Source organism: Ursus maritimus, unplaced genomic scaffold, assembly GCF_017311325.1.
Source record: "Ursus maritimus isolate PB19 unplaced genomic scaffold, ASM1731132v1 scaffold_9, whole genome shotgun sequence".
NCBI classification, from domain to species: domain Eukaryota; kingdom Metazoa; phylum Chordata; class Mammalia; order Carnivora; family Ursidae; genus Ursus; species Ursus maritimus.
In genome coordinates this window covers 7,148,582-7,220,670 of record NW_024427107.1, presented here as the reverse complement: position 1 = coordinate 7,220,670, position 72,089 = coordinate 7,148,582, and the positions used below count along the sequence as shown (strand labels likewise).

General features: G+C 41.4%; 1 long non-coding RNA gene across 1 annotated transcript; it reads left to right on the top strand.

Annotated features, from left to right (window-relative positions):
• The first annotated feature begins 27,158 nt into the window (after positions 1-27,158).
• Positions 27,159-31,470, top strand: LOC103677432. Its single transcript, XR_572399.1, has 3 exons — positions 27,159-27,398; positions 31,133-31,171; positions 31,420-31,470. It is a non-coding gene; the product is annotated as an uncharacterized LOC103677432 (long non-coding RNA).
• The last annotated feature ends 40,619 nt before the right edge of the window (positions 31,471-72,089 follow it).

Below are 72,089 nucleotides of genomic sequence, written 5' to 3'. Positions count from 1 at the left end.
ATGCAAAACAGGAGGCAACATGTTTGTGTTGGGCAGATGGGAAATGGCTCTCTGTATTTCCATAGGTGATTATAACATCATTAAGGAAATGTGAGAAAGCCATTAGTGTTGCATGAATGCCCACTAATCTGGCTGTTTTTAAGTTCAAATGGATTATACCACAGTTGCGTGCATCATTCTTCAGAGCATGCATAAATGACATTTGACTTTTGCTAATTCACTGTTCATTTAAATATGCATTACTCTTAAATGTGCCATTTTTTTAAAAGGTTTAATTTTTAAGTCATCTCTACACCCATCGTGGGCCTCGAACTCACAACTCTGAGATCAAGAGTCATACGCTCCATGGACTGAGCCAGCCAGGCGCCCCTTTCATAAGCCATTTCTAATTTATCCTAAAATTAAGACTAAAATAATAAATACACGTAATACTGATATTCCAAAGAAAAGAGCTCCTCCATGACTAATATTATAACTACACAAGTCAAAGTTCTTGTCATAATCTGTGTGGTTTGTCAATATTTATTTGAATGGTCAACTGTACGGAGGATGTGTATTGACTTGCAGGCCAAGGGTGCTAGAAAAATAAGGAAGCACGGCGCTTCCTTTCTTCTGTGAGATCTGTGTAAGTGCTGTCTGTGGGGAGCTCTTGGCTGCTAAGCAAATTACTCTGTTCTATGTATAGCTTTGTTGATCTTCATGGTTCTCTAAAAGGCACACACCCAGGGTTTTGTTTCAAATGAATAACGTCAACAGACAAACTGTCTAATAAACCTGAAATGTTGGCGTGGGGATGGAGAGAAAGGGGAGATCTTTGGGAGATTGAGGTCGTTTTTCTTCTTGACCATGGAGTCCTTCTGTCTCAAACTGATTTGAAGATTGGAATCTCCTCGAGTTCAACTAACGAGTGTGTAGAATGCCAGCTAGAATGAGGTAATTACTACCTCTAGCTTTTGAGAAAATGGTGGTGTCTTACCCTTGAGAGACTGTGGGTTAGATGAGCTGGCTCATTCACAGCTAAAACTATCATTGGTTTTATTCCTATGTGGATCTCTCAGGGTCACACTAAAAAATGCAACTTAGCAGCTGTGAGTCACCTAGCTGGGATCTTAATTGTGTGCAGCTTAGTAGAAGCCCACCTGTCTTTGCAGATGAATACCACCAGATTGTTTGGGACTCCTCTAAATAAGAAGGAGTTCCCGCTAGCGCCTTCCATAACAGCTCGAAAACGTGATTGGCTGTAAGTGCTTTAGCTCCCTTAATCCTCACAGAAACCCCGATGACAGAGGCTGGAGAGACCCAGCAGCTGGCTCCAGGTCACACAGGAGTTAGCATATGGTATGGCTGGAGGAAGAACCCAGGCAGTGCGAGACCAGTCTTTGCTCTTGACTGCTACGCTAAATAGCTTTTGTATTGTACTGTCTATTCTACGTGCACCAATGTGCTTCCTTCTTTCACCATTTGTAAACATACACAAAAGCTTGAATAGCTTGTTCTAACACGGGGAGCCAACCCCAGTTCTCTTAAACTGGATGGGCTCATGAATCTGAAAATATGTCCAGGGCTTTGGGAAATGCCAAGGATACGATCTTTCCAATGGGCAGAGAAGCAGGTGATGTGATGGGGCAGAGGGTGTGCGTCAGCTGGGAAACCTGTGCTCCACTCCTGCTCTTTTCCAGGCCAGCTGAGTGATCAGGGAGGAGTCGCTGCCTCTGCTGGGCTCTGATTTCATGGTACATCCAGTAAAGAGCTGGCCCAGGAGAATCCTCCACTCCCTTCGGGCTCAAACACTCTATAATTCCGTAGCACAAGGTTGAAGGGATTTGACCATGTGTAAAGAAAGCAGGTGGCAGTTAAGGAAGGTTAATAACCTAAAACCTAAGTTTGACGGAACTGTCCCACTTCCCGCCCACAAATCCATCTCTCTCTGAGGGACAGTCATTGGCCAGAACTGATCAAACCTTATTGGGGTGTTAGAACCTGTGAAACTACTTGTTTCTAAATGTTCAGTTAATAGTTTGGTATTGGAAGAAGGCTAAAAAGAGAAATGGAGACTCCTAGTTCTGACATGAGGATACAGACATGCAGATTTCTCTACAGGTCTGAATAATCTGCGGGAGAGTACTTTGAACATGAAGGTGATTATGATCATGTCTTTGCAAAACGTTTAGTTTCTTGTATGTTCTGCTGACTTTAAAATGATTTGATGTGGTATTGTCTTCCAAAACCAGGCAAATATTACAAGTGGGTTCAAGGACAAGGCATATCTTACCTGTAAATCATTATCACATAACACTTTTCTCAACCTTTGGATCTATTTCACTCACTAGGTAGCTTATTACGGAACAACTACAAGCTCCAATTCTGGAGAAAGCCTTCATTTAAAAAAACTGAGGGATTTGTAAGCTCAACCCTTATGTTCTGCTACAATTTTAAAACTATGATTAAATGTAAAGCTGTACTGCTCTTTAACCAAAGCCATTACCAACAGTAGCCTTTACCTCTTATATGTTTTTTGAACAGGAATTTTTTGTTTTACACCAAAGAGTGCTAAAGTTTGGCATAGGATCTTATTAAAATCCTCTATAAACGCCTTAGATGGAAGAAATTGAATATAACAACTGGGGTCCTATAGGCATCTCATCAGTACCTTAAACCAAACTCAGAATTATTGGAACTATTTCATGGAACAATTGGGGTGTCGGCTGGTTTTGTTCCTAGGAAGACACATACATCCAGAAAAGACAGTTTCCTATTGTACTGTGGGGGCTCTGGCCTTTTGACCCAGAAGTGCCTTTCAGAGAAAGCCTGCATGGATCTGGAGTCAGGGTGGACACACACTTGAGAAACAATATAAAGAAGGCGGCATGAGCGTGGGCTCTGAGAAGAATCGCGAAGCCACATCCTGTCAGGGTTTCCTCTCATTCCTGTATTTCTTTTTCCCCATAGCTCCTTATTGGCAGGCGAATTGACTATTCTTTGGTGCTGTTTTCTGTACAATCTTTCCCACAATCCTTTCCCTTTTTATTTGTCTATCTCCCTTATCCGCCTCTCAGACCATTTCCGCCAACTACCTCACCTGGTTTTCCTTCTCGTGCCCCATGAGTTCTTTCACCCCGGCATCTTTTTCCCTCGGAATCTTGGTACACATTGCTAACTAGGAGGGGAGGCACACAAAGGCACAGGAACAATCCTAGACCCTTCAGTGAGAAGGAAAGTTCATTTCATCTGTATCACCCGATTTATGTATTTTGTGCTTCTTTATCTCAAGGAGGAAGCAATTCCATGTTCCCATCTTGATCGAAGTACGAAGAGGAACGGATTTCTCTGTATTGGTTCAGTGAGGAAACAAGGGAGCACTGTGTTGATGCACCCCCCACACCCAGCTAATCCAGCTGACCCCTGTTAGTGAGCCCAGACAGCTGCTAGGCATGGAGGAGGTACAGCCCCACTCTCGCAGTCTCGTGGGGAGATAGACATGTAAACAAATATCCACAATAAGGGAGATGCGAAAAGCGCTGATTCAAATGGATTTCTGAGCTTGCAAGATAACGTAAGCAAATGTGCCTTGGGCTGAGAGAGAGGGAAGATCCCAGAAAGGATGTGACCTTTAAGAAAAACCTGGAAAAAACAATGAAGAAAAAGATAAGCCGGATGAGTTGTGCTGACAGAGAGGGTACGGACGCTCTGGACAGAGCGCACTGCCCAAGCAAAGGCGCAGAGGCACCACAAAGCATGGCTAAGAAATAGGGTCTAAGTTGGGGGTAGCAAGAGACCCAGCTGAAAAGGTCAGTAGGGCCAAATAATGAAGGACTTCATGCACCACAGCCTGGTTAAGAAGCATCAAATTCTCCTGTAGATGAGGAGAAAGCCTGGAAGGTTTTTAAAAAGTGAAAGTGATAATGGACACGTGTTGAACACTGTTGGAAAGATAACTCTGAAAGATGAGGCCCCTGATCATTAGAACAGTTGCAGTAGTTCAGGAAAGGGACAGTGTGAACATGAATAAGGGGAGGAAAAGCAAGAAACAGATAGGAGAGCTGTTCTGGAGCTAGAACTGGATTTGTGGATGGATGGATTGTGTATGTTGGGATGTGGGTAGGAAGAGAGGGACTCGAAGATAACTTTACAAGTTTTTAATCATTGTTTTAAGGATTTCTAAACTTGTTTCATTTTTAAAAGATTTTATTTATTTGTTTGAGATAGAGCAAGAGAAAGTGAGCATGACCTGGGGGATGGGGCAGAGGGAGAGGGAGAAACAGGCTCCTGGAAGAGCAGAGAGCCCAATGCGGGGCTCAATCCCAGGACCTCGGGATCATGACCTGAGCTGAAGGCAGATGCTTAACCGACTGAGCCACCCAGGCGCCCCTCTAAACTTGCTTCAAATAAAGAGATAATAATATTTTGATCCCAAACAAAAGTGAGTTTGGGAAAGGGAAGTTCTTGAGGTTTGGTTGGATATGGTCACTTTGAGATGCTCGTGGGGAAATGCTCTTTTGGAAATAGGACCCACAAGCCCAAGAAAGCAATGCAGTTTTGGACACCACTAACCTATTGGCAACAACTGAAGCCAAAGATTTGAATGAGACACCCCTGGGGAACTACATAGAGCAGTTGGAGAGATAAACTAGGTTGGAACCCTGAGAATCAATCCGTAAGGGCAAGGAGCAAAAAAGGGGAGTAGAAAGGCCAAAAGGTAGAAAGATAATGAAACGGTTGGTGCCTCAAACATCAAGGGGAGAAAGATTTTTAAGAAGGGAGAGGACACAATGTTAGACGCTTAAGGGTGATCACATAAGATAATAAACACTGAATTAGATTTTGAAAGGCAGAATTTGTGCGTAATCTTAACAAGACAAGCTTCAGAAAAGTAGTAGAAGAGGAAAGCAGCATTGCCAGAAAGTTGAGAGATGGGTGATTTGAGGAAGTCAGGGATGATGGGTATATAGACCAGGATTTTTCAAGCCCTTTGGTGCTCAGAACACTTTACACTCCATGGTTATTGAGAACCACCAAAAGTTTTTGTGAATGTGGGTAGTGACCATGGCAAAAATTAAAACAAAACTTTTCAAAGTAGTTATTAATCCACTGAAAATAACAAATCTATTCCAGGCAACAAAACATGAGTTTTCTGTGTGGAAAATATATTTTCCCAAACATAGGAACCTCTGGATTTAATGAAAATGTTCTAAAAAGGATTGTGGTGAGGAACACAACTGTGTGAATACACTCACGGCCATAAAACTGTACACTCTAAATGATTGAATTGTATGGTATGTGAATTTTATTTCAATAAGATGGTTAAAAAACAAAGAGTAAAGGCATAGGATGTTTAATATACATTTATGGGATCATTAAAGTACCAAGTGGTAAATGCTTACTGAATAATTTATTAAAACAAATTATTTAATCTCACTCTACTCTCAAACACACACACACACACACACACACAATTTAAGCTCTTCTCCTTGGGGTTAAGTGTGGGCCATTGGAAAAAGAGATTTCCTACTTCTTCTTGTGGAAAAAAAATAATGGTATAGGATTTTATTAACCCTTTCCCTATCTTTTTAAAAAACAAGTTTGTTGAGGTATGATTTGCTTATTCCAGATATTTCATGTAAATGGAATCATACATACATAGTCCTTTGTGATTCCTTCAATGTTTTCAAGGTTCATCCATGTTTTAACATGTATCACTATTTTATTTCTTTTTATTGCAGAATAATATTTAATTGTTTGTATACCACATCTTATTTGTTCATTTATCAGTTGGTGAACATTTGGGTTGTTTCCACTTTCTGGCTACTGCTATGCTGCTATGAACACCCGTGTGCAAATTTTGCATGGATATACGTGCTCATTTTCTTCATGGGTGTATATCTAGGAGTGGAATTGCTGGATCATATGTTAACTCTATGTTTAACTATTTGAGGAACTGCCAAACTTGTTTCTGAAATGGTGACACCATTTTACATTTCCACCATTAGTGTGTGAGGGTTTCAATTTCTCCACATTTTTGTCAACATTTATTATCTGTTTCTTGATTAGAGCCACCCTACTGGCTATGAAGAGGTATCTCTCTCTCTCTCTCTCTCTCTTTTTTTTAAGATTTTATTTATTTGTCAGAGAGAGAGAGAGAAAGAGAGAACAGAAGCAGGGGGAACAGCAGGCAGAGGGAGAAGTAGGCTCTCCACTGAGCAAGGAGCCCAATGCAGGACTTGATCCCAGGACTCTGGGATCATGACCTGAGCCGAAGGCAGACACTTAACCGACTAAGCCACCGTGGTGTTCTCTCATTGTGGTTTTGATTGGCATTTCCCTCATGGTTAATGATACTGAGCATCTTTTCATGTACTTGTTGGTCATTTGTATATCTTTTTAAAAGGAGTTTCTATTGAGATTCTTTATCCATATTTTTATTGGGCAGTTTTTTTACTTTTTGCTTTGTTCTTTTACTCTGGTATAATATATGTAATGTAAAATTTACAGTTTTAACCACTTTTAAGGATACAGTTCTGTGGCATTAAGTACATTTAAAGTGTTGCAGGACTGGGGTGTCTGGGTGGCACAGTCAGTTGAGCATCCGGCTCTTGGTTTTGGCTCGGGTTGTGATCTCAGGGTGGTGGAATTGAGCCCCACGTGGGGCTCTGTGCTCAGCACTGAGTCCGCTTGAGATTCTCCCTCTCCCTCTGTCCCTCCTGCTCATGCTCTCTCTAGCTGTCTCTCTCTCTCAAATAAATAAAAATAAATAAATAAAGTGTTGTAGGACTATCACCGCTATCCATCTCCAGGACTTTTTCATCTTCCCCAACTGAAACTCTGTATCCGTTAAAAAATAACTTCCCATCCTCCCCTTCCTCCCTCCCCCCCACCCCCGCTCCTGGAAACCACAATTCTACTGAACGCCTTCATGAATTTGAGTACTGTTGGTACTTTGTCTAAGTGTATAATGCAATAAGACAGTGTTTGTCTTTTTGTGACTGGCTTATTTCACTTAGCGTAGTATCTGCAGGGTTCATCCATGTTGAAACATCTGTCAGAACTTTCGTTTTAAGGCTGAATAATATTCCACTGCATGTGTATACCACATTCTGTTCATCCACTCATCCATCGATGAACACTGGGTAGCTTCCACCTTTTGGCCATGGTGAATAATGCTGGCATGGACATTCATTGTACAAATATCTGCTTGAGTCCCTACTTTCAGTTTTTTGGGGAATATATCCAGAAGTGGAATTGCTGGATCATATTGTATTTCTTTGAGTTTTTGAAGAATCACCGTGCCATTTTCCACAGTGGCTGCACCTTTTTATATTCCCACCAACAAAGCACAAGGGTTCCAAATTCTCCACATCCTTCCCAACATTTGTTGTTTCCTGGTTTGGTTTTGTTTGTTTGTTACAATGGCCATCCTAATGAGTATAAATTGGTATCTTTTGGTTTTGAATTGCATTTCCCTAATGATTAGTGGTGTTGAGCAACTTTTCATGTGCTTACTAGACATTTGTGTATCTTCTTTGAAGAAATACCTACTCAAGCCCTTTGCCCATTTTTAAAATTGGGCAATTTGAGGGTTTTTTTTGGTTAAATTGTCTTTTCATTATGGAGGGGTAAGAGTTCTTTAAGTATCCTAGAGTCAAGTCCCTTATTGAATATGAGATTTGCAAAAATTTTCTTTGGGTTGCTTTTTTACACTCTTGATAGTATCCTTCAAAGTACAAAAGTTTTCAATTTTGATGAAGTCCAATTTATCTTTTTTATTATTATTATTCTTTGCTTGTGCTTTTGGTGCCATATATAAGAACTATTGCATAATCTAAGATCATAAAGATATACACCTGTTTTCTACTGTATATAGTTTTAGCTCTTACATTTAAGTCTCTGATTAATCTCACATTAATTTTTCTATAGGGCATGAGGTAAGGGTCCAATTTCATTCTTTGGCATGTAGATATCTGGTTGTCCCAACACCATTCGTTGAAAATACTATACTTTCCCCTACTGAATAGTCCTGGCACACATCAAAAATCAATTGACTATAAATGTGAAGGCATATTGCTGGAGCGTCAATTTGATTCCACTTTCATATGTCTAGGCTTATGTCAGTACTACTCTGTCTTGATTACTGTTGTCCCGTAGTAAGCTTTGAAATTGGGAGGTATGAATGAATCCTCCCACTTTGTTCTTCTTATCCAAGATTGTTTAGGCTATTCTTGATCTCTAGAATTTCCATTGAATTTTAGGATCTGCTTCTAATTTCTTCTAATAAGCCAGCTGGGACTTGGTAAGAGCTGAGTTGAATCTGTAGAGCAATTTGGGGAGTGTTGCTATTTTAGCAACAGTAAGTCTTCCAATCCATGAACATGGGTTATTTTTCATTCTTTTTAAAGCTTTTAAGTTTCTCTCAACAATGTTTTGTAGTTTTCAGAATACAAGTTTTACACTGCTTTCATTATTACTAAATATTTCATTCTTTTTTTAAGTTTCTTTTTTAAAAAAGATTTATTTGAGAGAGGAAGAGAGAGAGGAGGGAGAGAGGGAGAGAATACCAAGCAAACTCCCCACTGAGCATGGAGCCCCACGATGACCCTGAGATCGTGACCCAAGTCAAAACCAAAAGTCAGACAGTTAACCAACTGAGGCACCCAGGTGCCCCTTAAGTTTCTCTTTAAGTAAACTCTACCCCCAGTGTATGACTTAAACTCACAACCCCAAGATCAAGAGTTACATGCTCTACCAACTGAGCCAGCCAGGCACCCCAACATTTTATTCTTTTTCAAGGCTATTCCAAATGGAATCATTTTCTTAATTCCAATTTTAGTTCCATGCTTACTCTTAACCATAGTAAGCCAAATAGCTGGGCTTCATTTCTTGATTAATAAAGAAAGCCTCAGATGAAGAAATCTCATTTAATTCTGAAATGTTTATGCCTGACCCAAGGATAATGTCACAAATTTGACTCAATCTGCTTTAAAGATCTCAGATGATAAGACTAGAACACATCTGGACACCCTGTTTAGGTACATGCATCTAAAAATCAGATTAAGAAGGAGCAGAAATATGAATACACTAACATGATTGTACCGCTTCCCGGAAGTACAGCGGGAGTAGCTACAGAAATGAGTGAGGTCATGAGGTCACAGAGAGGGCAGAGTAGCTAATAGCCTGTCCCACAGTGATACTCCTATGACCTTAAGCAAGGGCTTCACCTCTTACCCCTGAGTTCTCTCATCTTTAAGATGGAAATAATGACAGTTTATATGGTCTTTGCAGAGCTGTCTCCAAACTGGGGTGCCCAGAAACAAACTACCATGCATGCAAAACAAAAATATAAGAACTTCCATTTGTTTATTCATGTCACTCCTTTAATTTCTATTTTTGTTTATGATTTATAGGTGTACATAACATAATTGTGTGGTGGTATATTTGCAAACTTTATATTAAATTAGCAAACACAATTTCTCAGTTCATGCTCAAACCACTTTGTTTACTGATGGAGACTATTGGCTTAATTCATTGCTTAGCACATAGCGAGTGCTCAGTAAATGTTGGCTATCATCAACATGATACTTATTGTTGTCATAATATCATTATGAGTAAGTCTAAAAGGATTAGTTATACTTTCTTGGTTTACTTTCTTTCCACCATTGATGAGGTTGTGAACCACACAAAAGTCAGAGCAAAATTATCAGATGATGATGATACATCAACTCAACCATGTATAAGTAATGCTTTTATTACCATTTAAAAGTATAGGATAACAGATTTTAGCTTGCATGTCCTTAGGGTGTAAACACTAAGCTACCTTGAGAAAATTTGTTGTTGAACTAAAGTTGTACAAGATCAAGGTGTTTTTGTTTTGTTTTTTTCCTGACTTTTACATCCCCACTCATATGAAGCATAGGATCCCCGAATGGTGGGAATTCCAGAGATCTCTTGGTTCTTCAAAGCAGCCAGGTTGGAGATTTGGGCGTCTAATCTGGGAATGTCCTTCTCCAGCTCGGCCAGCTTCCCTGCCATTCTTCACAAGGACTGTGTGTATGGCACCAGACTTACTTTCCCAGAAGTGCCTCTGGGACCTCAGTCTGCACAAAGGGGCTGTTAAATGTGTTTCCCTCCCTGCTGGCTCAGCTGACTCCTGGGCCTCAGGTCACATACAGCTCACAGTTCCTATCAACTTTTCCCAAAGGACCCCTGGGCTCCTGCAGGAGCCAGCACTTCCCTGGAACAGGAAGCTCTATTTACACTGTCTTGGAGCCTGGTGCTCATCCATAAAAGGGAAAAGAGTCCTTTAGGAAAAGGGCAGGGTGCTTGGAAACTCTTTAAAAGTGAAAGCTTTGCAACTGGTTTCTGTTGTTTTACACTGCTGGTTGATACAGTTTTGCAAAATATAAAAACACATGCTCTTTGGACTAGTTGACCAGTAAATCTGAAAGCTGACATGACAGTAAACAAAATGGGGAGAATGTCATGTGAACCTTCCAGAGTGCACACCTTGAGCACTTATTTCTTCTAGAACATTAATTTTATACTGACTCATACATGAATTATTCCATCATACTTTCAATAAGGAAGAAGGGCCATCTAGACTTTGGAACATCATGATGGTTAGGTCTGTGATGGTGGCTACAATTTCCCGTGCCTCTTCCATCTGCTAATAGACACAGCTGTCAAGTGAATGCCAAGTTGGCAAAAGATATGGATAGACCAGGAAAAGACTGCAGTGGCAAGGGGTGCGAGCGGGGCTTTAGGAATCGGAACTCTTGGAAAATGTCATCATAATGGTCAATAATTATTTCATCACAATTTAAATAATTGAAAATAATTGTTCATTATGCTCATTATAATGGTAAAATGAACAATTATTGTCAGTTGTTACAAGGCATTGAGTTAAGGGTTTTACACACATAAACTCATTTAAACTCATAGTAACCTTGTGAATCAGGTACTATCAGAATTCCCAACGCGCAGATGACACAAACAGGCTAAGTAACTTAGCTAAAGTCATGGTAAATAGTGAAGCTGGGACATAAACCCTGGCCGTCTAGTCTTGTAGACTGGTGCCCAACTATTATGCTCCACTGCCTCTTAAACTCTGTGCCTAATTTTGTTCTAAGCAGTTGAGATGCAGTAGCGCTTTTCATTAAAACAACACTGATAAGGTGGTAAGTTTCCTGAGCTACAAATTTCAATCATTCTTCATTTATTCAGAACCTGCTAAGCCTTAGGACCATACTAGGTTAATATAGTGATTCTGATGTCACTGGGATGGAGACTGGCTGGAGGCCAGTGTCCTTGCTGTGAGCACCTGTGCAGTGCTGGTCAGAGGTCACCATCCAACCAGCCCCATCTGCCTTTCCCTCATCATCACTTCCACCCCAGGCTTTTGGTGTCCCACGTGACACAGGTTCCCAGCATGTCACTGCTGCAAGAGGCTCCCCCCACTGCTCATGCTTCCACTGCCCGGAATGTGCTCCCCCATCTCTCAGGTACCAATCTCCTCTCAAACTCCAGTTTAGGCATTCCCTTTCCGGCCCACTGCAGAAAAGGCTAACCCTCCCTACTCCCTCGTGCTCCCGGGGCCCCGTATGCCTCACATACTGCTTGTAGCTCAATGTATCACCAGTGTTTCCCTATGGTACCCACCCATAGGCCCTTCTTGTCCTGTGTGTCTTTGTGAAATCCCATGACTTAAGCAAGTGCGTCGCACAGACCATGCAGCCAGTAAGTGGGGAATTGATTTGTTAAACTGATTAGATCATCTATGGAAATGACCTTCCTAAACCTGCAAGATTCTGCCCTGAGGACTCACCTCAGGGAAACACCTCATGAGACTGAGAAATGATTTTGTTTCGGTAAGCTGGTAATCACTGGTGACCCTAGTAGAAGCCATATTGAAGTGTGAGATTTGAAGGAACTAGAAGGTGGAAAAAGCAACAAGAACTAGAAGGTGGAAAAAGCAACAAGACAGCAAAAAGCAACACTGGATACATTTAATTATGAAGCAAAGCAAGGGATAGGCCAGTAAGCTGAGGTCTACAAAGTAGAAGGGTGGTTTCTGTTTCTTGTTTGTCTGGCTGTTGCCACTAGTGTTCAGATGCAGAGGTCTTTGCGTATTTGAGTGCAGAAGGGAATGAGTGGAGAGGACCAGGGGAAAGATGAGGGCAGTAACTGATAGCCTCAGGTTGGGGAGAGAGCCCTTAAATGAGTGCCTCTTTTCATCACCACATTTCTCAAATCAGTTGTCTTATAGCAGTCCTGCTGTTTTCTTCAACTTCTGGTCCCTTCTTATCTCACTTCAATATGGCCAAGGACCTGCACATTTCTACAATCATAAACCACTGCTCAGTATCTTCAGGTCCAGAGCAGGATGGAAAATAAGTCTTCAAGGGGAAGCGGCCCCTCAGTTTTACCAAAAGGAGAGGAAACCCAAGTCAGATGCAGGTGGTGGTGTAGATTTGGTGGCACGCAGTCAGGAAAGGTCTTGTCTGGTATTTTTATTTCTTCATGAAATAGGAAGCAACATCAAAGAGGGAGAGATGGGATGTAGTTGAGATTGAAAGAGATAGAAAATTTTTGAAAAGTTTTTCAAGAGAAGCACAGTGACATTGCCAGTGAAAGGGAGCACCCATGTGGCTGGTGCTCAAAGGTGTCCAGCAATCACCATCTGCCCAGCTGAGGAACTTCCCTTCAGCAGCCCTCAGCTGTCTGGTGCAAGGAAAGCTAGCAAGTATGGTTGAGTTCATTCAGAATTGAATTAGCCAGGCATGTGCAGCCAAAGGAGGGCCCAGGAAGTGGGTATATTTGGCAGAAAGTGGTTGTATCACGGGTCCCGGAATCCAACTTGGATATGGGGAATGTTAAGAGAGGAGGGGCCCATGGTTAGGGAGAAAGTGGGAGGTATGCACGTCACTCATGGGACACTTGTGCTGGGAATCTTTGTTCAAGAAGCTGCAGTGACAGGTCTATGACCAGCAAGGAGGATGTCCGATTCATGATTTGGGAGGTGGAACAGTTTCAAAAGATAATGTGATTCAGACTTCACATTCCACCCCGTGAGAACGGGAAGCTTCAGCCCAGCAGAGAATAGGTCATTGGGTCAAGGAGGTCACAGGGTCACATGTGTCCAGAGTGAAGGCAGAGGTAAGGATGAAGAGGAAGAATCAGATTTAAGTCTTTAATGAACAGTGGTGAGTGTCTAGGACAAGCCTTAGCAAAGCTCTCTAACTTTCTAACTTGGAAAGCTCAATTGTTCGGTGAGTGAGAGGAGGTGCAGGCTGACTTTGAAATGCTTTGGTCATCAATTTCCCATTTAAGGTGCGTGTACTTTTAAAATGATCCACTAATAATGTATTATTTATTGGTGCCATGAAAAAACTTAGGAGAAATAGATCTTTAGAAAAACATCAGAGGGGCACCTGGGTGGCTCAGTCAGTTAAACATCTGACTCTTGATTTCCACTCAGGATGTGATTTCAGGGTCATGAGATCAAGCCTCACGTCAGGCTCTGTGCTCAGTGCAGAGTCTGCTTGGGATTCTCTTCCTCCCTCTCCCTCTGTACCTCCCCAACACCAAAAAAAGAAAAACATCAGAGAAGTTGGTAGCAGTTTTGGTAAAACAAAGGGCACCTGCTTCCCAATCTCACCAGGATCCCACTTGGTCCCCGACATCTTACGAAGACTGAACAACATAGAGGGATCAATGGCCTTAACATTTTCACTACATTTCTCTTGCCCCAGCCCTGAAGCAAATGTGGGGTCCGCTGTCCCAAATGTCCCAGATTTCAGAAATCTGTTCAGAAGAGAGTTGCCCTGGGTTTGGTGCAGCTGGCAGACAGTGACGCAACGCTTCACTGGGGAGTTCACCTCCTTTTGACGAGGTGGCCAAAATGATGTTGTTAAAGTCTTGAGGCAGCTTTTTATAGGTTGAAACAGAAGGAGACCTCTTCCTTCTCCTGAGCCTTCTTTCTCCTCCAGGCTTCTGTCTCTAGCTTGCTGTGACCCCTAAGAATAACTAGCACTCGCTGAGGACTTGGGATGCCCCAGGCACTATTCCTTTTCCTGCCTTATTTTGTCTAATCCACACAACAAAGCACCACTCTGTGAGGTTCTGTTATTATCATCCTTGTTTTTAGATGAAGAATCCAAGGCACAGGTAGTTCAGTAATTGTTCCAGGGCCGTGGGGCTAGTAGGAATGTCAGGTGGCATTTGTGGTCAAAGACGGCACTACCCACGTCCTCAGGTAAGTGGCTCTGCCATCCTCCCTGGAGGTGCCCAGGTTCCACCCTCACCCTCACTCCCTCTCATTACTCCTCACCCCAGCCACTCTCCACTGTGCTGTGACCTCCTCTGACATCGCTGCCTGACTGTCCTTGTGACCAGCGCCCTAGTCCAGGCTCTGGCCAGTGTCACTGAGGCTCTGGTTCGTCCTCTTCTCTGTACATCTCAGGCTCACAGAAGAGGTTTCAACTTCTTAGCATGCATGCGAGGCTGAGCCTTCCTCACCCAGCTTTTATTCTCACCCTCTCCTCCCCCCATACTGACTTATTTTATACTACCCCCAATACAGCAAGGACTCTGTCCCCTCCAAGCCTTTGCCTCGGTCCTCTCTGTCTCGAACACCTTCTCCACCTTCCCAACCATACCACCCCTGCCTTGTACAAAATTCCCTTCATCTTTCAACACTCAGTTCCTAGGCCCCGCTCAGAAGTGCTCCCCGCCAATGCCCCCCACAGTCCCCAGCACACTGAAGGGTACCTCCTTGTCCATCTCCTCCCTGACCGCCAGCCCTGAGGCGAACTCCACATCCCATTCACCTCAGTGTTCCTAGGGCTAGCGGAAGTCTGTGCATGTGGGAAGCAGCTGCTCAGTGACTGTTGTCCGAATAAGTAGTGAAAATGGAAGCAATATGAGACCAAATGACCCCTCAAAGTATTTTTTTGTCCTGTATTTGGAGGATAAAGGAAGAACTCATTGGCACCCAATATGGAGGTGCCTATCGTGTCTACAGATTGCTCGCATAAGTCCTAGAGCCAATAACTTTAGATGCAGCTCCCCACTGAAGCGTTGGCTGCATCAGAGCTGGGTGTTTGTCTTGTCTGCTGCCATATTTCCAGGTAAGGGACTTGGTACTCAATATATGTTTGTTTCATAAATCAAATACATGAAAGATCTCTAATCCTTACAACTCTAGGAGGTCAGTATCGTTCTCCCTGTTGTACGATCAAAAAAAAAAAAACAAAAAACAAAAAACAGAACAAAACAAAAAAAACCCTGAAGTCCAAAGAGGTGAGTAATGCATCCAAGGCTGTAAGAGGGTTAGTAGCAAAATCAGGATTCATCTCCTGGCTTCCACATTTAAGCTTTTCCCACTATCCTGAGTTGCCTCTCAAAACCTTCTTAGGCACAAGAATTGGTCACTCAAATGAAAGGAAGATGAATAAAATTATAAAAGAAATAAAGCATGTGGGGCAGAATTTTCCTGTTTAACATAAGAAAACCCCACTGCTTATAAAACTAGATTTGTATGCAGCCCAAACTTGGAGTCAAATTCCAGAGGAAAGTTGCTTGTGGACGTAGCACCTGGAAAAAAGGAAGCTTGGGGAGCAGAGAGAGATGAGCGATCTCTAGCCCGGCTGGATCAGGTCCACAGGGACCCGCCCTGCGTGTGAGGGCAGCACAGAACAGACTGCTCTCTCCCGAGCACACCGTGTCTTGAAGGATTGAGCTGCTTATTGCAACTGCCCCGTTTCTTGGCCAGCGTCAAAGAGCACCAGATTGAAGGCACTTTTTGTCTCCTGGTCCAATGAGGGTTAGAGGTCAGAGGTTGAAGAAAGTTTTTTATTTTATATTGTATCACTTTAGGATCAGGCAACTCCCAAAAAGATTTCCTGTGTGATGAAATAGATCTTTTTCTCCCCTCTATACTCGAAACAGTTGTAACTTCTTAGTAAAAATTACTCAGCTGGTTCTTACCATAACCCGTGAAGACAATATGTATTTTTAGTTTTGTGTTAGCGGCAAGGAAATACGTTCAGCAAATAGAAAATGATTTCATGAAGGCCATCCATGAGTCAGGCACAGGACCGAGTTGGACAGATTAGGCATCTGGGTCACTAACTTCAAGGTCCTGCTGAAAATCAGAGACAAAGAAAAGCAGTCTTAGCATACCTTCTGCAAATAATTTTAATGCCATGTTTTGTTGTATGTGGGTGTCTGTTAGCCAGCCATAAGACTATGGCACTCTTTCTAGTGAAAAGCTCTACTCGTTCTCTTGTAAAATGTCATGGGATAATAGGTATAAAGCACTGAGCACCACACACAGGATTTAGTACTGCTCAATAAAAAATGCCCACCTTGGGTGCCTGTGTGGCTCAGTCAGTTGGATATCTGACTCTTGATTTCAGCTCAGGTCTTGATTTTGGGGTCGGGAGTTCAAGGCCCATGCTGGGCTCCACGCTGGGCATGGAGCTTACTTAAAAAAAAATCAGTAAACAAAAAAATTTTTTTAATGCCCTCCTTCTGCTGCCCTGCCCACCAATCTCCACTGTGAAATCTCAGGGAGGCTGGACTCACCTGTATCACAGCTCCCCCCAGGCTTTCTTCATTATCGACCCGAGATTTTTTTTTTTTAGTTCAGCTTTTATGTAGAAACGCAATGTGCTTTGTGCTTTATCAGTATCCGGTGTTTTGGCTTGCATAGACACCTGTACTTTTCTCCTTCTTATTTGCATGTGTAGGAATCTAATTTTGCCTATGGGTCTTAGTTATTAATTCATTCAGGAAAGAAGAAAATAAAAACCTACCTTTTGCCACCAGAGTGATGGGAAAAGTCTGGTGACCTGAGGAGGCCAAATTTCTCCAATTGTGCCCAAACCGCCAGGCACCTCCCACATTACTGGAAAGGTTGACTAAGATTAAATATGTTACTGTCATTGCAGTGGTTCTAACCCTTTTTATTTCTTCCTTTTTTTTTTCAAGATTTATTTATTTGAGAGAGAGCACACAGATGAGGGAGGGAGGGGAGAAGGGGAAAAGATGCAGGGGGAGAGTAAGAGGGGAAGCAGACTCCCTGTTGAGCGCAGAGCCTGTGGGGTCTCAGTCTCCAGGCCCTGAGATCATGACCTGAGCCAAAACCAAGAGTCGGACGCTTAACCGACTGAGCCACCCAGGTGCCCCCTCATTTCTTTTTTTAAAACCTATTTTAATAGCATACACCTCTCTCTGGGTCAGCCTGTTACAGGTGATGCTGTGACAATGGTAATATGTAAGATATTTCCATTCCAACAATAAAGCTATTTCCCAAGTTATTTGATGGCTCATCTCTTTATTTTATTTATTTATTATTGAAGTATAGTTGACATATTATATTAGTTTAAGGTGTACAACATAGTGATTGGACAATTCTATACATTACTCAGTGCTCATCATGATCAAGTGGTCCCCATCTGTCACCAAACAACTTTATTACAATATTATTGACTACTCCCTGCACTGTACTTTTCGTCTCCATGACTTACTTATTTTATTACTGAAAGTTCCCATCTCTTTATTCCCTTCACCTATTTTGCCCATGCCTTCACCACTTCCCTTCTGGCGACCTACGCACCTGTTCTTTAAAATGTAGTTCTTTTATTTTATGCTGTGTTATTTAGAAATAGGATTATATCTGTGCTGTATTTTAAAGCTTAGTAGTTATCTTGCTTATAAAAGAAGATATTACATAATCACTAAAAGAAGAAAATCTAGTTGTTCAGTTCAGAATCCCTGAATTTTAATATAATCTTATTATGATGTTTTCTTGTTTCAGTTGGTCAAATAAGGGGTGATTAGATCTCACCTCTGAACAGTAGAGTAAAAAATTTCTATGGTACTTGAAGAAATAGACATATTTCTTACTTTTAAAAGCCAAATTCTAGTGCTTGAGAAAGAAATAGATTGTGAATTTCCCTATTTAAATATACTTTCATAAACGAATATAAAACATTATAACTACTTTTAAAGCCACATAGAATTAGGAGTTTACATTACAAGCCCAATGTTATAAAATACTCTCCTAAAACAAAACCACGTGTGCTGCTAATACAACCAGCCAAGGCTTCCTGAAGAGGCGAGCTGGCAGACCCTAGGCATTAACACCTGGCGGCCTCACAGCAGCCTCGGGTGGGCACAGAGCAGTGAACTGCTCTCTCCCTGGGCTGGCCACACCGGGCTACAGAGGCAGGTGTGCTGCAGTGAACCCAGCCAGCCCCTGGACCACAGCCCTCACCCTCACCAACAGTCCCTGGCCTTGCTCAGGCTTATGCAAACCTGGTCTTCCCAAGAGGGATGGGAATGGCTGGAAGCTCCTTGCCTGTGGCCCACCTTGAGCCACTGGCTCTTTGTTCTCCTCACTCTTGGTTGAGAGTTCTCAGTGTCAGCTTTTATTCACTGACTCTACCCCGCTCACTCTTCATACCTTGTTCCTAAGAGTCCTGGGCCAGCTTCCCACTTAGTGGCCTATCTCTGAATGATCTCATTCTCCACCAGAGTTTCCCTTCCCGCCCACAGTTCATGCCTCACCATTTTTGCTTTCTCTCTCAGAGCCCTCTTAGTGGCTCTAGACCATCTGCCCTATGCTCAGACACAACACAGACACATCAAAGCCAACACATCCAAACCAGACCCAACATCTCCCCCTGTAGACCTGCTTCTTCCCAGGTTGGGTGGTAGCATCTCATCCACCCCATGGAAGAGCAGATGGGGACAGGTACCAGGCATCACCCCTGCGGCTGTCCCACCCTTGCGGCTGTCCAGCTCTGCTCATCGGGCCATCAGGATTGACTACTGAGGACCACCGACTTCTGACACACTTCGCTTCTGCTGCACGCGCCTCCCAGTCCTCACTTCTCATCACCACAGGACACTCTTCCCAAAAGTCATCTTGATCATGTTCTCTCTCTGCCTAACACGTTGCAAGGACCGTCGATAGGCTTAGGATGAAGTCCAACTGCTGACTCCGGTAGCTAATCCATGATCATGGATACGTGATCCCCTTCTCCTGGCCTTACATGCTTCCACTTAGCGCCACACCCTGTTCTTACTTTTCACCTTCCTGGACCACTTGGATTCCCTCAACTTACTCCCTCCCTCTTACCTCTGCGACTCTCAAGTGCTGTTCCCTTGCCCCCTCCCCCACCCCAACCCACACAGGCTGGGCATGTCCTCTTCCAGCAAAGTTTCTGTAATCCCCATTTCCCAGACCTAAGCCTGGGTGAGGTGTTTTTCTGGAACCCACCATTCTGTGCTTACCTAGGTCACAACTACAATCATACTGCATTACTCTACTTTGTTGTTATTCTCCTCCATTAGACTATAGTGAAAATTGGATTTGAATCCTCATCTGCTTGGTTCCTATTTTTTATTCTGTCGCCCCCCCCCGCCGCCAGGTACCTGGCTCTCACCAAAGCATTTGCTCACTTCCTGGAAGCCACGTGATTCTGGGTCAATTCCATTGCTCCTGTATTTCTTCGTAAATCTTCATGTATCTCATACACATTTTGTCTGATTAAACTATGCGTTTTTTTGTATCTAGATCAGAAAATGTAAGTGTGAGAGATATGTGAGTAATTTCGTTCAGATAAATAAGAGAATAAAGTATGCATACTAACTCTTGTGATGCCGGTGTGATGATACTTCTGTTTAATTAAGAGTTGCCTAGGCGTTTATTTACAGAAACTTTTTTGGCAGATTAATATTGTGATACTTTGCTCATTTTGCCAGAGTCCCAAAGAGAGAAGTTAAATGACTTCTCCAAGGTTAAACAGCTCAAGAATTAGAAAGCTCAACATTTGGGGCGCCTGGGTGGCACAGCAGTTAAGCGTCTGCCTTCGGCTCAGGGCATGATCCCGGCGATCTGGGATCGAGACCCACATCAGGCTCTTCTGCTATGAGCCTGCTTCTTCCTCTCCCACTCCCCCTGCTTGTGTTCCCTCTCTCGCTGGCTGTCTCTATCTCTGTCAAATAAATAAATAAAATCTTTAAAAAAAAAAAAAAGAAAGCTCAACATTTAAAAAAATTTTTTTTAATATTTTATTTTTAAGTAGGCCCAACATGGGCCTTGGACTCACAACCCTGAGATCAAGAGTCACATACTCTACCCACTGAGCTATCCAGGCATCCCAAAAGCTCAAAAACCTTTTTTTTTAAACCTTTTTTATTATGAAAATTAAAAAAAACCACCACAGAACATGAAATTTACCATCTCAACTATTTTTAAGATGCAGGTCAGTAGTGTTAAGTATATTCGTATTGATGTACAACAAATGTCTAGAACTTTCTCATCTTATGAAACTGAAACTCTGTACCCATTAAACACCAACTCCTCACTTCCCTTCCCCTCGGCCCCTGGCCACCACTGCTCTGCCCTTTGTTTCTTGGTGTTTAACAACTTGGATACCCACATGGGAGGAATGATACAGTGTATGTCCTTCCCTGACTGGCTTATTTTGCTTAACATATTGTCCTTGAGGTTCATCCATAGTTCAGTATGTGATGGAAGGTTTTTTCTTTTTAAAGGCAGCATAATATTCCATTGTATGGATATGCCAAATTTTGGCAGCAAGGCACCAAGAACAATTAGAAAGGGCTTCCTGCAGGAGATGCTGCCTAAACAGAGTCACGAAAGTGGGAGTTAGTAGAATAAGGGCAAACTCAAGGCACTTTTCCAGACAATCTGGGTGTGAAATATGAACATTTCCTAAACCATCACTTTCCAAGTCTTTTTCTTGGCAGGTAGGCTAAAGTCTAATGTATAAAACAGATCATATATGCAGCTTCTCCTACTGGGGAGAAGAGAGGCAGAAACCTTGGTTTCCCTCTTCTGCCTCACTCTGGTCATTGGCCGAAGACATGTTCACCATCATGATCACACAGGGTAGTGGGTACTGAATGGAGGGGGGGCTCCTTTGGTTCTGGCAATGCCATGTTTCTCGAACAGCACACTGGTTACACAGGTGTGTTCAATCTGATAAAATTCATCAAGCTGTACCTTGAAGACATTATGCTAAATGAAATAAGCTAGGCACAAAAAAACCAGTGTATGACTTATACCTACAGTAGTCACATTCAGAGAGACAGAAAGTAGAATGGTGGCCATGCACGCCTAGGGGGAGGGGAAACGGAAAGTTAGAGTTGAATGGGTATGGGGTTTCTCTTTGGAAAGATGAAAAGCTTCTGGGGGTGGATAGTGGTGGTGGTTGCCCAACAAGGTGAATGCACTTAAGGCCACTTATGCACTTAACCCAAAGATGGTTAAAATGGCAAATTTTGTGCCATGTATACTTTCATCACAATTTTATTAGAAAAATTAATCGAGCTATATATTTATGATTTGTACACTTTCCTACATATAAAATATTTTAACCTAATCAAATCATGGTTTTAATTGTTACTCTCTGGAAACTTTTGAAGCATGGTGTTTTTCCATTACTTGGACTGGCAAATATTCCCGTTTCATGAAGGACTAAAGGATAGTTCCTGCTTTTTCATCTCACCTCCCAAATCAAAAAACCCGGGATTTGACAACCTTGGTGACTCCCTTACTGCTATTTCCTGAAATTTGTCAGTGGCTATTTATGCTTCTCTTTAGATTTCCCCTCTTCCAAAATGGTCTGGCTGGCAGGCATGCCCTCCAGTAATGAGGAGACTGAGTGATCACCCGGGTTTCCTCCCGGTGAGAGGACCCTGGGGCTAGACTGTCATCTAATGGTGTCGAGGGCCAAGCTTTCAAAGATTCTGTGATTATCAGGAAACCTTCTTCAGCTGAATGATTTTTTTTAACTTCCTTGTCAGCAGAAATAATCCTCCTAAAATAAATTGTTCACTTTGGGCATGGAAATCAAGGGGAAAATGTTAGAAGATATTTATTTAAGATATTACTGGTGATTTATCATTATAATTTACTTAAGAAAACATTCACGAGCCACTTCTTGAAAAGAAAGATCACTTGCTCTTAAACAATGTTTCAGTGAAGGTTCATAATTATGTAACAATTACACTAATGATAGAGAATTATTTATTTAGATAAAACTTAGATTTGCTACAAGCATGATCTGAAACAGCACTATCCAAACCACTTTTAATTTGGGGGGAGTGTGTGTGTGTGTGTGTGTGTGTGTGTGTGTGTGTTCTGAATTCTCTTTGTTGATAAAAAATAGGGAAAATTAATCGTACATTGTTTAAAACCCTATTTACTTAAATGTTGACTCGGCCATTTCTTAATTGTATAAGTCAAAAAATAGCCAGGAAGTTAAAAACCCAGACTTTTAAAAATGGACTCCTTTTGTAGTGTGCATTCAGTAAAATAGTATTTTTGTGGCTTTTATCTTAGACTTAATTTTTATGATATTTTAAAACATTTGTGATGTTGATACAGTAGCGTGTGTGCATTCGATTTTGGATATTAAAATGAATCCACAGACTGTTTCTGTGTCAATATGGATGTCCCGAAACCATAAAAACTATTCAGACTTACAAACCACCTACTAAAGCTACATTTTTATATGGTATATAAAATGACTCTTTATTTTTAAGTTGAATGAGAAGACCTACACTGTTTATCCATTTAATTGAATGTACTTAAATGATCTCTAAAAAGTTTACCCAAAACAATATTGTTTGGCTTAGCCGAACAGTATTTTGTGTACATTAAGAATTAATTTATTTTCCTCTCACTTTATTGGATGTGCCACTAATAATAATACAAACATAGTTCTAGCTAACATTTACTGAGCAATGCCTTTTTTCCAGGCACTATTCCTGCACTATACACATCTTCACATTAGCCCTGTTTAATAGTACTATTTTTTAAATTTTTATTATTGACGTATAATTGACATGAGACGATTCTATTATTATCCACAATCTGAAGCACAGAGCTAATGTATGACAAAGATAAAATGCTAAGTAGACCTCTCCTGAATTTCATAATAGCTATGTAAGAGGCAGATAACACCAGCATAGGTTGAACACCTGGGGGGCCCGTGAAGGAGGACATCTTTGTCCTTGGTCAACTCTGAATCCTTTCCTGCGTGGCGTGACAGTTTCATGTCTGGCCAACAGCACATCGGCCCACATTTAGATACAAAGTTTGTGAAACCACTGGACCATCACTGGCCTGGAGACAGGGGTCAGACCTCTCCCCTCCCCACCCTACATCCCTCTTTTGAGGAGCTTTCGTGGGCAAGATTCCACCAACTACATAGAGAGCCATGAGCTCTGCCCAGAGAGATAAAAGAGTCTGGCCAAAAAATCTGGTGCAAACTGGAGTCTACCCAATTTTCAGTGAAAAATAACTTTGAGGCTGAACTTTAATCTTTCACCACTTCAGTGAAGTAGAATTTAGACAGAACATCTCAGGATTTCCTGACTTTACCTTTTACTCTGAAGGAGACTGCTCCATGGTACTGCTAAAAGGACCAACTATCTTTAATTAAACCCTTGAACTGTCTTGGCTTTTGAAACTTTGCTGGAGGGAAATAGCCAAAGGCTCTAAAGTTTAGTTCATTTTCAGAGCCAACCTAATATCGCTATGTAAATCTGTGGAAGATTCTAGCAAACAGCTAAAGCCGGGATGAGTGTGGTCATGTCTGCCTCTTAGGTTTTTGGTGAGCAGTAAATGATATTATCAATATATGTGAAAGGCTGAGTACAGTGCTACCATAAATCTCTGTAAGAGAACCTGTCTGTTAAAATACGCTTTAAAACAGCATTTTGTGTAATTACAGAGCACAATGTTTATGAAGCTTTTCCCATGAGAAAGTTCTTCACTTTATTATTAGTTTTTTGTTTGCTTGTCTTAATCTGTAGCTTCTACCTATGCATGTTAGAACTGCAGATCAACACGCACACAAGGAGCTCAATGGGCAGCACTACTGAAATTCTAGAGCCCTCACAATTCACACCGAAACTTCATCTTCATTTGCTTTTTTTTTTTTTTTAAGATTTATTTATTCATTCTGAAGAGAGAGAGAGCATGCATGGGGGTGGAGCAGAGGGAGAGAGAGAATCCCAAGCAGACTCCCCACTGAGCTCAGAGCCCAACAGAGGGCTCGATCTTACAGCCCCGAGATCATGACCTGAGCTGAAATCAAGAGTCGGTTGCTTAACAGACTGAGCCTGCCAGGCACCCCACTCTTCATCTCCTTTTGAATCAAACTCTAGTAAGGAAAAAAGAAATCTTTATTTGTCATGAAAATTTTCTTATTTGCATAAATATTATGTTATATTGAGTTATACTTACATATAAATTATTATATAGTTGGGTTACTGAAGGAATTGGGATTATTAGCAACAAGACAAAGCAAAGACTGGGGACCAGGAATGGGAATAGAATCTATTCTGCTCTTACAGGGCTTCCGGGGGCTAAGGAATCTGCAAAAGGCTCATACTAGTAAATTCTAGAACTCTATGCTAATCAATAGCAAAAGTTCATATTGTAGTTTTTAAAATATGTTCCACACTAAATATAGTCTAGTCTACATAGCCAGCAATGTAACACAGTCTCTGCAGAGGAACCATACAAATATTCTGCTTATTATACATTAAACATGCTAGTTTTTCATATGGTTCTACTTACATGAGGGTCTCCAGAGTGGTCAACACACAGGACATATTATTACCACAGTTTTTTAATTCTGTTGATAATTAAACAGCACCAGCAGCTTTTCTGTCCCTTGCAGGCCACCATAGTTTGACAGTCAGTGAAGACCACATTTTAAAACAGTGGCAAGATTCAACTTCATACTCACCTAAATACATACAATTTAAATGTCAAACAATATCAACTATTATCAAATTGAGATCTCTAATACATTGCTTATAAGAAAGAAAAACATTTGACGGTATCTAATAAACCTTAAGACATGCATTCAGACCCCAGGTACATGCTTCCAGGTATTTAGTCAACAAACACTTAAAAATGTACCTCAGGAGACATAACAAAAACATTCAAGGAGACATTGTTTGTCATAGGTAAGTACTGGAAATGAGCCAAAATATCCAATGACAGGAGAATGAATCAATGACTTAATACACAATGCTCATACCACTTTAAGCACCATACAAAGGTTGGGATTGGTTAAAATTAATGTGCTAGTGTTTCCTGTTTCTAACTGGATAATTCTGTTTTATCCAAGTTTATTAACTTAAAATTTTCAGAAGATTATGTACAGGAAGAAACACCAAAAACCATCAAGACAGTGAAAACTCATTCCACAGATGGGAGAAAATATTTGCAAATCACATATCTTATAAAGGACTTACATCTAAAATATATAAAGAATTCTTATACTTCAATCATAAAAAGACAAGTAATTCAGTTTTTAAAATGGGCAAACAGTCTGAACAAATATTTCTCCAAAAAAGATACACAAATAGCCAACAAGCACATGAAAAGATGTCATAGCCGAATGTCAACATTATTAGTCATTAGGAAAATGCAAATCAAAACCAGTTCACACCACCCGTTAGGACGGCCATAATCAAAAGTCAGACCATACCAAGTGTTGACAAGAATATGGAGTGATTGAAACTCTCACACACTGCTGGTGGGAATGTAAAATGATGGAGCCTCTCTGGGAAACAATCTGGCAGCTCCTCAAAAGACTGAGCATAGAGTTACAATATGACCCAGCAATTCCGCTCTACGTACATACCCCCCCCCAAATTGTAATGTATTCATGAAAAATTTGTACATAAATGTGCATTATTTATTTATTTAATGTATTTTTTCAAAGATTTTATTTGTTTATTTGAGAGAGAGAAAAAGCGAGCGAGCACAAGCAGTGGAGGAATAGAGGGAGAGGGAGGAGCAGACTCCCTGCTGAGCAGGGAGCCCAATGCCATACTCGATCCTGGGACTCCAGGATCATGACCTGAGCTGAAGGCAGACACTTAACCAACTGAGCCACCCAGGTGCCCCCAGAAATGTTCATTAGCAGCATTATACATAATAGCCAAAAAAGTGGAAACAATCCAGATATCCATTGAAGAAAGAAAGAAAGAAAGAAAGAAAGAAAGAAAGAAAGAAAGAAAGAAAAGAAAGAAAAGAAAGAAAAGAAAGAAAAGAAAGGGATATTTCCATACAACAGGATAGCAGACAAGAGAAAGGAATGACATGCCAATACATGATTCAACATGGATGAATCATAAAGATATGTTAAATGAAAGAAGTCAGGCATATTATATAATCCCATTTATATGAAATGACTGGCATAGGCAAATCCATAAACATAGAAAGCAGATTGGTGGTTGCTTAGGTCTGGGAGATTGGGGGGTAGTGAGGAGAAAGGGGGGTGGCTGCTAATTGGTGCAGGATATTTTGGAGGTACGTAATGAAAGGTTCTAAAATTAATTATGGTTCAGTTCTGTGGAGACATTAAAAAAGATTTAACTGTACACTTGAAAAAGATGAATTGTATGGTATGTGAACTACAACTCAAGAAAACTTATCCAAAAGGTTAGGCACATTATAACACCATGTATATTCAACTTTTAGAACATGCAAAGCAGTAGTACACACTGTACATATTGTCCATACAAACGTATGTTTGCTAACATGCAGGCAAGGTATTCAAAACATTGAAAACTCATACTGACTCATCAAGAAGAGATACCAACCCTTACACGCGGTGGATGCTTGAAGAACATCCATGCTGCATGCAGGGGGACAATAAACACCAGAGTTCAGACAGCAATCACTCCCATGCAGAGAGGGGAAGGAGGTGGGAGAGGAAACCCAGTGATCCTCACTCTTTAAAAGAAAACGCTGGGGGCGCCTGGGTGGCTCAGATGGTTAAGCGACCTGCTCTTGGTTCTGGCTCAGGTCACAATCTCCTGGGTTGTGAGATAGAGCCCCAAGGCAGGCTCCACACTGAGCAGGGATCCCACAGAGATTCTCTCCTTCTGCCCCCAACCCCCAATATCTGTGCTCTTTTTCTCTCTCAAATAAATAAATCTTTTTAAAAATATATAAATAAATTCTGAAGTAAATATCACAAAATGTTCAGATGTCATCAAAGTTGGTTGGTGAGTACATGAACATTTATTTTATGATTCCCTATATTTTTCTAGATGCTTGAAACATTTCATAGTTTAAAAAATTCTATATTTCTAGGCCCATCTCATTAAAGACCATGATGAATGCCTCCCATCAGGGCTGTATGCTGTCGGTTGTTAAACATACCCAGAACCTTGCTGAGACCTGGCCAAAAAACCCCGCCTGTTTCCACAAAAACAAGGACCAGAGAGAAGGATCGTCGTGCATAAATGAGGAAGAAAATCTCTCTGGCACATGACTTGGAGCTCCTGGTGTCCAGATCGACTGCAACTGGGTTTTGTGGCAATAGCACAGATTATCGGTAAGCACAGAGCAGAGGGCACCGCTCCTCTCCAAAGCCGGCCTGGGCCAACACTCCTTAAGTAGCCCAGCCCGTCCAAAGTCCACGACCTGCCAAAAACTTCCTGACCTGGAAGCAGAAGGTTTAAGAGCATTTCTGGTAACTGTTGCCTTAAACCCCTGATTTCTGGGAGCAGGTTGCTAAAAGTTCTCAAATTTCTGGCATAGGCTGTCATTTGAAAGACCTGGTCACATATTTAGTAACCTCACTGCAGTATTCCAAAGCCAAGAAGACCAAACAAAATTTTTTTAAAAAAGAAAAAGAAAAAAAACACAAGTTTTCCTGGTCCTTTTTGACACATGGGTAGTACCAGGGTTTAATGGATTTTAAGTTTTTATAATTTCATCTCGAACTCTGTGTTCAAGAGTACTGTAACCACTTAGAGCAAATTCAGCCAAAATATGTGGAAGGTAATTACAAGACATTAAAAGGAAGCTCTCCCCATCACAGTCACCCAGATTTTGCTCTTCTGTTACAGTCCCCTCACTGTCCTTGTCCAAGAAGAGCCCAGGGATTCAAAAATGGAAAGGAGAGTGAGACGATGGGCCACCATGAATAAATTGTGTTGTCCATGGTATTAATACTACTTTCAGGACTTTAATCCTCCTGTACTTCCCCTACTATAAGAAGTTCCAGGCGTCTGCCTACATTACATACATGTTTTGAGAGTTAATCCCTTTCCCCATGTGACTCATGATCCTGCAAGTCCTTCCAGAGAGGATAAAAATACAATGGATTACAGCACTGCAGCGTCGGCAATTCCCAAGGAAGAAGTGGCTTTAGACATTTATGTACCGAGCTTGGCGACCGAGTGCCAGTGAGTGTGTCCGAAAGCTGTTGGAAATCGGACAGTTTGTGCTGCAGTGCAAGGACAGGAAGCATTGCGAGTTTCTGCAGCCGTGGTTGGCTTGAGATAATACCATTGTATAACCAGGCACAGCGACCGCTCCCACTGCTGAGAGCCGGGGCCTGGCGTCTGGCTCCTTGGCTGCAGGCCAGGCTGAGGTCCTGCCGTCTGAAGGCAGGGTGTGTGTCCCCTCCCGGGCGGTCCACACACACAGTGCCGGCCACACCTCACCTTCCAGAGGAAATCTGGCCAGAAAGCCAGACTTCATGACTTCTCCTTTATGAGCCTTACCCACCCCCAGTCCTTGCCGGGGGGTTTTGTTTTCCACTTGGGTGCAGTGATGGTATTCACTGTGCACTCAGATGGAGATTTAAAGTCCCAGGCAGTAAATGAGCTGATGACAGGGTTATTGGAAAGATACTATATCTGGCTATGCCTAGCCGCCTCGGTGCTGAGCCCTGGGCCCGGGCTTCAGAGAGGCCCCTGCCTCATCATTTAGACACACGGCCCTTCCCACAGAGCTCTTCCATTAGGCAGGAGCACTTACCAAGGACTATTTTAGACGTATTTAGCAGCAATATTGTTTGATTTTAACTGGACATTGTTCTAAACACACAAAAGAGTTCAAGGATGTGGCGTTGGGTTTTGTTCTCTCCCCCCCTTCCCCCCTCCCCAAACTGTCAGGTTTCTCTGGGAAAATGGGATGAAAATGTTTGGGGACATTTCCACAATAAAACAGTCTGAAATATTTTTTTAAGATTTCCTTTCTAGTCATGTCAAGATTATAACTCAAATCTGCAAGAGTCAGGAAATTCCAAATTTATGTTGACACTTTCCCCTTAAAACCCTCACCAGATGATAAACAGTGTAAAAATTCTGTTCCAATTCAAATGTCCCAAATATGACACGGGGTGGTTATGTTCTTGTCGTGAAAAGGTGCTTCAGGGCGACAAAGAATAGGCCTTTTAAGAAGCAAAGAGAATCTTTCAGGCAAATAATTTTTCCAAACAATTTCTTAAAATAGAAGGTGAAGTAATCATTTCAGATGGGTCAGCTCCTCGATTGCATTTTTGCCAAAGGAAAGGAATTTAATTTCGTGATGGAAGCCAAGGAGACAGTGATGGAATTTGTTTATGAAATCAGTGGTCCTTAAGGTGGGAATTGAAGTCCTTGGCATGGATGGGAGGGCTCTTCTAGGCAACTCCAGTGGGTGCACTCACAGAGGTCCCACGGGCTCTAAGGGGAAGGTCCCTGGCAGCCGCCAGGCTTCTCAGAGGACAGGCTCAGCCCCCATCCCAGTGTGGCCCGCCACCAGCTGTGGGATGCAAGTAAATTATTGGGCACATCTCAGATCTGGTTTCCCCATCTGTAAAATGCAGGAGGACCACAGCATCTACTTCATGGGTTGTCTGAGATGAGATGAGGTCATGCATGCTAGCTAGCCTAAGAAAGGGCCTCTAAAAACTTTCCTACAGTGAAAATAACAGCCATTTAGATAACAGTATTTGTGGTGTGAAGGAAAATAAGCATTATCGGCAGGAGTGTCAGGAAAGCGTGCTTGGATACGTGTTAGATAGGAGCAGAAAGAACTTGATGAAAAGAAAATCTCAGGGATAGAGTTTCTAAAATCTTAGAAACAGACATTTCTAGGGCCACCAAAAAATAACTAATTATACTGACAGAGGAAGACAATGACAAAAGCCAAATAGCCACGTGCTCCGTCCAGGGCCGGAAAGACCCATCGGGCTGCAGGTAAAGAAAACAAAAAGAAACAGCGCATGGTGTCCGAGTCCCAATCAAAACCCGAAACACCGCAGGAGATGGGCCTTCTAGGAGATGTGGAAGGTAGCAGGGGAAAGATCTGTGGGTTCCAGAAAACAGCACGGAAGACGGCAGGAGAAGGCGAGCACATGCGCAAGGAGAGACTGGGTCCCGCCCCTCTTCACCCCCCTTCGCAAAGCCTGCGATCCCCTGGCCGCAGGCTGGGGTTGGGGACAAGCGACGTCAAGAGCACTGACACCATACGTCTGCCACTGATGCAGTCAGGTGGCCCAGGGAAATGGGTCACTTTTGCAGACCACCCTATAATAAGGCAATCTTGGAGGACTGGAAGAGGCAAATGCGAGGCGTCTGGTGTTAAAATAAGAAGAAGAAGAAAAAAAAAAAAAAAACCCTGACAGTTCTGGCTCTTAAGGGGATAGATCAGCTTCATTTTCATATCTGTAAGGATATTACATTTAAAAGTCATCTATCAATATGGAACCAAGAAGACTGTGGGAAGAGGAAGCCATTCCAGACCAATTTCATTTCCGTCCACAATAGACAGTGAGGCCCTGTAATAAAAGCAGAACAATGGATGTGAAATCTGAGGAAACGTGTGCCACCATCTGCTCACAGGCAGGGGCAGGCTGTGTGGGAGCCCAGAGCCCGCCGGCCCCGCCAGCCTCCGCCTCGGCTTCCCCGGTCCCCGTCCCTTCTCCTCGCCACCTGCCAGCTGGGGCTGCTTCAGCCATGCGTTCCCTCAACCTGGTGCTGTTTGCTTTTAGATTTGTTTCCAGCCCACATCTGTTGTTCTCTGGGTTTAGGTGGCAGTAAAGATTCTGTGGAGAAAGGAGCACAGGATTTGGAGTCAGAACAATAATGGATGGCTGGCCGTGGGATTTACTGGTTGTGGGGACCTTAGGCAGATCCCTGAGCCCATCTGACTGAGGTAGCCTCTCTTATCCAGTGGGGATCAAAGGACCACCCTTGCATGATTACTGTGAGGATCACAAATCAAGGACTGCCCTAATGCATGGTTCAGTCCATGTCCTATGTATTCCTAATTTCTGATCTCACATCTTTTCAGGCTCTGGGCTTTATCGGGATCCTAGACACTTGCTGAAAGGTATGTTTATGCTTGCAAAAGCGGTCTAATAATTCACTTCATCTGGGTGTTTGATTCTCTCCATGGGACCCCACCATTCCTGTATTGGATCAGGAAAGCAAACCATGTTGCCTGTCACTGAGGCCCAGGAATGTTAGTCAGCCACTCAGCCAGCCACCCCCTGCAAAGACCTTTCTTCCCTTTTTCTCTACTCTCTTCATCTCCTCTCTCCTCCCCCCCCTTTTTTTTTCTTCTTTTTTCTTTCCTAGGCCTTGATCTTGACAATGAGGAAATTCACAGTCTACAAATCTGTACCTGACACCAAGATTATTCTCAAGACTGATTATTTTTTTTTTATTAATAATGATTTTTTATTATATTATGTTAGTCACCATACAGTACATCCCCGGTTTTCGATGTAAGGCTCGATGATTCATTAGTTGTGTATAACACCCAGTGCACCATGCAATATGTGCCCTCCTTACTACCCATCACCGGTCTATCCCATTCCCCCACCCCCCTCCCCTCTGTAGCCCTCAGTTTGTTTCTCATAGTCCATAAGGACTGATTATTTTTAAGACTGATTGCTCAAATGACAACAGTATTTCAACAGCGACCTGAGTCCCAAAGAGTTCAAGCCTCTCTCCCTTTCTGCTACTGTCACCACCACGGCAGCAAAAGAGAAGCCCAGCCCTTGTGCCCCTTGGCGTCTGACCCCAGGCTGACTTGGCCACACTGCCATTTGCCTCCTGCATGCTGATACACCTGGATGTCTGCAGAACTAGTAAATATTTGCCCACGCGGGAGAGAGCAAATGGCGGTTTCTGCACAGGGTAGGTGATGAGGCAGCTGGTCCCCCTGTGTCAATAGTGTGAAACCAACAATGGCAATGTGCAATGATGACACACTATCTGTTAGCTTCAGAGAAGGGAGCTACCAATGGCCATGACCTCCAGACTCCACGGCTGCACCTTCAGGGCAGCCGGAGCACAGGTCTGCTTTCTGCTCTGGATGTCAGCTCTTCACTGCACTCTGCTGCCTTCCAGCCCCTGGCACAGCTGAACTTCAAGATCACTGCAGTGACATTTCAACTTTCCCCAGGGGCTTTAGGAATCAATCGTGTCCTTTTGCAGGGCACCTGACTGCTTCTGTCCATACAGCATGTGACTCTTGATCTCTGGGCTGTGAGTTCAAGCTCCATATTGGGTATAGAGATTACCTAAAAATAAAATCTTTAAAAATAATAATAATAAAATAAATGTGTCCATTGTTTTCTCATTATTCTGTCTGCTTGTTACCTCGTACATCCCATGACTCTGCCAGAAGAAGAGAAAGGAGCTGGGGGAGAAGAGAGGCTCAGACGGGGTGATAGGGAAGCAAATACACCAAGGAAGAAGCAGAACTGGACCACTGACAAATGCCAGGAGCATATAACACAAAGTTAGGAAACTGCCCCAAAATCTTATGTCTGAGATGGGGGTAGGGATGGGGGTACTTTGCTACCAAAGAAAGAGAAACCAGTACATCTTCCTTGGCTAACTATCTAGATTTCTGTGCCACTATCCCTTTAGGTTTGGTAAATAGAGTCTCAAAATATAAATGCAATTGACAGACTGAACTTTCAGCACATCGAAAAGAATGTCTCACCCGATCAGGCGTATGAAGCTTTTCAGGATATCACAATGTTAGTGTATAGTAAATGACTTCTGACGGATTGGGGTAAAAGGTATACAAGAGTTCTTTCTGTACTCTACTTAAACACTTTCTCTAAGTTTGACATTATTTTGCAATAAAAAGGTTTAAAAAAAACAGAGCCTATACTTCAAAAGAAGTGCATCCATGGCTTCTGAAAAGCAACCAACACAGCTAGAGAGCAAGTCATAGCACAGGTGAATAATCTGTATGAGGCAGAAGTGACACCTTTATCCTTTCAACAGTCATTCAAGAAATAATTAAGGAACCCCACTGGGAGCCATGTGTTCCTCTGGTGCTGGGGATATGGCTATGAGTAAGAGAGAAAGGGAGAGACAAACCCAAGTCTGCAAGACCCACAGTGGGAGACACTCTGAGTCCAGATAGGGATGTGTGCAACCCCAACTGAGCAGAGGGGAGGCAAGGAAACTTTGTAGGCACCTGGGCTCTGGGAAGCTCTGCTGTCAGAGTAAGTCCTTTTGGTAGAAAGAATGAGCTGTGGGAAGATCCTGAGTGAGCATCCAGCCTGGGAGGACAGTACATGCACTTACTAGGCAGGGACCAGCTTAGGGACTAGACGAATAGCCAGAAGGCTACTTGATTAATTAAGGCATTGATTAGCTAAAGAAAGAGACCTAAGGAATATATCTAGTTCAGTCTCATCATTATATAAACATTCACAAGGAGTTTGTACACGGGGAATGATCTTTCAGTGTCTTCTAAAACCTAGTTCTCTATTTCCTGCTTCAGTGTCCCCAAGGGTGTCTTCCTTGCTGAGCTTCTAGTTGTTGGGTTGTGTAAGGAATCACCCAAATCTCACCCATAGTGAAGATCAAACAAGAATTAAACAAGCAAACAATAAATACGGTATTGATTTAACCCAACCATATCAGGTTCATTCTGATGGGCATCTTTTACTGGCTGGCGACATGGTTTAGCGGAAAGAACTTAAATTTCATCATACACTCATTGGGCAAACAGAGTTTACTTGCCCAAGTGTTGTTAATTAGTGATCTAGAATTGCCAGACAGGTAGGAGGAGCCAACCTTCTGCAGAATTTAGGAGCAGTAGTGTACAAAGTGACCATATCTTGATTGACACTGTCTTCAAAGGTCTACTAATACCAGTATCTATGTGAATTGTTTTATGACACAAGTTGAGTTACCAACTGGGCTTGATGTTGATGGAAAATACTCTAGAACAAATAGCCCTGAGATTTCTTGCTTATCACTCTAAGATTAGCATTTGCCTATAGGCCCCTGTAAACCACCCTATTTCTTTCATGACAGAGTCAAATCGACACTGGAGGAGTAGAGAGAAGGAAACGTTGCCTCTGTGATCACATGTCTGTGGACTTCCCTTGTTCCTGGGTTAGGCTAAGTTTGATTGTTGCAGTCTAAAATTGGGACCCACAGAATCAGTCTTTCTATATGGACTTTTCAAAAAGCGAGTTACATTCTATTAATGATTGAAATATTCAGGAAGTTCAATATAGATATGAAGTACATTTTTAGGGAAACTGAACAAATGAGTACTTGTTTCTCAGCAAATCTCTGATTCTACTTCCCACCAAGGCTGTGAGAGGGCCACCTTAGTCCACATCTGAGCCTTGACTAAAAGGGGTGCCTTGGGTTTATAGTAAATTCTACTCACCTGGTTGTAGACATAATTGCCAGTCATATTTCATGCACACTGGGGTTCTGACGAGGGAGTAGAGCAATACAATGAACATCGCCCTGCTAACCTGGGGGCAGGTACGGCTACACACAACCCCAACACACTTCTTCCCTGGCGTCCACGTCAGAACAAGGGAAGACAAGAAGAGAAAGCTCACGGAGTCAGTAAGGAAGTTGGGCTGATTTGGGAAACTAGTTTTGCAGATTCTGGAAGGGAAGAGAGCTAAAAGCTACTACTCTGAGATCAGACTAACTTGCTTCTCTTTCTCCCTCCTCACAGGAAAAGGGACAAGGAAAAGAGCAGAAAAGGGGAGCAAGGAGAAAGAAAGAGAGGTGTTCTCAGCCTCAATCACGGGGCATGTACCCACCCCATGCTGCAACAGAACACATCCATGAAGCATGAAGAATCACTTCTATGATTAAGGTTTAGTGGACATGTTGGCTAGTCATATGTTCACAGTTTTAAAACCTAGAGAGAACTTAGGAAATCCACATAAAAGAAACTTCTCTGACTGGATCCGTGAGAATATAAATGAGTAGGGCAAGAAGAGGAAAGGAGAATACTGGCGTAATTCAAATGAGAAATGCATGCCTGCTTTAAGGCAATAATCTAAAACTGGAAAAGAGAATCTATATGAAATAGTCACAAAGGATTACTGGAATTTCATGTTCATGTTCGAAGGCCAGTCATTGAGTTAATGATGAGAGTGATGAGGGAAGTGAAGGCAGCTTTGGAAAACTTCTCTTTCCCAGGTCATGGCTCAGAGTTGCCCTCCTGAATTTCGTCAGCCATTCTGTGAGCATGGGTAAGTGATGACTTCTTTCTTGCATTTTTTCTCTTAGCGTGGTGAAACTCCCTGACCCTCTCTGCTCTGGTTTACCAGTGAGATCAATGTCGTTGCTGCAACTTGAGGAGAGAAAAAGGAGTCCCGCGGGGTCTGCACGTTCTTTGTCTCAGGGGAAATTAATTTGGGTGTTCATTAGTCAGTGCCTAAAAACATTAAGATTCCTGTAACAGATGATGTCTCAGCAGCTTAGACAACAAATGAAAGGCCCAGGAAACATAAGCTTTTTGCCTAAAAAGGCAAACTGGCTTAACCACAAACAATCCATCTCTCCCAATCAGAAACTGGGAAAGATAAGAGTTCTGCTTCACCTACATCCATGCATGGACCTGGGAGTAAAAGTTTTCCATCTTAAACTCCAAGGACAGGTGTAAACAGAGGCTCAGTTCTTCCTAGGAGGCTGATTACAAAGAAGAACTAATCAGAAGCCTTTCATCTCTGACCCTTTACCTTTAGGTCTATTTTGGGGCATGGAGGTGACAGGGCTTGTGTCCTTTGTGCCCAAGGAAGTGACAGGCAGCTTGCTGATCAATATCCCCCTTTGGTAGTGTCTTCAGAACTTAGAAAAGGGGCAGAAAATGAAGCAGAAATCAATACTCAGGTCTGGTGAGAAGGAGGTTTTGTCACATTAATTTCATTTCTGAAAAAGTAAGAACAACAAAGGCAAACTGCTTCCCTTTGTCTTCACTGGGAAATGGGTGCCCTTTCTAAAGAATCAAGGAACTGGGAGTCTTGAGTTGTAGTCAATTTCATACCAAAATGGGATGTTGTCAAGTTTCTGAGGTCTGATGCTGTCTGTGTTGTTCATGGGAGAGGCAGTCCTCAATTTTCCAAGCATCACTAGTTGGACAATAACTTGTAGCGGAAAAACATAAAAGGGAAGAATTTCTGACAACAAACCTAAGGCTTTAGGAATGAGCAGTTCAATAGATAAATGGGAAGTTCGGGAGAATCAACAAAGCAATTAAGAGAATGGAGGGATTGATTTATGGGGAAGATCATTCCTTTGATGTTTAGCTCAGCTAATCAATGCTTCTTTTTTTTCCCTTTTGACAAGGATTAGGGGACAAGAGATGAGTAAAGGATTAAGATTAGTAATCTACAAATACCTGAAATAAATAATTTTATGGGAGGAGAGGAATTCCTCTCAAATTGGCCAACGTAATTGAATAGATCTAAGAAATTAATTCAAAAGGTATTTGTACCACAATCTTTTGTCCCCCCAGGTCAGCTCCTTTTTATTACTTCGTATATTGAGTATACACTTGCTGGCTCTTTGTTAGCTTAAAATAGAAAAAAAAAATTACAATTTAAATTCTTAATAGAAGGATGTTTGAAATATGAAAACAATTGCCTCTAAGAAACAATAAAACTCACCCCATGAGATATTTAAAATTCCAACACATATGTTGTATCAGATAGAGATGAAAGGAGTGAATTTGTCTCTTATTTCTTAGGGGAAATGTTTTACCAAATTTTAAACATTTTCTTATTGAACTTTAGAAATTTAATAAAATCACTCTTCTAATAAGTACAAGATTAAGATTCTGAGGGTGTGATTCTGACAACACAATATTTCCTTTCCTTATTTGATTTAAAAAAAGTGAAAGGCCTGCATTGTTCCTCCTATGGATCTGGGCAGAGCTGATACTTTCCCTTCCTTGGGGTGTTGCTCAGGTGATGTCTCTTCGGGGCGCCCCCGACAGAAGTACCTCAAGCAGCCATACAATTCCTAGAACACTTCTTGATTTTTCCAGAGTATTTATTGTTCTCTTGAATCATACTATTCATTGTCTTATGTATTTATTATTTGTCTTCTCCATTAGTTAGGACATCCATGAAAGAGTGACTGCTCGGTCGGTGGCAGGGACTCTGGCATTTGGGGCAGTACCCAGCTCAGGGTAAGCACCTGATATGTATTTGTTGGAAGGAAGGAGAAAGGGAAAGAAAGGAGAAAAGGAAAGAAGGGGAAAGGAAGGAAAGAAGGAAGGAAATGAGGGAAGAAAAAGAAGGAAGGAAGGAAGGAAGGAAGGAAGGAAGGAAGGAAGGAAGGAAGGAAGGAAGGAAGGATAATACACTATGTCATAACCACAGGGTTCTAGAAAGAAGCAGAAATGCACACTGTGAGTTACCGAAAAGCAGAGGCAATGTCTTTTTATGTCCAGTGCCCTCCTCATGACCAGCATGTAAGTAGGCATTCAGCACTATTTAAGAGAGAGCATGAATTTAGCAAATGAGTTAAAGTTTACAATCCAGGATAATCGAAAAACTGATATTGTAATAATAACTACACAGTGTGGTCCTCTTATAAGTTCTATGCAAATATAGTGCTGTATTAATACTTGCAACAACACAAAGAGAGGCACTATGACTTTTTTTTTTTAGAGAGAGAGAGCTCACGAGTGGCAGTGGGGGGTGGAGGGGCAAAGGGAGATAGAGAGAGAATCCCAAGCAGGCTCCATGCCCAGCACAGAGCCCGACTCGGGGCTTGATCTCAGGACCCTGAGATCATGACCTGAGCTGAAATCAAAAGTCAGACACTTAACCCACCGAGCCACGCAGGCACCCTGAGGCACTATGACCATTAGCCCCACTTACAGTTGTGCAACTAAAAGCACAATCCCCAGGGGAGCTATTTGTCCCAGGACATAAGCTGGATGAGTGGCAGAGCTGGGGTCTGAAGACATGCCATCTACCTCCAGCATCCGTTCTCATGACCACATGCAATCTAGTCACCCATGGGGTGGGAATCCCCCGGGGAGACAAGGAGGCTCACAGAGTCGAGGTGAAGAATAGTCCAGAGAGCAAGAAGTACATGGCACAGTCATGAGGAGGATGTGGGACAGGCTGGGGGGAAGAGTTCTCAGACCATGCTCCAGCTTTCTAGGGAGACTTTCCTGACGTTCTGTGGCTCTGTGTGCCCAAAACACAGTGCACATCCAAAGAATGTCTCTTGTTCTGCTAAGTAGGGTGACTCTGGGGACTACCATGGAAAGCAGGGAGATGAGGTAAAAAAGATGTGGGGCCCAGGTTCCTGAGGAGCAAGGATTAGGGAGATGGAGGAGGAGAAGCAATTATTAGAAAGTTTAGGTGAAGTATTCAGCTGGTGCGCAGGGTGGATTGGAAAGAGAAGAATGTTAAGACAAACCATGAAATTAAGGAAATCTGTGTGAAGTAGAATATTGGAGTGATAATAAAATAATAATTAATAAGATTAATAAACTATTAGACTTGACAGATGAATGGATGAAAAAATATGGTATATACATAACAGTATAAAATTATTCAGCCTTAAAAAGGAAGGGAATTCAGACACAGTCTATAACACGGATGAACCCAGAAGACGTGACGCTGAGTGAAATACACCAGACAGACACACAAAAGGATAAATACTGTACTATCTGGCTTATATGAGGTGCCTGAAGTAGTCCAATTCACAAAACAGAAAGTGGAATAGAGGTTCCAGGTGCTGGAGGGAGTGGGGGAAGGGGCAGTTACTGTTTAACGGGCACAGAGTTTCTGTTTGAGATGATGAAAAAGTTCTGGAGATGGAGGGAGCACAATAATATGAATTTACTTCATACCACAGATTCGGATGCTTACAAATGGCTAACTTGGTGAATGGTAAATTTAATGCTATGTATATTTTGTCTCAATAAAAATGAATTTGTAAATAAATAAACTGTTAGACATGGGGCAAAGAAAAGTGAAAGATAGAAGGTGGGTCTGCGTTTTGGACTTGAATAAGCAGGGGAGGGCAGAAAAGACAGTCGGGAGGGTAGCTGAGAGGTACAGTTTGTTGGGACACGTAGATTTGAAGGTGCCCGTGAACCTTCCAGTTGAATCTCCGGGAGGCACCTCGTCTCCATTCTCCTAGAAATATGCAAGCAGTTCATTTATTCACTGCTTTGATATTTCTAGGAGAAATAATAGGCTATTAAGATGTTGTCTGAGTTGTAGCCTTTAGGGATATATCTTCAGGCTGCTTTGAAGGAATTCATACACAGAAGAATTTACTGGTTCTTTCTAAGTGCTGGGCACTGCCCTGGGTCTTCCTTCTGTGGGGACTCTCCTTCTTGGGGCCGAGTTCTCTCATCCTGCAGCGCATGGCCTGGCTGTCAGACTGTGCACATGCACCACGGCATGGTCACCCTGCCCTTCACCGAGGCACCACGGGAGCCACAGGACCATGCCCTTGGCACCGCCCTCAGCAACCGTGATAACATGGGTGGCTGCCTCGTTACTTCTTCGGGCTCACAGAGAGATTTCCAGATGCCTTATCTGGGCCCTGACTCACCCCCACATTTGCCAGCAGATCCTGAAGGCCCACAATGTGAGGAAATAAGCAATACACAATTGGGGAGGTCTTTTGTATGGCAAGCGAGCTTCACTTTTCCTGGCTCTAAATAGCACCTATGCTATGGCAACATGACGTGCAGGGCCACTTCTATTTTCAGTTCTTCAATGCTAACCTTCTACGGTTTTATGTTAAACTGAATGTCAGGGGAGGTTTCCTTATTGACTATTATGGCTTCATCTATAAAGTAATTGAAAACACCCGTGTGCCTCAAGAACTCTGCGAGACTACCTTCCACCTTTGCCTATTGATGCCTTGCCATACAAAAACTTCTATATTAAATTTGAATAGTTGCAAAGAACGTGACTTCCGTGCATTGGAAATATTTAAATTTATAACTGAAAGGTCTCACTGTCAAAGGCATCCAGGGCCATCATCATTTGTTAACTCCCATCATTTGTTTAAAATACTAGAGCAAGAGTTCCAGAAGTCAGAAATATGACATCAATCCATTTTCTCCTCAAAAGCTGTATTTCTGCTCCACATTCCTTTCCGAATTTTATCCTAATGCAATATTTATATGCGTGAGAATTTATTTTACTGATCACCCAACATACGTCCCTAAAAAAATTGTACACAAAATGAAGACCTCATATATTTAATATTTCTTGTGACCTGATGACTCAAAATGCTAAGAAATTTATCCCGGGGGAGGCTGGGTGGCTCAGTCAGTTAAGTGTCTGCCTTTGGCTCAGGTCATGATCCTGGGGTCCTGGGATCGAGCCCCCGCATTGGGGGGTCCCTGCTCAGCGGGGAGTCTGCTTCTCCCTCTCCCTCTGCCCCTCTGCTGCTTGTGCTCACTCGCACTCTATCTCAAATAAATAAACAAAATCTTTTTTAAAATGCCAAAAAATTTATCCTGGATGGAATAATCAATACAATTTTTGCTAGGATATAATTGAACAAAATTTTGATAAATAATTTCCCAATTTTGGTAAATAATTATTAAATATGAAGGTACAATTTTGTTGGATGTATCTCTTTGTGAAATGCAAAGGTGAAGATGTTGGCTTGCTTAAAGGAGACAATATTACAACTTTTTTTTTTATGCCTGGGAGCTTACTGTACTTCAAGGTAACGTTTCACAGTGGAATGCTCTTCCATTGTCAACGGGGTAGAGATTCGTATGAAAGCCGAGGTGGGAAAGGACACCAAGCACCTTTAGGTCAGAGCAAATATTCAGATTGAGGGTAAAAAATTGACTCTTTGGGACCATCCATGCCAAGCATCTCCTGGACACTCTTCATATATCTGAAGGGAAACATGGACCCTAGTGTAAAGATTGCTGTTCTAGAAAATCAAGTCAGAGCACTGGAAAGAAATATGCAGAATTATGTTGTGCATTGTCTCTACTTCCTACTGCAGACTTAGACCATCTCAAACAGATGACAATTCATTGCACTACTGAAAACGGTCAGCATATGAAATCCTGCAAATACGCCAAATAATGTCATTCTTTTATTCAACTAATAGTTGCTGAGGGGGTGCCTGGGTGGCCCAGTCAGTTAAGTGTCTGCCTTCTCCTCAGGTCGTAATCCCGGGGTCCTGGGATCAAGCCTGGCCTCCAGCTCCCTGCTCAGCGGGGAGCCTGCTTCTCCCTCTCCCTCTGCTGCTCCCCCTGCTTGTGTTCTCTCACACTCACTCTCTTCTCTCTCTCTCTGAAATAAATAAATAAAATCTTAAAAAAATAGTTGTTGAGTCCTTCTGTATCAGGCACTGTACTACTAGGCACTGAGAAACGTATAGCAAACAAGAGGGACTTTGGGGACTGAGTTGGTAGACCAGGAATGGTGAGCTAGGGGGAATGAAGGTTGAGGAGGGACGCATGGGGTCTGAGATGATCCTAATAGTTCAGCTCAGGACACTAAAGAGAAGTCAAACAATAAGCCAGGCCAATCTCCCCAAGAGAGATGGTGGCAGTTTGGTCTCCGCTCGGTGGGAGTGGGATTGTTGGGGGCATCTCAGGGAGAGGCAACTGACTATATGTGTCTGATGATTCATTAGAGGATGGAACCAATCATAGTTCTTTTTTTAAAAAATGAAATTCAAAGAACACTCAGGGAGCACATATTTTATACCGTGAACTATGCAAGTTTCAAGGGCTTCAAAGATGAAAGAGACATAATACTTTGCCTCAAAAGCTCACAGACTAGTGGACAAGGCAAATATATAAGAGAAGGGAAAAGAGATAAATCCCCAAAGAACAGGTTTGGTTTGGCTCTTAATGCTGGCCCTGGCCTGGATCAGCCAACTTACTAGAATCATAGAGCGGATAAAGCAGTACAGTTTTTCTAATTTGATCCTTGAACTTTACAGATAAATTTTGCAGTGTTCTCTCCCAGTGCTGATCTGCAGGCACTGCTGATACCCCAAGGACTTCTCTTTACATGTACATTTCTAGCCCAGAACTCCACTAGAGCCATGGAGAAATACTGAAGGTCCCTCTAGAGGCATGCTGCCCAAATATGGAAGTTCACCTCTCACCCTGTACATAGAGAGGTTTGTGGTGACCCTGTGCTTGCCATCCACCAATGCAGGTAGAACCTAGGATATTTTCTGGAAAACTATTCTTTTTTTTAATGATTTTTTATTATATTATGTTAGTCACCATACAGTACATCCCCGGTTTCCGATGTGGAAAACTATTCTAAAGTCACTTCAAATATTCTCTGAATTTGGCAATGGGGTCTCTAATAAGAGAATATTCTTCATTTAAGTGTCTGCCATGCTCTTTCTAACAAGAGACATGGAAACTTCATCTCGAACGAATCTATCTTTAAAGGGAGGTGATGAACAAATGTCCTAATCAAAAACAAAACTCAAGTGGTCAAAAATGCTCTAGCTTCTCATTTTCACCTGGCCTGCTTTCCTGGGGCTCTCCAGTACCACACTGCCCACCACCACTAGGAGGTGGGTTATTGTATTCTCCAGTTCATGCTTTTCCTCCCTTGAACACAAGGGCTCCATGGGACCCAGCAACTACTTCCCCATCAGCTACTCCTCTCTGATTCCCTCCAAGGATCTCGCCGGCACCACACAGTAAATGTGGATGGGTTGCAAGGGCACAGGCATGGGGTTCCTTCTAGAATGGTTTTGTTACACAGGGAAGATCAGTCAAAGATTCAACTCAAACAGAATACTTCCTTCTATTCTCCACATGGTTGTCCAGTTCTGTAAACCTAAGACTGGCCACAGAGCCGGGACTTCCTCTGACAAACAGGTCCCCTCATAACACTTGTTTTGGATTCTCGAGGGGACTATTTTATGCCTTTTCAATTTTTAGCATTTGTTTTTAGTGATTTAATTTTTTTAAAAAAGGATTATAAACCTGAGTGCATGCTTCTTTCATCTATACTGAAATAAAATAGCTTTGTTTTGCTTTTTTCTGAACTTTATATTCTCTTCCTAAGGACCTGGATTGCAGATCAAGAGTCCCATATTGGCTGACTGATCTCCAGTAGGTGCAGTCATCAAAAAGAGAGTGAAAGTGAAGGAAGTAGCTTCCAGAAGGTTTGGTAAGATGTATGGATTCCGAGCTTCTGATACCGAGCCACTTCAGCGGGATACTAAAACAACTGATGACTGGTTTTTCTTGATTTCATCAGAAATCTTCATAGGATTTTTTCCAGTAACTACATACCAGAAGCTAAAAATCCAAATGTGAAACCACATTTCTAGATCGTGTATTTTCTGCTGATGTATATTTTACATAAGACTAATTATAGTAAAAATGTTAAATGGTGCAGTGACTATGGAAAATATTATGGTGGTGGTGATTCCTCAAAAGTTAAACAGAAAATTATCATTCCACTTCTGAATATATTAAAAAAACAAAACAAAACAAAACAAACGAAAGCAGTCTTGAAGAAATATTTGTGCACCAGTGTTCGTAGCAGCATTATTTACAATAGCCAAAATGGAGAAGCAGCCCAAACATCCATAGATGGATCAATGGAAAAACAAAATGCAGTATGTACATACAACTCATTCATATCATTCAGCCATAGAAAGGCATGAAATTCTGACACATGCTACAACATTGATAAACCTTGAAGACAGTATGCTAAGTGAAAGAAGACAGTCGTGAAAAGGATAGATATTGTGTGATTCGACTTAGATGACATACCTAGAGGAGAGTAGTCAAATTCATAAAGACAGAAGGTAGAATGGTGGTTGTCAGGGGCTGGGGTAGGGGATGGTAGGTAGTGGAGAATTAGTTTTTAAGGGGTATAGAGTCTTAGTTTGGGAAGATGAAACAGTTCTGGAGATTGGTTGCACAATAGTGTGAATGTACTTAACACGACTGAACTGTACACTATAAAATGGCTAACATGGTAAATTTTATGTTATGTGTATTTTACCACAATTTTAAAAATCCATCATAAATTCTATGGATATACGAAAAGCCGTTGAATTGTGCACTTTGAATAGGTCAATTATCTGAATTTATTTTTACAATTTCTGTGGATAGGAACTGAAGAGAGGCCAGTTGTGGCTTGGAGTTTCTCATGGAGTAGTGGTCAAGATGTCAGCCAGGCTGGGCCCGCAGGATCCACTAACAAGGCGGTTCATTACATGGCATGTAGGTTGGTTCTGGTTGTTGTTGGAAGGCCTCAGTTTCTCCTCACATAGGCCTCTCCCCACAGGTTGCTTGAATATCCTTACAACATGGCAGCCACCTTCCTCCTAAACAAGAGACTCGAAAGAGAGAAACTTCACTATTTGATATTAAATGAATGACAGAAATTACAAGACGACATAGAGGTCAGTCTGGTATGCTCTAAACCCCCTAGCTATGCTTTTCAAGTGTGGATGGCTTCCAAAAGATCGATAACTAGGTGACAGAGCAAGGACACAGAATTCTAGAGAACCCCTGAGAGGTCTGCTCTGTCCCTAGAGTATTCACAGAGGCTTTAGAAAGCCAGATGCTCCCAGGAACACTTGAAATATTGGGGTTAGCTTTCACAACAGCCAAAGAGAAAGCTCATCTCCCAGTTTCAACTCATGCAACCAATGGAACTAACATGGTATCAGTAATATTTCAGCCTTTAAGGACTGACCCAAATTCGCGTCAAATGGCCAGGAAATTACTTACATTATTATATTTATGCTAACTAGAAGTATAATGGTCTTTCTCTTAGAGATTCTAGAAGCAAACGTTAGCCGAGAAGTATGCCTCATTTGTCTATCTAGCAAGCTAGCCCTGAGATTTAGCCCAACTCATTCTAATTTTCAGTGTTGCCCAGAGGTGAATTTAACTGAAGTTAGTGAAGCCAAGTTTTAGGATCTCCACTAAAGTGACCCCTTTCATGACTTTGGAAAGGGTCTTATTGTGTTCAGTTGGCCCTTTTCTTTTTTTTTTTTGAAAAACATTTTGAAAAACTGAGACGTTTCACAATAGTTAAGATCTCTGTCACTTTCCACTCTGTCTCCCTTCCATCACATTTCACCAGATATTGTTGGAGTGGCCTTACACATTGTACATCTGGCTATGGGGCAGTTTATATTATATATAATAATATATAACTTAATAGACATAATTAATAAACTACGTGGAGTTTTTTTGGATTTGGTGATCTTTTTGTGATGCATTGCTAACATTTTTAAATTTGTAATTTGTGGTGCTTCTTTTCTCATTCAAAATAAACATTTATACGTAACATCCCACAGAGTACTAAAATACTGAAAGTACAGATATAATAGTATTTGTTGAAATACTCCATAGTACTTTATTGTAATTATTACTTGTTTTTAAAATTCTAAGAGATTAAATACAGAAATATTTCACTTTCTCAAGTTTTGGCTTTCCTGCTGTTATGTTAATACATTTGATTTTTAGTTTATAGTTGGATAGCATTTGTCTCCTCTTGTCTTTAGTAAGCTGTTTTTCTAATTAAAATATTTAAATATTTCCTTTAATATTTTTATTAATAGCTATTTGCTTATCTAATCTAGACATAATATCTAGAAGGCCTAGCCAAAAATTATATTCTTCAAAACAAAAATATTTCTGTTCATTATTAATATCACAGCATCATAATACACTGTTACAATTTCTATAATTTAATTTTAAGCCACTTGGTTCATAAATACAAGTTTTACTGATGGAAAAAGGTGTTTTCCCTTTAAACACACGAATTAAGATGTCAGCTCTAGAGGAACACTGTGTATTCAACCTACCTCGGAAAGATAACAAACTAATTTTCTCTAAGGATCATCGATTAGTCAAGACTTTTCAGATGGCAAATGACGGAAAAATCCAACTGAAACTGATTTAAGCAAAAACGAAGCTTCATGGTCATAGGTGGAAAGTGCCAGGAGGGGGACCTGGCAGGGGAGCCAGGCCTGGACTCCATATCACAACCCTGCTTGCTGCCCTCTGCGATGTCTCTGTTCTCAAAAAGTCACTGCCATCATGGTGTCAGGACCACTTGAAACAACTCCAAGATTAAGACCCACAACTCCAAACCCAGTTGAAAAAATGATTGTGCCTTTCTCTCAACAGCCCCAGCAGAAGCTGAGTCTCCTTAGCTTTGATGAGCCTATCCCCATACTCAGTACTGGGGCCAGAAAAATGCACTATGCCAATGGGCCAGCACTGAGATGGGATCCTGTTTTGTGAAAGACAGGGAAATAGACCATGAGCAGAAAGAATAATTGCTCAGTGTGATTAGGAGGTGTGAAAGAGTCTCTCTGGTGTAAAACTTGGGAAAGTCATTCTGAAGGTCTCATCTCTGAGACATGTATGGTGGGAGGGATGCAGGGATGTGTACATGTGTGTGAGGGGAGGGTGTGTGCATAGCCTGTGTGTGGTGTGTGTGTATGTGGTGTGAGTGTGGTGCCTCCATGGGAAACAAAATGTCCACAGTAAAACGTCCATCGTGCTCAGTGGAATAGAGTCCTTCCGCGGCTGTCAGTAATTTACTACTGACAAGTAACTTCGAGTGAGGTCATGGTTAAATGTTGAAGCATTACAAATTAGGTTAAAAAAGCCACCTGCCAAAACAAACAGTATGGGTGGGAGTAGAGGGAGAGAAATATAGATGGCAGGGTCCAAAGTGGACATGCTGACATTTCATGCGGTTCACTAACTCTACTTTGTGACCTTCATAAATTTCACTCAGAATTACTGTCAATGAAACTAATGAAATCACAGGCTGTTCAACAAAAGAAGTATCAATCTGTAATTTTCCATCGGGTCAGTAAGACCTCAACTTATGGGAGGCATGCTTCATGTCATCAAGCCTAAGCATTGACTTTGCTTAAGCACCTTTCAGGAATTTCATAAAAATTCTATCTCTTGATCTTATCAACAAGTTCAGGCAACTTTTGGAGCTGGGAACTCGGCTTTAAAGACCAAATAACAAACACAAACACAAACAAACAGATAAAATCAAAAAACAAAAAATGACTTTTATGTCTAATAAATCAGTTTCAATCGCTACTTTTCCAGAGTAAGATCTTGCTCCAGATTTCTTAAAAGATGTTTGTAAAAAATATTTATACTTTCATTGTTCTAAGTAGAAAGAGAAAATGGGAAAAACAATGTCTCTTTGAAACACATCACTTCCAAAATTCAAGATGAAAAATAGACATTGTATGGATGTTATCTTATATGTTTCTTTCCTGAATGCCAATGCCTATGTGAAGAAGTTTTAAAAACAATTTCTATTGGTATACCATAGCCATTTCCCACAATATTACCTAAGTTAGAAAATAGAGTTTTGTTTTACTTACATAAAAATATCCATAAGTATTACATAAAATATAATAATGATCAAGTCCTACATTAAAGAAAAACACTACATGCTTGTTCCAGATCAAAGGAAAATAGCAAAAATGAGACAATTTACACTGGAAATTGCAATTTTTATTTCTTTTGCCAGATTTCCAATTCACTGCTTTTTTTAAAAAAAGATTTATTTGTTTATTTGAGAGAGAGCGTGTGAGTGCACATGAGCAAGGGGAGGGACAGAAGGAGAGGGGAGGAAGAGAATCTCAAGTAGACTCCCTGCCAAGCACTGTATCATAACGTATCGCTTCACTGGTGGAAGAAGTCAAGACGGCCTAAAGACGGAAAAGGTGACACACTCTCGGGAAGCTAGATAGATGGGATATTGCTCAACAACAATGATTTGGAAGCTGAGACAAAAATTTATGATGATCCTGGAAAAGAACCTAGATTTGGATGGGAAGAAGAGTTCATGGAGGCAATACACAAGGCAATTGATCCAGGGAAAGACACCTTATAATAAACTCCAATGGAAAGAACACTCAAAATTATTTAATAGTGAGAACAGAACATTAATTTTCCCTTTCTTAGGGTCATTGTTAGTTTTCTATTCCTTAAAATAATTAATAGAGGACAGACATCTCCACCTGGAGAATTAGAAGTAATAATAACCTGAATTATACCTCTAAGCAGTAACTTGGAAGGACGCCTGGGTGGCTCAGTTGGTTAAGCAACTGCCTTCAGCTCAGGTCATGATCTCGGGGTCCTAGGTTTGAGTCCTGCATCAGGCTCCCTGCTCAGTGGAGACCCTGCTTCTCCCTCTGCCTGCCACTCCCCCTGCTTGTGTGTACTCTCTCTCTCTCTCCATCTGTCAAATAAATAAAATCTTAAAAAAAAAAGAAAGAATCAGATGAAGTATTTTGTCTCAGAGTGAAGTGTTCCATGTTTAGCTTCAGCATCACCAATGGCTAAACCCCTCTCCTACCACCACACTTCCTAAAATGATATTAAAATCCCACAGGTTGGAGCACAAAAACCGTAGTCCAACTTGGCTGTCAGTAAGAACCTAAACAAAATTCCAGACGCAATGACAGAATTTCCCTCTTCAGAGAGTGAAAGACACAGGCCAGCATGGAGTATTCCTGATAAGGGCTTTCCTGAAGATATGGTCCTCAGACTGGCTCTACCTGACACTAATTATTTAGTGATATCTGATTTTCCAAAAATCTAGGGAATAAGGAGGGGGAAGAGAAAATGGAGAAAAGCTACCGTTTGCCAAAACTGTAAGAATATTTAGTATCTCTCTAAAGGTCCCTTGACATTATCAAGCATTAAGGAGAATAGCATGAAACTCAGCTGTACAAGTCCTTGCTGATGTCCTACTGTCAATGTGAAATGCAGTATTGAAAACTGAGCATGGGTTAGGGCTTTTTGACCAGTTTTGTGGCCCATTCAGCACCCACAATGTACTATTAGTTTTGTTCATCCACTCCCTGGAGTACTTGAAGAGCAGTGATACTTGAAAGAGGAATGAATGTTTCCAAGGCTATTCTAAAGGTAGTTAAATTGAGGTCTGGTAAACGAAAGGATCCCAAGGGCCTAGCCAGCCGGTGCTGCTACTTGACGTAGAATCTAGGTTTCCTTAGCTCCAGGTCTTCCTCTGCTAGACCCCACTTTCTTGCTGGATTTTCCACTTGTCATCCATCTTACTTCTGCCCCACCTTCCCACCATTCAAAACAAGGCAAATAGTTTCTTTCAAGAGAGCTTGTTTCCAGGACCTACTCGGATCTTATATCAACTTCTCAGATCAAATCAGATCAAAATTAGATGTTTGAAACACCTGTGTGTATGGGTATAGTTATAGAATGAAGGAACATTTCAAAAATGGAAATAAAATATGTACTACTTGAACTGGCAAAAGTGATATTCTTCAATAATCAACATTTTCTTAAGAAGGAAAGACTCCTTCAAAAATAGTAACAGGGAAGCCTGGGTGGCTCAGTTGGTTAAGCCTCTGACTCTTGATTTCTGCTCAGGTCTTGATCTCAGGGTTGTGAGTTCAAGCCCCGTGTTGTGCTCCATATAGTGTGGAGCCTAGTCAAAAAAAAAAAAAAGTAACAAAAGTTGCATTTGTTAACCTTTACGTGAGCAGCACTGTGTTAGTAGTCCACAAGGATTACTTCGTGTAGGCCCCATAACAGCCCCATGAACTAAGTATTGTGATCCTTGGCTTGTACTTAAGTAGACTGACAACCAGATAAGTCACATCATGCCTAAAGTTACACAGCTGGCAGATGCAAAGCTAGAATTCAAGAATTCAAGGTGAGTGTGATTCAATTACAAAGTTCAGTTTAGAACCACCATAACCTCCTGATTACCATGTTATTTCTTCAACAGTTATCACACATATAGAGGTCAAAAGATTTGCCATAAGGGTTGATGAGGATGTGGAGAACTTGGTCCCCTTGTGATTTGCTGGTGGGAATGTAAAATGGTGCCCTTGCTTTGGAAAACAATGTGGTGATTTCTGAAAAAGTTAAACATAATTATTACATTATCCAGCAAATCCACTCCTAGGTATATTCCCTAAAGAATTGAAAGCAGGGTCTTGAAGAGACACTTGTACATCAGTGTTCATAACAGCATTATTCACAAGAACCAAAAGGTAGAAGCAGCTCAAGTTTCCATTGATGGATCAATGGATAAGCAGACTGTGGTATGTACATGCAACGAATGTTATTCTGCCTTAGGTAGGCATGAAATTCTAACACAGACCACTACATGGATGAACCGTGAAGATGTTATGCTAAGTGAAATAAGGTGGTAAAAAAAAAAAAAAAGACAAACACTGTACGATTCCACTTACATGAGATCCCTAGAGCAGAGAGATAGAAAGTGGGACAGTGGTTGCCAGGGGCTCAGGGGAGGAGTGGGAGTTCATTTTTAAGGGGTATAAGAGGTTCATCTTGGGAAGATGAAGCAGTTCTGGTGATGGATGGTGGTGATGTTTGCACAGCAATATGAATGTGCTTGCCACTAAACTGTACACTTAACCATGGCTAAAATGCTAAATTTCATTTTGCCACAATTGAAAAAAAAAAAAGATTTTCCAAAATCATAGCAACTTGTCATAGAGAGTTCAGTTTCTTCTTACTCAAATCCTGCTTTTGTCTTTTCAGGGCTGTTTTAGTATGAAAAGTTGATAATCACAGACTTTATCTGCTATCACACTGGCCCTCACTTTCATTGTGATCTGGTTCAGGAACCCGTGTACCAGTTTAGTTAACATGTCTCCCCTGAAGAGCTTCTTTATAAAGTAATATAATGCCCCCACTCTTGGGTGGTTTAATAGCATATGAGTTAATACCCACACTCAGAGCAGACAACAAGTAACAAAAGCCAACATTAGGGCATGCTGGCCATTTGGCAGAAACTGTGCTAAGCCCTTTACATACATCAGTGCCTTTAATCCTCAACATAATTTTAGGAGCTAGGTTGTACTATTATCTACATTTCATACTCGAGGCACACCTAAGAAAGTTTAAGTAAGGGGTCTAAGATCACAGAGCAAGGAATCATTGGAGCTAAACAAGAATGGAGAGCACAGGTAAGACATGTTCAGGTGGTGGGAAAAGTCTTCCTCAATGAGATGAATTTTGAAGGATGAGTATGAACTCCAAGAAGGAGTGAGAGGAAACAAGAAAACGTGTATGTTTAACACACTTAAATAAAACCTCACCTAATCATGAACCGTGGGAAAACCATTTTGTATGATACTGCTGCCAGGAACTATGAACAGGAATGGAGATATAACTTCAATTTCAGAAATAACGAAGTTGAGTCCTCATTCTAATTCTAAAAATCGAAAGCCTCTGACTCATGAACTGAGATTAGCTGCATTTTTTTTCATATTTTTAAAATAATGAAATAAACACAGAGAAATATAGACAGAATAACATAAGAAACACTCTTGCCTCCATTACCTAGATTGGGCAAATGTCTTATTTGTTTCGATTATCAATAAATGTATGTCTATATCTATAGATACTTCATAAATAACATGTAGTCAGTCCCCTCCGACAAAATATGGGGCTCCAGTTCAATTGCACCAGACCATGTAAGTGATGAAAAAAGAGGTGAATTTAGAGTCCCAAAAATAAGATAGAGAATTTGAAGAAAAGATTCTACCACTCAGAAGAGTATGGAAGGAGAAGATGGAAAAGTGTTAAGTGATCCATGAATTTTGAAAAGATGATCATCAAAGGAAGCAAGTTTAATGTATGAAGGTATACCCAACATTAGATGTCTAATACTCTAGAAAACAGAATTTAATCTACACAAAATTCCTCTATGATGTCACTTTGTTAGAGATACTGACTCATGTCACACTACAACTCTGTAACTAGCTCGTAAAGAAGGAAATAAGTGCGGCATCTACCAAATGAGATTTTCTTGCTACAAAGCTACCAGTTAATGAGAATTGTTGTAGAATATTTGCTGATTAGTGACACTTTGAGGCTCTAATAACTTGTAATTTGTCATGATTCACTGAATTTTTTAAAATTTTTATTCATAAGCTTTCATTTAAATTCTAGGTAGTGTTATATTAGTTTCAGGTGCACAATATAGTGATCCAACACTTCCGTACATCACCTGGTGTTCATCACAACAAGTGCCCTCCTTAAACCCCATCACCTATTTCACCCTTTGCCCCCACCCACCTCCCCTCTGGTAACCATCAATTTTTCTCTAGAGTTAAGAGTCTGTTTCTTGGTTTGTCTCTCTCTCTCTTTCTTATTCTTTGCTTGTATGTTTTGTTTCTCAAATTCCACATTGGAGTAAAATCATGTGGTATATGTCTTTCTCTGACTGACTTCTTTTGCTTAGCATTCTACTCTCAAGCTCCATCCATATCATTGCAAATGGCAAGATTTCATTCTTATTTACCTGCATTCTCTTCTGGGGCTTTTATGGTTTCAGGTCTCACATTTCGGTCTATAATCCATTTTGAACTTATTTTTGTGTATTGCATAAGAAAGTGGTCCCATTTCATTCTGTTGCTTGTTGCTGTCCAGTTTTCCCAACACCATTTGCTGAAAAGACTCTTTTTTCCATTTGTCTTTCCTTCTCTGTAAAGATTAATTGACCATATAGTTTGTTACTTGATGGGGCTGGGTGAGGAGAGCACATGCCAGGGGGAGAGGCAGAGGGAGAAGAAGACTCCCTGCTGAACAGAGAGCTGGACTCGGGGGCTTGATCCCAGGAACCCTGTGATGATGACCTAAGCCGAAGGCAGATACTCAACCAACCAAGCCACCCAGGAGCCCCCTGCATTTTCTATACTGTTCCCTTGATCTATGTGTCTATTTTTGTGCCAGTACCATACAGTTTTAATGATTACAGCTTTGTAATATAATTTGAAGTCTGGAATTGTGAGGTTTCCCACTTTGCTTTTCTTTTTCAGGATTGCTCTAGCTATTTGGGGTCTTTTGTGGTTCCATCCAAATTTTAGGATTTTTTGTTCTAGTTCTGTGAAAAATGCTGTTGGTATTTTGATAGGGATTGCATTAAATGTGTAGATTGCTTTGGGTAGCATAGGCATTTTAACAATATTTGTCCTTCCAATCCATGAGCATGGAATGTCTTTCCATTTCTTTGTGTCATATTTTCATCAGTGTTTTATAGTATCTTATTATTTTGGGTACAATTGCAAATGGGATTATTTGTTTGATTTCTCTTTCTGCTGCTTCATTATTGGTGTGTTGAAATGCAACAGATTTCTGTAGATTGATTTTGTATTCTGTGACTTTACTGAATTTATCAGTTCTAGCAGTTTTTCATGATTCACTGAAATTGAAATTTGAGTTTCCTGTGAGAATTTGTTTAAAAAGTTTTTGAAGTAACCAAAGGAAAGGTGTAACCTGCTTAAAAGTGGAATTAGTAAACAAAGAGAGCTCCTAAAAAATCATCAGACATAAATATTGCTGTTAAGCCATCAATGTGATAATCACTAGTGGTTCTCTATCTTATTATTGGGTAATAATAATAATAATACATTACTATAAACCTATATCTATCTCTATATCTACATCTTTGTATTTATTAAGCAAAATAATCAAATATATTTCTACTTGCCCATTTCTATTAGCAGAAATACTCCATGAACAGAAAAGCAATAAAATTCGATTTTTAAAATATTCTACATGTCAAATTTTTTACATTCCTTCCAACTAAGGAAAATTTTAATATAGTCAATAAAATCTATACATCTTTTCACTATATTATTGTAAATATATTTTGTCCACGTACACATTTCTTTAGTAACTTCTTCTTAAGATTTTATTTTTAAGTCAGCTCTACACCCAATGTGAGGCTCAAACTCACAGCCCTGAGATCAAGAGTCACATACTCCACCCACTGAGCCAGTCAGGTGCCCCAAACATTTCTCTAATAATTTTTTAAAATATCTATATATCTATCCATATCTATAACTATACAGTGTTTACTTTGCTAAATCTCTTCATAAAAGTCCTTGCAAGGAATCCAATCAGATCAAACCCTTGTGGATGGTCAATATATAAGATATCATAATAATAATATTTATGAACTGACTGCCTCAATCACTAGTTGATTGAAATTGTTTTAGTTTGCTTATTAACAGAATCTTAGATTTTAAAAAAGGAGAGAGTAGGTGGAATAATGAAAATGTTCGACAACAGGATGGTGATGACTGTTGCACAACCTTGTGAGTTTACTAAGTGCCATTTTGAAATAGTCAAAATGATGAATTTTGTATTGTTCATTTTACCACAATAAAAAAAAGTGAATATATTATTTTACAGAGGACACTCTGTTCAGCCTGATAGTTCTTATTCTTTTTCTTTTTTTCTGGTAGTGGGATCTGGTCTGAGGTGAATAACGCCTAATTTAAAGCCTAATTAAAGAGCACGGTTTAGAATATCATTCCAAGAGGCATGAGAAACATGGTACTTTACCGAAAGACTGGAAGCAGTTTGCCATCAATGTCTCTGTTTGTGGCAATTTGGCAAAAAAAAAATCATTTTTAATAACATTGAGCTCCCACCAGGCCAGCAAATGAAAAAAGGAGACAAGATACTCTGTGGCTTACACTCCAGACACACATCTCCCCAGGCAAGCTGGCCCTCCCTCCGGGCAGCGGTTGGCTTTCTAGACGACACATAAACAAGTGTCTTTGACAGAAAGACCAAGTGGCTCCAGGTCCTGACGATAGCGCACAGTAACAAAGCAGGGAAGTCAAGACCCCGGTCTATTTACAAAGCCTACGTGCTAGAAAGGACAGAGATAAAGCCGTTCCCAGGAGGAGAGACATCAGAGCAGGCACCGATGCTCTCCTTTCTCCTGCTTCTGAGAGCCTATCCAGGACACGCAGACTCAGTGCAGAAAAGCCAACAGAGAAGGGGCAGAGCACTGCTTAGCCTTGACCACAGGGCAGGAGAGCGTTCTGCCCACCCAGTCCCCAACATTCCTTATGTATGCACCTGTTAAAATACAGTAACCTTAGACTTCATCAAGCAAATGAAAAGGATGCCGCTGTGTCCAGGTTGACAATGGAGAACCATCTGGTAGCCTGAAGCTCCTTCCACCTTAAAAGAGCTCCATTCTCCAGTGGAATATCTACACAGTTTTACTTGAAAGGACTTGGGGAAGACCAGAGGCCCCATAGTTTATCTTCTTCATTCTGCGCCCAATGCTGTGACAAATTCCCCAAGGCTGTGCCTCCTGTATTCACATCTCTGATGAATAACCCCAGTTCTACCCAGTCCAGAGTATCCTCTGGGAGACAGAGAAGCAGTAGACTTATCACCACCCACATCCCTAAAACACACACACATTCACATACACAGACTCACACACATGCACTTTCCCTTCAGTTGCTCACTAACTGCTCTGTGCCTGCTCTTGTGTTAGGTGCTGGAATAAAATCTTGAATAGAACAAGGTCCTTGCTTTTAAGGTTCAAGGTTTCATGAGGAAGAAAGACAAGCAAGGATCATGTGGTCACCTAAATGATCATGTGATTTGAGGTGCTATGAACTGGAAGTGCACAGACACCGAATGAGCACAGGAGAGCCATTCTAAGTTCAGCATGCCTGTGAGAAGGCACCAGGCATCCTTCTCTGTGTATTTACACATGAGAACACCAGTCCTTGAAGCCACTTGGGCCATCTCTTCCCAAGTAGTACTAACTGATGATTTAAAACTAATGAGGAGATAGAAACTGGAAACACTCATATCCATCGAGACAAAGCACCAGTTTGAGTGATTTTTTTTAAAGAATGATATAAAATATTAAAACTAAAATGTCTATTTGTTCTGTAACCCAAATTCTGGACCCACAAGAAGCCCAGAAGTGATCAATTTGTCTCTTTTTATTTACAAGAAAACAAACATCCGGCTTCCCTGAATTGCAGTATCTAGCTATGGAAAAGAAGAGGAAGATGAAGGGGGGAGGAGGGGAAGAATGGAGGGCAGGGAGGAGGTGAGGGAGAAAGAGCAGAGAGAGGAAGAGGAAGGGAGGGGAAGGAGAAGGACCCAGCCACCCACCAACAGGATCTCTCTCCATTAGTCAAAATTCTTCTCTGCAAAGAAAATGAACATGTGGTGAGCCCCAACTTTGGAGTCATGACCACATTACTCACATCAATGATCAGTTGAATTCCCAATTCTGTGGGAGTAGATTTTATACAAATTTTATAGGTAAGAAAATAGGGGCTCAGAAAGAGAATGATTTGCCCAAGTTGACATAGCTAATGAGTGACAGAAGCAACGTGCTGTTGCTTATTGGTGTGATGCAATGTTCTAGAGAACAAGCCAAGTTGGATTATTTTAAAACAGAATTGGAGTTCCTGGGAAATAGTTTTCCAACCTATATGAAGCTTCAATTCCCCGAAATGTGTGTCATCACTATCTGGCCGGTGCTGTAACCCTTGGTGTCAGTCTTCAGTTCCTTCCTGTCCTGACCCCACAGCCTGTCACCATGTCCCCACCACCATCATGCCTTCAACCTCAGTGTGTCTCTCTAACCCCACACCCTGCTTGCATTGGGCCCTTGTCTCCTGGAAACCTTCCAGGCATCCTTGGTCTCTGTGCCCTGCAGCTTATTTCCACATCCCCTCCCCAGTGGGGCCGATGGCCAGGCTTTCTGCTGTCAAACCCCTTCTGGGTCCTACTGACTGCAGAAAATACAGGTGCACTTGAACAGGTTGTCTTGTATCACTTCTGGAGCAAGCAGGATTTAAGGAAGAGTTTAACATAGAAGGTCATTAACAGTCCGGCTAGAAGATGCTCTCCAACCTCATTCCCCACCTGCCTTCCTCCCCACTTGTCCTGCCTCCCCATTGGCTTGCCCAGACCCTGCCAGACTGATCTTCTCACAGCTCACTTTGGGGCCAGCTATGCTTGCTCATGCTTCTCTCTGTAATTTTCTTCTCCTTCCCTTGCCTGCTACATGCCTGCTCATCCGGCACGAGTCAGGCAAGCACACTCTCCTCTGTTGAAAGCTCAGCTCGTGTCCCGAGGCAGAATGGGATATTCTAACCCCAGACCCCAAAGCAGTGCAGACAGGGGCACATCCCCCAAAGAATGTTTACTGCACTGAATTTTAAATATAAGTTTCATGTCTGTCTTCCCCATCAAACTGTAAATTTCTGCAGTAAGCCTTGCTAACTTTTGAGCCCCGTGCACCTATACTTGGCATATAGTAAGTGCTGGCTAAGTTTGTTGAATGCAAATAAGCATGAATATCTGAGATCCAGAATCCTGCTTCTCCAAAGTGGAATGGATGCTTCCTGTGGGATATATCTGTGCCTTTGGGATAATCTTGTCAGCCCTTGACTTTGAAATAGTATTTTCAAAAAGGCCTAGGATTTCAATGTCTAGTCCTAGGGAGTACTCTGGGAGTATGGGGGTTCATTTAGGTCCCTGCTGATGCCTTCTCTAAGAAAAAGCAAGTCCCCTGACTCACTCCATGGATATTCACTATCCCTTTCCTCACCCGAGATCCCACTCACCCCACTCCCATGCCCCACCCATGCCCCACTACAAACCAAATGGACTTGAGTCCCTTCCCTCTCTTCTCTCTTTTCTACCAGTTACTTTTTTTACTCTTTTCCATCTTTTCTGCTAGTTTCACACATCTATTTTGCCAAATGCCCTTTTTCCTCTTCTCTCAACCCCACCTATACTGGCAGAACCACTTGGAACTGCGTCAGAACTCAGAAAGACAGAACTTCCACCCCAGCTCAACTCCTCACCAGCCAGACACCCTGGAGAATGCACTTAGAGTTCTCAGAGCCTTCAAATTATCCTCTACTCAGAGGATATTTCATCCTTGCTATGTTCCTCCTACTACTCTGGGCTTTTCTTTTTCTTGGCCCTTCTTTCTTTATTTTTTGCCATTTTATGTTACGAATTTATGTAAGCCACTCAAATACTTTTTTGATGAGATAATAAGAAATATACAAAATAAGTCTTTAAGAGTTACAAAGATTTAACCAGATAAATCCGTACTTATCTTAGCACAGTGCCTGGAAAATGTTAGCTCATTTCAATAACAGTTCTTTTCCAAAAGGAACCCTTGTGCCCTATTGGTGGGGATGTAAATTGGTGTAGCCACTATGGAGAATAGTATAGAAATTCTTCAAAAAATTAAAAATAGAACCACCCTATGATCCCAATTTCGGATATTTATCCCAAGGAAATGAAATCAGGTTCTCAAGGAGGTGTATGTGCCCCATGTTCATTGCAGCATTATTGACAATAATCAAAATATGGAAACAACCTAAGTGTCTGTCAATGGATTGTGAAGAAAATTTGGTAAATATATACAATGGAATATTAGTCATAAAAAAGAAGGAACTCCTATTGTTTGCAACAACATGGATGAACCTGGAGGACATTACGCTAAGTGAAATAAGCCAGACACAGAAAGACAAATACTGTATGATCTACAAATGTTGAACTTGTATGTGGACTCTAAAAATGTTGAACTCATAGAAACAGAGATTAGAACAGTGGTTACCAGGGGGTGGGGGTGGGGGTTCTTGGGTCGGGGGTATGCAAAGATGTTGGTCAAAGTGTTCGAACTTTCAGTTATAAGGAAAATAAGTTCCAGGAAGCTAATGTACAGCACGGTGACTAGAGTTAATAATATGTATTGTATCCTGAAATTTATTAAAAGAGTAGATCTTAAGTGTTTTCACCACACACACAAAGCAATGGTAACTAGTTGAGGTGAAGAGGGTGTTAATTAACTTGACTGTGGTAACCATTTCGTAATGTATATATGTATTAAACCATCACAAGGTACAGGCTAAAAAACTCACACTGTACAATCTAAATACATACAATATTTACTTGCCAATTATACCTCAATAAAGCTGGAAAAAAATCAATTCTTTCCCAGCTGTCATAAGTATTAGTTGGTTAGTTATTTCACAAAGTTATCATGAGAATTTTTTTTAAAACACCATGTAGTTACAAATACTGTCGTAAGCACTTTACAGATAGATATTAACTCATTTGACCCTGCAGGAACCTCCTAAGAACCTTTTGAAGTATCACCATTCTGATCCCCGTTTTTATGGGTCTCCCAACACTGAGCCACACATTTAGGAACCAGCCCAAAGCCTCAGAGCTAGTGCTCATGCTGGCAGGCTGACTCCTCAGCCTGGAATTTTAATTCCAACACTGAAAATTCCCTATGTGGCAATTTAAGGGGGGAAAGAATTAGCTCCATCAATACCAATCACTCCTACTCTAATTAAAATGAAGCACTTTGGCTTGCCCAGTTCCAAGGTACAGTCAGAAATGTTCCAGAGCTCTCCCCTGAGGAAGTGTGGCTACATGTTTTGATTGAATTTTTCCTCCTTATCTCCAAGAGTGTTAGTCAGAGTCCATAGACTAAAGCAGTGATGATTGTGGATGAGCTTGTTTCCTGGGGATTGAGTCTGATGGCTCGAGGAGCAGCCAAGGAACCCCAGCATGATGAGCTGGAAGCCAATTGGTCATCCATCCACAGGAAACTTTCCAGACTGGGTCCACACTGGTACTTACACAGAAACAGGTGCTGCTGTGCTTGCTTGCTTGCTTGCTTTTTCTTTCTTTCTTTTTTCTTTCTCTTTTGTGAACTGGGAGACTTTTGTGACACCTCCACTGGCTGAGTGAGATGAGCCATTGCAACTATTCGTAAAAAAAGACTATGATGTAGAATTCTTGGATCCTGGAGGTACCTCTCTCTCCTACCCCATCTCTAGCCCAGTCAAGCCCTAGCCCCATAGTAGGAAGGATCATCCATTTCAGATAGAAAGCCATCAGGAATGTGGGCTAACACCATCCCATTCTCAAGGCCTCCCGCCCCAGAACTGACCCTCCTCGCCTGCTGAGGACCTTGACTGTGATTTCCCTCATGGGCTCTCCCTCCAGAGTCTTGGCCAAAGGACTAACTCACAGGGGAGTAAACAATGGGCCCCTTGTAGCATGTAAAAATAAATCAACATTCAGAGGGAAGGGAGAGTCTATACACACCTTGTGTTACTGTCAGGGTAATTTGAAATTTGGGAGTCTAGCCAGGTTAACCTGAAGAATTTTTTTTAATTTGGTTTTTAACTTTACGATTCCCATGGTTACTAAAGTCTGCTTGAGAGTCAGCTTTCTTGTGACCTCAGAGGCAAGACAAAATGATTTGTGATTAGCATCCTCAGGCCTCATAAGCATGTGTCCGGGCCAAAGAAATTGACTTGCCTAAGAGGAGTAAACATTGTTATCTTATGATGCTGTTAAATTGTTTGGCAAACCCTCTCTCCTTAGATGGATAGGTTGTACACAGTTTTGCTTAGCTCCCCACGAATTATCACAGACTGCAGAAGAACCAGATCTTTATTTAAAAATATGTATTATACTTCTAATGGTCTGTTCCTGGCCATGGTAATGATAAAGATGAAGTCAGGCTTTGACACTTACCTAAGTGCCCTAAGATCTAAGGGCAGTAGCTGAAAACTCTGAGCTCCCACTGCACAGTATTGAGAGTGGATGCTAAATAAATACTTGTTGATAATGAAAAGGATGCAGATAAAGAAGAGGAGGAAGGGGGCGCCTGGGTGGCACAACAGTTGGGCGTCTGCCTTCGTCTCAGGGCGTGATCCCGGTGCTGTGGGATCGAGCCCCACATCGGGCTCCTCTGCTATGAGCCTGCTTCTTCCTCTCCCACTCCCTCTGCTTGTGTTCCCTCTCTCGCTGGCTGTCTCTATCTCTGTCGAATAAATAAAATCTTAAAAAAAAAAAGAAGAAGAGGAGGAGGAAGAAGAAAAGGAGCAGAATGGGAGAAAAGGGGAAGAGAAGAGTAATCACTGTATTTTTCAAAACATAAATTGAAAATACTAAAATTATTCACCAGACTCATTGGATGGGAAGAAGTCTTTTGAGCAAGCCAGTTTTCTAAAAAATGTCATAGACCCTTCAGGATTAAAAGGAATCCTAAAAGTGCCTTTAAATTCAGGATATCTAAAAATGAATTTTATGATTAAAACATACAACATAATTATATGATTACACAGTTCTTGCATAAGATCATCAGAATGAGTTTTTGTAAATATTGACTAGAAATAGAACATGATATTGTCATCCTAGAATGCTAAAAATCTATGAAACAATTTTTTCAATGATGTTCACCCAAAATTCTAATCCTAGAAATCTAAGATTATGAGACAATAAGTTTTAGGAAGACAGCTATTTAATGTTCACTTTGGCAAACTTTTCCCATGAATATAAATTTTTTTCAAACGTCTTATAAAGAAAAGCCAAGAACGCTAACAAGTCTTGTAAAATCAGAATAAACTTCTGATGGCTATCTTATTTTTACTATTTTTTTAGAGGCATGCAGCTACAGATATCTGGGTGATTACATACCCGCTAATGTATTTCCCCTTCATGTTTATTTTGGAAAGATGGCAGGTTATTTTGAAAGAAAGGAAGAAAAAACAGAGCACAGAGGAAACAGAGTTGCCTTGTATCTCATAGGGCAACGGATTACTAAAATTACCAGACTTCACGGAAGAGATCACAAATTCATTTCTTTTACACATTTTCTTAAGTTTCAAAGTAGCTATAACACAACGATATACCCCAAGGCGGTATAGAACCCAAGGCCAAAAAATAATAAAGAAACGCTAATTTTGGAATTTTCCCGGGAGCACAAAGCAATAGTAGGGGGTGGGGTGACATTGTTCTGAATGTTACCTATCAGACAAAACTTTCTTCCCATACTTTCCAGACTGATTGAGTTTTATAGCTGATTATAGCACTCATCAGTCAGATAGATTAGGTATCAATACAAAGATATATATAAGTATTATAAGTCAACATTTACATTTTATTTAATATTCCTGCCTAGCAACTGGGTTTATTTGCAGCATTCATCCAGTCTTACTAGGCACTTATTGAGTGCCACCAAACTGTACCAGGAATACAAAAGGGAACCCCTGCCCCCACAGCACACCCCCGCCTGCCCATGTGGCCTTGGACGTGACTTGGAAAGTCATCATAAACAGCACTTGGGAATTGACAGCACGCAGTAGAGCACCAACTCTTCTACAACTCATGGAGTGAATTTCCAGAACAAGTGGTTTTTCTCTTCTAGAAAAGGAAATCGATTTTACATTGATTTACCTCTGAAAAAAAAAGTATCCTTCCTCCAACAAGGAAAAATTTCTACTGTACAACATTATTTTAATTGTGTCTCTGCAGGAAGGAAAAAGTCCAGAATGATCAAGACGTTGGTTGTCATCAGTGACCTCTTCCAAGATACCTTGAACTCTCTTTTGTTGATTGGACCTTCTGAAAGTGTGGGGAGTCAAACTCTTCTGGCTTACACCCATTTTAAACATCACTTAATCGCATGATGCGACAATTCGTTATCAGATGACCCTGTGCTCATACACAAACACAGCCACTATCAGGCACAGACAGGCCATAATCTGGCAAAATCTTGATGAAACAGAAATAAACACAATGTGTAGTGCATATTAATAAACTCGGGCATTCTGGCTCACACTAACATTACAAACACCCTCAAAAGGAAAATGCTATGAGGCTGGGTTTCCTTATATGAACCTTACCATCAATATAAACAAGGAGAGAGAAAAGGGAAAGAGGTGAATCTTTTGAAATAGTGTATCTCTTCTTCAATCTTGGAAATAACAACTCATCTCTGAAGAGCTAATAGTTTCCGTAATGTATCATTTTCTCAAAGGGAGGGACTAAGGTAGAGCAAAGCTCTTGCCCTCCTGCCTGGGAGCTTATTCATTTAAAGGTGGTTGGATAATGCATTAGCATGGAGATTGTCCAAAGCCAATTTGCAGCCGAAGGCCAGTCTCAGAACACAGTTTTCACTGATCCAAAGCAAAATGAAAAACAAGGGCACTGGAATAAATTTTTCACAAAGCTAGTTTTGAAAAGTACATTTATCTCTTTTTAAAAGCACATGGTGTAAACTTCAAAGAGTGTAAAAACGTATTCAGTGGAAAGGAGATTCCTCTCCTGGTCCTCTAGGTCAGACTCCATTATTACTGATTTCTCATGTATCATGAATATGTATGAGCAGATTTTTATACACACACACACAGATTCTACATATTCCCACAATTTTGTATTATTATGAACTTTCTTTTTTGCTGATAATAAAAGAGCTTTTGGGGGGGGAAATGCTCTCACTTGGCAAAATAAAGTCAGCAGCCCTGTTTCTACTTGTCCATAATTCGTCCATTACCCAACCCACTCCATAACTCATCATGTTTTGTTTTTTTTTAATTTTACTAGTTCATGAAGTCTAAAAACCTGAGAACTGATAAATTGGAGTATTTGGCTCTTTCAGGGCAAAAAGTTGGACTTGAGAGTCCAAGAACCAGAAAATAAACGTTAATGATAAAGTAATTTTCAGACCATTATATTAATTTTAACTTTTAATATATCCTATATATAATCATTGAGTATTCATTTGCTGCCCCAAAAGTTTAGTTTTCTACCAAAGAGTAAACTGATACTAATAGAATTTGACTACATATCATCCAAGATAGTTTCATTGGGCATCTCCATAAACTCCATAAGAAGGTATAAAAAAAAAAAAAAAGGTCAATTATTAGTAAACAGAAAAGCTAACACTCACCAGATGCAGCAAAATTAAGAGGCACTACAAACTCATTAAACAAATTTGAAAATTTAGTTTGAAAAAACTAAAATATATTTTAAAACCAAAAATACAAAGTAACTCAAAAAGTTGGTTGAAAACAGTTGAAAAGCTTTTTAGTTCAGGTGTGAGGTTAGAGCATAAGGAAGAAATTTAATGTTCAAACATTTTAGTAGTTTTGACGCCTTTTTGGTGTAAAAAGTATTTTGCATAATTCTGCAATTTACAAAAATTCCATATTTACATAATCTGCTCAAGAGAATATCTAAATTTGAGGCAATTGTCAAAAAAAATAATTATTTCATTAGCTTTAATTTGCAGGTAAAGACCGAAACAAAAGGCTATTCTAAAGGTTTTCTTCACCGCTCCAACCCGTCGACTTAATGTTTTGTTTCCCTTGAACTTGAAGATGAAACTCTCCATCAGTCTCTGAAGCAGGTACTTCAAGAGCCACCAGCTACGGGGAGCTACCAAGTGCATGGTCTGCCCTCCACCCTAACTTCCTGGTACCTCTAGTGCTGGTATATCTTGGACATGGTAACCCTGGGCCTTTTTCTGGCTGGATTTTTACCTTCTAGGGACTCTCATCTGCTACTGTCACTACTGCCTTTTCCTTCTCCAGCTCTACAATGGAGTCAGTCTCAAATTGCTCCTCCCTAGCATTCTCTGAATGCCCACCCACACTCTGCCACCCCATGGGAGGTTCTGGCCATGCTCACCTCTCTCCCACTGCCATGCAAATGACCACTATGATGCCTACTAATTTGAGGACTTCCACAAGCCCAATCCCCACTTCTAACCACCTAGTCATCTTTGGTGACTTCAAACTTGCCATTTGGCTTAAAGACCAGTGCTTATTCGCTCCAGTCACTGGCCCTCAAAGGCAGCATTGACCTTTCCCTTCCAGCCACACTGTTCTCCATCAGTACCCACACCACAACTCCTGCTTCATGGTCCTCTGTTCTTTAATCCAAAAAATCAGGCACTGAGCTGGGACCTAGGGAAGAGAGTCAGAAAAGGTCAAGCTGCTACCAGCGGAGCAAAAGAACATTCATGCTTTTCTTTAGGAAAAGTCTCTATGCTATGGAGTGACCTCCGTGGGAGCAGAGGGGAATCTTGTGGTTGTGATAGTCTTTTCAAAGCAAACCTCTTAAAACACCAAGAAGAGCCAAGAAAGCAACCATAGGAGTGATGGTAAACTGAACTCTTCATTTATTTCCACCTGTAGCTCTATCGGGACAGTTATAGATGGTCATGGAGTTACTTTAGGAAGTAGAGGCAACAACAAGAAGGACATCCCCAGTTTCTCAGAGATTCCAGGGGACTTTTGATGGCCTGTGTTCAGTAATGATTTTTTCTGTATCCTTTCACCTGGTAGAAAAGTGTCTTCTACAGCACAAGAAAAGAGAAAAGAAAAAAAATTAAAGATTCCTACCATTAATAATAGCTACCATTTATCATTAGCCTAAAAAGAACTTAGTTATAACTAAGCAATTTACACAGCTCACAACATGCCATGAGAGAGAGATTATCATCCCCATTTTACAAATGAAGAAAGGTACAGAGAGGTTAAATAATTTCCCTAGGGTCACATGGCTAACTAAGAAGCAGAGCTAGGGTTCAAACCAAATCCAGTGCTTTTGTGCACTATACTTCTCCAACCCCCAGAAGGAGGATTCCAGAAAACACATCATCTGTCCTTACTAAAAGAATTCTAGGATTTTAAAGATATAAAGATATTAGCTGGTGCTGCAAAAGCCATTAATTATTGGGTAGTATATGCAGAAAGAAAATTAGAGTTTTCCTGATTTGTTCTCAATGTCATGTATTTAATCTTGTAAAATACAAATGGATAAAAGTCACCAAATTGTGATGGGGCATCTGGCTGACTCAGTAGGTGGAATGTGATACTCTTATCTTGGGGTTGTGAGTTTGAGTACCACATTGGGTGTAAAGATTACTTAAAATGTTCAGTGATGCCTGGGTGGCTCAATCCATTAGGCATCTGACTCCAGATCTCAGCTAGGGTCTTGATCTCAGGGTCATTGAGTTTGGGCCCCCTTGTTGGGCTCCACACTGGGTGTGGAGCTAGCTAAATAAATAAATAAATAAATAAATAAATAAATAAATAAATTCTTCCCCCAAAATGTCACTAAATTGTCAAGAAACCTGGACATTTGGGAATAAAGCACCATTTTATTCCCTAACTACAAATGCGGTCATCCTCATCCACTCCCAGACCCCACAAGCTAAATTACTAAACCAGCCTTTCTCAGGGTGTTCAATCTTTCTCCAGAGGTAAACGGTATACTCAACAGTCACTGTAATAATAATTTTTAAAGTCTTTAGTAATTAACTCCCTTACATGCACTGTCTAATCTAACCCTCCACAGCACCCCTCATATCCAAGTATCATGTTTTCCTTGTACAGATGATGAAGCTGAAGGTAAGAGAGGTTCTAGAACCATCCCAAGGACACACAGCCAGTAAATGGGTTCAAACTCATCTTTGTCTATTTTCAGAACCTCATTCTTAACCTTTATGCTCTTCCCTTCTGATCCTTCATGATTATCATGTTAGCATTGCTTCATCTGCACAAATATCTCTGTGTCAAGTACATGATAAATTATTAGAGACTTGGGTTCTTGTGTAGCATGGTTAAAACACCAGCCTTGAGGGTCCCATGGCTGGCTCAGTCAGTAGAGCATGCGGCTCTTGATCTCGGGGTTGTGAGTTTGAACTCCATGTTAGGTGTAGAGATAACTAAGAAAATACATAAACTTTAAAAAACAAAAAAACACCAACCTTGACTCCAGAGTGTTTGGGAGAAGATTAAATATGTTCTTTGCTTTCTAACAATAGAAAACTGGATTTATTATGCTCCGTTTATATGATTTCTAAGAGAGTTTTTCTGTTCAACTGTTTCTTTAATCACATTTCAAATATGTTGTTTTATTTATTCTCAAAAGCTCTTCAAGGTTTGCATTCTAAACTTCACACTTATTACTGGATGAACTGTCCCCTTCTATTACTAGAGATTTTCCAAAGTAGATAAATGTAGTCATTGGTGGAAATTTCTGGAGACTGCTCTGCTCTGACTGGAAGGTGGTGACACAGAATGGATAAGACCAGGATTTATCAGACAGTGCTGGGTTTGCATCTTGACTTTACCACTTGTATTCTGTGCTGTGTCACTTTAAGTCACTTACTTAACTTTCTGAGTTGGTTTCCCCATCTCCATGTTACCTATCCAATTTTCTGTCTCTGTATGTTTCCAATTAATATTTAATGGTCATTTGATTTCTAATCCTGGTGTTCTTCCTCCCAACACACCCAGTCTTCCTCATCTCTGAAAACAGTACCACTACCCATCCAGTCCTTTATTCCAGAAACCTCCAGCCATTATTGATTTTCCTCTCTCTCTCTCTCTTTCTGTCAGCCACCCCTACATGCAATCCATTTCCAAGACCAGTGAATACTACTTCTAAAATATATCTTGAATCTGTATATCTCTCTTCTTCAAAACTGCTACCCTAGTCCATGCTACAATCACTCCTTCCTGGACACCAAAACATTCTCTTAATAAGTGCCTAGCTGCTCTCTCCTTCTGCTCTGATCAGTTCCCTATCAAGCTGCCAGAGGGATCATTTTAAGAAAAAAAAGGGAGGGTGTGGCTGACTCAGTCAGAAGAGCGTGCGACACTTAATCTCGGGGTCATGAGTTCGAGCCCCACATGGGACATAGAGATTACTTAAGGAAATGAAAAAAAAAATTGCAAAAAACTAAAAAGAAAGAAGACTGTGTTACTCCCTTGTTGAAATCATCCAATGGCTTCTAACTTAAGAATTCCAAGCTTTTCTTCACACCCATTATGATGACTATTATTAAAACCAAAACAAAACAAAAAGGAAAAAAAAACCAAAATAACAAAAACAAAATAAGCGTTGGCAAGGATGTGGAACAACTAAAATCCTTCTGTATGCTGGCGAGAACATAAAATGCTACAGCTGCTGTGGAGAAGAGAATTGCAGTTTCTCAAAAAATTAAAAATAGAAGACCACATGGTCTGGCAATTTCACTTCTGGGGCATACCCAAAAGAATTGAAAGCAGGGACTCAAACAGATATTTGTATCCGGCTGTACACTGTTTCAACTCTTTATACTGTAATACTATTCATGGCAGCATTACTCAAGAAAGCCAAATGTCCATCAACAGATGAATGGATGAACCAAACGTGTAACATACATACAATGGAGTATAGGATTTGGTTTTAAAAAGGAAGGCAATTCTGACACATGCCACAACATGGATGAACTTGAAAACCAACCCTGAGTGAAATATGCCAGTCACAAAAGGACGAATACTGTCAGAACCTGCTTACATGATTTATACCTAGAGTAGTCAACGTCATAGAGACAGAGAGTAGAATGGTGGCTGCCAGGGGCTGAGGGAGGGGGAAATGATGGGTTTAGAGCTTTAGTTTCAAAAGATGAAAAAAGTTCCGGAGATGGATGCTGGTGATGGTTGCACAACAACAGGGATGTACTTAATGCCAAGGAACCGTATACTTAAGCATGGTTAAAATGGTAATTATATGGTATGCATATTTTACAGTTTTAAAAAGTCCAACACTCGGGGCACCTGTGTGGCTCAGTCGGTTAAGCATCCAACTCTTGGTTTTGGCTCAGGTCATGATCTCAGGGTCCTGAGATGGAGCACCACATCAGGCTGCATGCTCAGCCGTGGGTCTGCTTGAGATTCTCCTCTCCCTCACTCACTGCCCCCCCCAACTCCCCCTCCCACAGGCACTCTCTCTTTCTCTAAAAAAAAAAAATCCAAAATCCTTACCATGACTCAGGAGGCCTTGCATGATCTAGGCCCAGCAACCAGGCCAATTCCCCTCTCATTCCTGTCCTGGCCACACTGTCAGGGCCCTGTGAACCCACAGGCCTTCTTCCCTCAGCCTTTCCCTCCTCCCAAGCCAGGTAGGCTGCTTTCTTCCACCAGCCCGGGGGTAAATACCACCTCCACAGAGAAGCCTTCCCTCACACTCCCACCCTAAGTCAGTCCCTGTTCTTCCCTATCGTATCTACTCCTTCATGACATACCACAGGGTAGTTCACGCTGAGTGGCTTAATTAAAGCTGCCTTGTTCCTTAGGAAGGAGTGAAAGCCCTAAGCCCCCATCAGCCCACCCAACGGGTCCGCCAGGCCACCTCACTTTCCTCACGTGACTGACGTGGTGTTCGCTTGGAAATAACTCAGGATGGCTATGCACCTGAGTACTCTTGACTTGTCTCATTTTTTCTTCCTAAAGAAGAGACTTCCAACTATCTTCCCTGGCTCTTACCGAAGTAGTCTCCAAAGTGTGGCAGAAGAAAGACTCTTCAACTTTCAAAATAAAAAGTAAGTAAATTTCGACAGGCTTCTTCCATCCCCTGCCTTCCATTGCGAGAGCTGCCCCTGGAGGGGAATTCCTCTGAAATGAAATCGGGACGGGCTCCAAGAGAGCTCATGTTTCCAATATTAAGGCTCTGACTTCTGAGGACAAAGCCCAGCCCATTCTTTAATCACAGCTGAGGAAATTCCCCCAGCCTGGGTAAAAGATCACAATATCTTAAGAAGGCTGATGAGCTCATGAAAAGCCGTTGAATTTAGAACGCCGAGACACTCCCAGACACTTCTTTTATCTCCTTTTCTCCTCCATTAACCCCTCGAATTTTCCAGATCAGCACCATACCAAACTTTCAATGATTTTCAAAATAGCTTTTATGTAACGCATTGCAAAGCAGAGAGCCGTCGATGCTCTATTTCCCTGATACTCTTCTGGTACACTATCTCTGTCCGTATGAAATAACTCAGAAAATTAAGCTTTAAACATATTATGAGCCCCATTCATCTTTGGTGGATTTGACACTCCAAGTTTTACTTTTCTGTGTGAGAATTATCTCATATCCACCTTGAAATTTTGTGGGAGAAAGATAGTACACCAGAAGATCTCAGATGATGAGAAACAGAAAAGCCTTGGTAATTATTAAACACACTTAACATTTGCAAGGGAAGCCAAAGATGGCAGGACTGACAATTTATTTGTTCATATAACGATATTCACAAGCCAACTACCCACCCTCTTTCTTTAAGTTGGAGACAGAATAAAATGAAGGAAATTGAATAAAGTGTAATTCACTACAGGTGGGAAGCCATTTTCCAAAACCCCTATGAACACCGTAGCTTCCCGGCATGTCTCTGTTGCCAAAATACACATGTATGCCAGCCTTACTCTTTATTTCCTTGGCCCATAAAACAAAAGATTAAAATTTCAGGTGACAGGGGCGCCTGGGTAGCGCAGTCGTTAAAGCGTCTGCCTTCGGCTCAGGGCGTGATCCTGGCGTACCGGGATCGAGTCCCACATCAGGCTCCTCTGCTGTGAGCCTGCTTCTTCCTCTCCCACTCCCCCTGCTGTGTTCCCTCTCTCGCTGGCTGTCTCTCTCTGTCAAATAAATAAATTAAAAAAAAAAAAATTTCAGGTGACAACAAGGGATGGAGATGGGAAGTGGGTTTTTTGTGTCGTGTCTTTTGGAGTTGTGTTAATCCTACCCTCCCAGAGCAAAGCAAGTGTCAGTCTGGAAATAAAGAAAGCATTTTGTGGATGACAGTTGTTTGTAAGTGTAGAAAGCAAGAGATTTCCATGTATGGACCTGAAGTGCATTCCATGCAGTGTCAAGTTTTGTGTGCGATAAGGCCAGAGCAGGAAGCCACTCGAGGTCAGGAAGGAAGTGCTGTCAAGCCTGGGAGCGGGCAGAGTCCTGCAGGGAGCTGGGCAGGCTCAGGGCTTCAGCTGTGTAACCACTGCCCTATTTTTAAAAGATAAACAGCATGAATAGCACAGAACCCACACGGTGGCTGCTTCAAATTCATCCAAACCACACAAGGAACTCACTGGTAGCCCTTGCCAGGCTTTGCAAGTCTCCCAAAAATGTGAAGTCACTCTTTCTCCTGGGACACAGGGCAGAGATTGCTCAGAGGATTTGATTGTGGCCTTTTATCCAGTATCCACAGCTGGCTTTGAGGGCCTCTGGTTATCCTAGCAGATTTCCAAGTGTCCCTCATTTCTCCCACCCACCCTTAAGTTCCTACCAGCCCCTCTGCTGAGAAAGAAATCCTACTATGAGTCGTTAGTAGGAGAAAGTTCTCACTTTAATCATGACCTGTCTAAAATGCAATCAGCCAACAGAACTCACTAGACTGATGACCTTGACAATGCTTTTCAGAGTTAATTTCCAGATCAATAAACTCTGACTGGGTGTCCACGGTAGGCTACCGATTGTGCTGGGCATCAGGTCCTGAGGTTTAGCCAGCTGCCCTGGTCCTCGTGGAGGGTACAGCACAGTGCTAATGCATCACTCCTTTTCTAAGACACCAATGCTTGTCTGCATTGTGGTGAGGGCAGTGATAAAAGGCCTAGAATGCACACAAAAGGAAGATTATTGAGGGGGCCTTAATTCAAATTCAAGTTGGGGATGGACACTAAGAAAGACTCTAGGGTAGGTGGGCATTTTCCAAAGTTAGGAAGACAAACAACAGAGCACAAGGAAAGTGTATTCCCAGACCCAAGGCAGCCTCCACTATGGCGTGGAGGCCAGAAACAGCATATGGTTAGTGTGTCACACCTTCACACAACTGCTCAGGAAGCAAGAATGCACCCTTGGGCATTTTCCCTGGAAAACAAGGAAGAATCAGGATATAAGCTCCATGGCCCAGGCCCATCCCTGGAAGCCTACCCTTGGACCTCCTTCTAGGCAAGCAGATACATCCAGCGCTGGAATTACAAAAAAGAAACCAAGTCAAAGAAAAAAACTCAACAATTAGGACAGCTTCACGCAGAAAATATGGATAAATCTAATTTTAATTTTGTTCATCAAAAGATACTAGTAAGAGGGGCACTTGGGTGGCTCAGTTGGTTAAGCATCCAACTCTTGATTTCCCTCAGGTCATGATCTCAAGGTCATGCGATCAAGACCTATGACAGGCTTCATGCTGAGCGTGGAGCCTGCTTAAGAGTCTCTCTCTCCTTCTCCCTCTGCCCCTCCCAGCTTTCATGTGCCATCTCTATCTAAAAAAAAAAGAAAAGAAAAGAAAGATACCATTAAGAGTGAAATGCTCCTGGGGTGCTTGGGTAGCACAGTTGTTAATCATCTGCCTTCGGCTCAAGTCATGATCCCAGGGTCCTGGGATGGAGCCCCACATCGGGCTCCCTACTCAGCAGGAAGCCTGCTTCACCCTCTCCCACTCTCCCTGCTTGTGTTCCCTCTCTCGCTGTGTCTCTCTCGGTCAAATAAATAAAATCTTTAAAAAAAAAAAAAGAGTGAAATTCTTCTAATGAATCAATAATAAGTGAATATAATACACAAATGG